This window comes from Lactuca serriola, chromosome 1 (assembly GCF_051521515.1).
Source record: "Lactuca serriola cultivar US96UC23 chromosome 1, Lser_US96UC23_V15, whole genome shotgun sequence".
In the NCBI taxonomy this organism is placed as follows: Eukaryota; Viridiplantae; Streptophyta; class Magnoliopsida; order Asterales; family Asteraceae; genus Lactuca; species Lactuca serriola.
Genome location: NC_136408.1, coordinates 178,378,602 through 178,450,690, shown reverse-complemented (window position 1 = coordinate 178,450,690; position 72,089 = coordinate 178,378,602). Strand labels below are relative to the sequence as shown.

General features: G+C 37.4%; 1 protein-coding gene and 1 pseudogene across 1 annotated transcript; both read left to right on the top strand.

Moving 5' to 3' along the window:
• The first annotated feature begins 18,224 nt into the window (after positions 1-18,224).
• Positions 18,225-21,598, top strand: LOC145064320 (putative alpha-mannosidase At5g13980; annotated as a pseudogene).
• A 15,003-nt stretch (positions 21,599-36,601) lies between these two features.
• On the top strand, positions 36,602-41,738 carry LOC145072266 (purple acid phosphatase 17-like). Its single transcript, XM_079018666.1, has 7 exons — positions 36,602-36,916; positions 36,993-37,149; positions 38,886-38,993; positions 39,088-39,215; positions 39,306-39,434; positions 41,011-41,078; positions 41,213-41,738. Exons 1-7 carry the CDS (start codon positions 36,716-36,718, stop codon positions 41,427-41,429), a joined length of 1,008 nt encoding a protein of 335 aa, XP_078874792.1. The 5' UTR covers positions 36,602-36,715; the 3' UTR covers positions 41,430-41,738.
• The last annotated feature ends 30,351 nt before the right edge of the window (positions 41,739-72,089 follow it).

The following is a 72,089-nucleotide window of genomic DNA, read 5'->3' as shown; positions in this document are numbered from 1 at the left end:
AACTTTTCCTCGATGTGCGGATTCAGTCCTTAATTCCGGTTGGATGGGGCGACTGGTAAATTCCGATAAATTAGGTATGTAGAATATCATTTTCTTTCTTTCCGTCTGTTAGCCATATGTTGTCTCCTTTGCGCGACTTCTAATCCGACCTGGTACACAACATATGCAACTCTATTTCTCTGCAGGATATATATATATATATATATATATATATATATATATATATATATATATATATGTGTGTGTGTGTGTGTGTGTGTGTGTGTGTGTGTGAAATACTTCTCATCTGTTAGCCATATGATGTCTCCTTTGCGCGACTTCTAATCCGACCTAATACACAGCATATGCAACCTTCTTCTTCTCAACCCCTCTAAAGTAGTTAGCAATAGAATTATGAATCTCTTCTCTCTCTGAATGGTTGTTTGCTCACCCGGTGTAAGGAGTACTCTGGAAGTTCTTGATGGCTGGGGCATATCAGGAAGCGGGAAACACGTTCCAGTACACTTAAAATTGAACTCATACAGATTGTCTGTAGATCTCGCTGCTCGATTTAGGTGGACAACAATATCCCTGGTTGTAGTCAGTTAAATGGTCATAAGGTGAATTTATTTAAGATTTAGGAGTTATCATAATTACAGAAATTTACAATTAGATATATGCCTGAATCATGTCATGGGTAAAATGTCCAAAACTGTCACAAATCTTTCGTGTTTAAGTGGACCACAATACTGGCAATCAGTCAGACGAAGATGTGAAGATAAGGGTACCGACAAGTGGAAAAGGGCCGTCCAACAACTTTGATCCAAACATCACAAAAGTTATAGTGGTTGAATCTTGTTGTGTAAAAATCATTTTTAGTTAAAATATTTTTCAATTTTTATTTTCAATTTTTAATTTTTATTTTTTAATTTTTTAAAATTTTTAATTTATTTTTATTATTTTTACTGTTTTGTTTTTATTCTTATTTTTTTTTATTATTTAAATTGTATTTTGTTATTTTATTTTCGAAATTAAATTAATCCTCAAAGTTTTTTTTAATTTTAATTGTTGGAAGTTGGAATAGTGGGTAGTTATCAGGTAAGAGGGTAAGTGAGGGTGAAAAGGGGTAAAACGGGAGTTCACTGCCGGAATCTCCCCATTCACGAGATTCCGGCCGCAAACTCTTCTTAAGCCCTCTCAAAAAGCTCAAAAATTTTTCTTTGATTTTCAGAAAACCGCTTACACCATCACAAAGGTAATCACTTCTAGATCACAGATATGTGTTTTGTTTCGTGTTTCACCGTGCCATTATGCCAGAAATCGCAAAAATAGATCCGACGGAGCTTACGGTCGTAAGCTCCGGCTGTAAACTCTAAGTGTTTGAAATTTGGATTTGTTTCTAATTTATATTGATGCTACGGATGTTTACATTTACATATCTGCAAGTATTGTGCATCAATTCGATAGGCAGGATCGATTTTTGGCGATTTTTCGATTGACAGTTCTTCGACCGTAAACTCCTAGTTTACGGCCCTAGAACAACGAGTTTACTGCTCAAGTTTTGAATGTTTTAAATAAGGAAATATTGTGTGATAACTTTTCAAAAGGATCCTCAGACCGTAAACTCTGAGTTTACGGCCCAAGAACAAATTTTTCGATCTTGGCAGTAAACTCGATCTTCACTTAATTTCATTATGAAATTTTATTTTGGTCATATTTTTAATTAGAATATTTTTTTGGGTCAAAATAAAATTTTATTTTGAGGTTTCTTACAGTTGTGTTTGAGTGCAGACAATGGTGAACTTAAAAATTTCAGATATGCACAACCTAGCAATTGTACTCGCGGACCCTCCGGCTGTCCATTCGGATATGCGTTCGATGATTCATCGATTGCGTGAATGTTGCTTAGCATCTGCAATCACTATCAATCCGGTGGTTTATCAAAGTTTAATACGCGAGTTTTAGGCGACTGCAAAGACACACATGGATAATGATGGCAATTTTATGGTGAAGGTGAAAGTACAGGGTCGAGAGATTGTCATTAATGAAGGCTTTATTCGTGAAGCGTTGCTAATTGATGATCAACCCAATTTCCCGACAGATATTGGAATCGAGGGAACCTTTCCGCCGACGCTGAAAAAATTATTACATCCATACTGGAGGTTTTTGGGCCATGTTTTTTTAAGTTGCATCTCGGGAAGGAGGCCTGGGGCAGATGAGATTTCTCAGCGCACAACTGGTGCTCTGGTATCTCTTGTTGCTGGGTTTCGCTTTAATTTCTCAAAATTCATCCTTGAGGAATTTGTTATCAACATCAGAGCTTCTACTCGGGATACTTTTCTGTTGTATCCCCGTTTCGTACAAGTGTTCATTAACATTCAGTTTCCAAACATGAGGAAGACAGGAGAAACATTGGATATGAAGTCCTTGGGTCCCCACACAGTGGGACTCATCAAACAAAATCGGAAAGGCAAACTCATATTTCAAGGACTATATCCCATAGTCTTACGAGTCGTCCGAGCAAACATCCTCGGAGCAAGCATCTGCTGAGAAATCAACTCCATCCAACGTTGTTATAGATGTATCTGAGGATGAAGAAACCGAGAAAGAAGACTCACCAACTCCCAAAGTTCAAACTGTCTCAGAACATGAAAAAGAGTTGAGTGATGATCAAGTTGGTGGAGAGATGAGTATTGGTGAAGAGAGAAATGATTCTTTTGATGATCTTGATTTAACTTGTTTTGATCGCGATGATATTGCAGCTTCTTTGGCAAGCAGTGCTAATGTTGTGTCTCATGAAAATCTTGACACAATTTTCCATAATGTCGATGATGTTGGTTTTCTCACAACTGAGACAAGGAAATCGAGCGAGACGTTTGATACGCGAACTCCTACTTCAAAGCAAATGGTGTCGACTTCTATTCCTATGGAGATGGTTATGGGATGTTCCCCTCCTGTGTCCGTTTCTATTACTCCCGAACCGTTTGTGAGTGTGTTTTCTCCAGAAGCTGACTAACCACTATCTAAAAGAAGAAGACTTGATGCAAGACAATCTGAACTGATCGCAAGTTTGGTTAGCGGTCTTCCTACCCCACCTATCACTACTACTACTACAAGAATCACTACTACAAAGATGTTTCCTACTGGTCCTAGTTCAACATTTGCTCTGGGTGGTCCCTCTGTACCGCCTGGTTTCCCAGTTCCCAGATATAATCGGGATGTTGCTTCTAAAAGGTTGGCATTGCACATGGCTGAAGAACAACTTTTGTCGCCAGACACTCGAGGAAAAGGTGTTTCCATTGAAGAAGATGGTGCTAGGGATGACGATATCACTCTTTCTGGTTTGCAAAAGGAGATTTGAGTTCTAAGCCAGAAGAATATTGAGCTAGATATTCAGGTAGCGGAACTTCGTGCTGAGAATGTCAATCTTAGTATTCAAGTTTCAAAGTTGCAATAAGATAAATCTAATCTTGGAGTACAAGTGGCCGAGCTCAAGAAGGATAAAAAGCTGAAGTCTAAGCAGATTTCCGACTTGCAAGATCATTTCAATCTGCTAACTTCAAGCTACTTTGAACTGAAGAAGAAAATGGAAGTAGACCTTGGAGACAAATATCAAACATCTGTTGAAGAACAAAGGATTAATCTTCACGTACAAGCTTTCCCGGTTGACCTACCAGTCAGTCAGTCGTCTGGTACTGCTGATCGTGGTGTTGATGAACCCCCTCTGGCTCCTCATATTTCAGAAATCATTCGTCGTGGTCAAGAAGAAGAAGTGGAGAAAGGTCAGTTGCTGTTCAAGAGGAATACTAATCTAAATGCTTCTCGGGGCGAACCGTTAATCACACTTACCGATCTTGAAGTAGTTCGGTTCCGAGATATGTTTGGCGACAGATCGGGAGTTGCTTCTTGGGGATTCCATGACCCTCTTAAGATGTGGATAGTCATTCGCAAGAGCGGTAATTCTGAGTTGTACAGAAATAGTCATGATTTTAGCTCGTTCACAAGGGTTAATTTGAAAGAGCTGTCTCGAGCTCCATTCATCAATTTAATGAATGATCCACAAGTTACTCAATTCAAGCACTTCCTTGATGACCAAGTAAAAAAGGGGTTTCCGTCTATGCCAACAGCAGAATCTGTTGTATTTGAACATACAGATGTTTTGGAACCATCTACTGACAAGCCATTACAGGTAGTTATGTGGCCCGCAACGAAAGAATTTAAGCAGTTTCCTGTGCTTCAAGGTTATTCAGATGGGTCTCTCAGTTCATTGGAGTGTTGGGTTTATGATGAAACTACTTCTGGTGTCGTTATTAAGCTTAAGAATGGGTGCATCAGGCTCTACGATCGTAGAGACTTGTTACAGTTCAGGAAGTGGGATATTCACTTTCTCAGCAACTTTCAGATTAAGGTTGTTGAAGATATATACGAGGAAGGAGCCAAGGTGTACACAACAATGGTTGCGGAGATTCTAAGCAAGAGAATGTGGAATGGAGCGATGGGCCAGATGGACGTGATGATTGTCAACAAAGGAATGGGTTCGAGCTAGTCCAAACCAAGGGGGAGATTGAAAGACCCTGTATAATGGTTTGGTCTAGGAATACTAGTTAGTGGTAGTGATTGTGTAGGAAGAACCGATTTTGTCTAAGTTTACGGTTGTTATGTGTTTACGGACGTAAACTCCTTACGGCCGTAAACTCCTTGCGGTTGTAAGTCAGGTCTATAAATAGGGTGTTGTGTCAGACTTTAAAGGTTGTTGATGCCTTCGTGTTTTCTCCAAGTTGTATCTGACGTTTTATTGCTTTAAGGCGTATGCAAGTTTGGTTCGTTTGTTATTTTCTTATTGTTTCATCTTTTGCTTCTGTTATTTGTCTTTGATCATTGGTAGATCCATTTTCGGGCTTTACAGTTTTCCCTCCATGAAGACTGCAGAGTCAATCACTAAGATATACCCAAGTGTAATTGATCCGAAGACCAACCAACCTCTTAGAGCTGTGATGTAGCCAACTACTAAAGAAGTAAAGTAAATTCCTATTCTTCAAGTCATCCGGACGGATCTCTGCGAACCATGGAGTATTGGGTGCTTGATGAAACCACAACATCCGCTGTCATCAAGATTGAGAAGGGATGCATCCGCCTGTATGACAGACAAGACTTGCTTCAATTTGGAAGGTGGGATATACATCAGCTGAGCCATCATCAGATTAAGGTTGCAGAAGACATCTTTGAGCCAGCTACCAAAGAGTTTGCAGCTATGGTTGTGGAGATTATCGACAAGCGAATATGGAACGAAGCAATGGGAAAGTCGGATGTATTGGTGGTCAACAAAGATTGGCCTCAAGCTAGCACCAAACCAAGGGGGGGATTGAAGGGTCTAATTAATGGTTTGGTCTAGGCTTTCACTGTGATAGGTTCTTTTGAGTCTGTATGCGTTTTTGTTAGTTTGGTATGTGTTTATGGCTATGATGTGAGTTTACGGCCGTAAGCCAGTTTACGGCCGTAAACCCAGAGTCGGCCCAAGTTCACTATATATAGAGGTTATGTAGGTCATTTAATGGTTGTTGATGCCATAGAGTTCCCAGTTGTTGTAAACAAGTTTTACCAGACGTTTTTCGTTAATAAAAGCATGTGCAAGCTTGTTCTTAATTTTGCTTCTACTTCATTCTTATTATAATCGATTGTTTTGTTTGCTTGATCACTGGTACGATCCGTTTCAGGACCTTACAGTTTTGTTGAACTCTTCTCAATGTTCCTGCCAACATCCCTGAGATGTAGTTATGGTGGGGAGTAAAAGTGTTGGGTTTACTAAAATAAACTATTGGAGCCCCGAGCTTTCTTTGTGGTTAGGATGGTTAGCACCATTACTCAACCTACTGATACCACTTGCATGGATTTGAGTCATAGCGGATGTTATAGTGGCCTGAAAGATAGTAGCATTGTACAATGGAGGATTTTTTGACGTGTTGGGGAGGGCGCGCCTTATAGGTCTATGGGGAGGCACTTTTCTACCGTGAGTTTTTTTTTAAGATGGAATGGTGGTAAGTCCTTAGTAGTGGTTATATGTCGAGTGTCGTTTGAACTGAGTTATCTTAGTTTTGTGTGTATCATGTTCTGACTTTTATAGTGTTTTGAAAACAATTCATAACACAGGTCTATGACAATAGACTAATGAATTTTAATAGTAACCACCCTCAAATGAATTTCCGTGACTTGATTCACTGTCACTAATTACGACGAAAGAGGCAATTAGCCTAACACATAGTGTGAGCAGTATAATTACTAACTCACTAGTTATATTTTTTTATTAATTATTAGTGTGACACATAAGGAGCTCAGCCTTCTCACCTGATTCGCGAATAGTCTCTTCTGCTCTCTATCCTAGTTATGGTTGCCCTAGGCTGGACCCAAACATCCGAGCGAGCTATCCAGTTTGTTTCTAATAGGGTAAGGTTAGTGGTCTCTCTAGTGCCTTTCTCTTTGTCCGATCCTTTCTTGAAATTCTCCTCGTGAACCCTCTTTCGGTTCTTCCTCGACTCCTCTTTTGGTTGTGGTAGTGGGGTTACAATGTCTATATATGTCGTTCGTACGAGAATTATGGGTGTATGAAGAATCTATGAGATTAACAAAACATTTCTTATATATATTTTTATGGGGTGATCATTACCGTATCCTTCTATAATCATGTAGTGTATACAAGTTATATATAACCAAGATCAAATAGACATTCGATTAAGGGATCCTACTCTAAGACCACAACCAAACAAGGAACAGGAAGTAGAGCGAAAATCACCAATTCTAAGTCTATAAAATCTCAAGTATATATGACCTAAACGTATACACTCGGTAATTATAAACCTACCAGGAAAGGTATTTTAGTTCTCAAGTAAGTTAGTTATAGTGCCTAAAATACTCCTATAGTTTTTTAATTGTATGTTTGATTCTAGAGCTCTTGATGTACGAAGTTGATAAGCTTTTAGACTTGTTGTTATTGTATAGTATCACAAAATACTTTTATGGTATTTTAAACTTTAGGTTTGGTTCTAGTATTCCTTTGTATATAGAGTTGAGAAGTTCTAGACTTATTGCAACACCATTATCACTCCCAATACATGTTGGTCGTATCTCAAATAAATATAGTTGATCAGACTATATTTATCCCAGGTGTGATTACCTCACCGTCTAGGTTTGACTGTAGTGTCTAACCTCTAAATACTTGTGTTTTGTTCTTCTTGTAATACTTATTCTAGTATGTATGCATTTTCGTCTACTTTTCATAAAATTCTTATATTTTAAAAGTATACTTATAGTCAGAGCACTTTGGCCCCTTTGTATTTATAGTTGTGTATCTTCTTATGGGTTGATATACTGAGATCACTATAAACAATCCTCTGATACCAATTTGTCACACCTCGAAAACCAAGACGGCAGAAACATTCGGGGACGGAGGACGTCATGTACAATTGAATAGTAGTAATCAAAGCAACACCAACCAATGTATTGATAATATAGTGTTTACATTGTATTTGAAGCATAGCTTGAATGACTTCCAAATGTATATAGTAAAAACTAAGACTAGAAGCTATTATGCTCTGTCTTCTTGAAAACCTACGCGTATACCTGCCTACTGGTTTCCTGAGAATACAAGTAATCTCAAAAGTGTATCAACATTTAAGTTGGTGAGTTCATAAGTATTTTTTTTAGAAAATAATTTCTTTGTTCCTTGAAAATGTTTGTATGCTCCTCCAGAAAATCCTATATTTTCTTAGTAAAACGGAATGTAGTCTTAGTCCCTTTGGACCAAAATGTATAAATGTTATTGTATTATTGAGTAGTAATATTACGTAGATATTAAATCTATATAAAAACCATTTGGATGCATGATTTCCGAAATGAAAGTTGTTTTGTACTTGAAAATGGTACAAAGTAGTTTTATAACGATATAACCCTTATGTATGCATGCTCTTGGGTAAAAGTTACTCCAGATATGTGAGTTTGTGTGTCTTAAAATAGTGTACTCCTAGGAAGACCTATAACTTCCTTCTATAATCCCCCATTGTATATAAGTTATATAAAAATCAAGATCGAATAAACCGGCGAATATAATGGGTCTGTCCTAAGCCCACAACCAAACGAGGAACAGGATCTAAGGCATACCCATCCATTTCCATGTAGATCATGTCTAAATTTTATATAACCCTGTTGTATACACGTGACAATTATGGATGGAATCTAACCATTCTAGACGAAATGTAGACTTAACTACCCTAAGACCGATAAGAGTGAGTGTTTGTTCTTGGAAATAGTATATTGCAGTAGTGCATAATTACAACTTCTTTCTTTCTAATTGTAACGTATGTTCAAGAAAAATCCAATATTTTCCTTATATAATGAGTCATAGTCTTAAAGATCAAAGACCGAATTGTACAAGTATCTTCCATACTTATGATACTAAGTGCAGTTTTAAATGAATAAAACCCTTATGAATGTAGGAAATCCCATAAACTATATGTGTCGTTGTTTCCCTATGTGAGTTATTATAACCGTGCAATTGACATAGTAAGCCTGTCACGACGTTCTTCGGGCGTCAGAATGTTTTGACATTTGTCACCCTAGACTTTCCGGTCTAGCTATTGTAAGCAACTTAGGGTGCAGGATTGTCATTCCCAATATAGATCTATATACAAGTATCACACTCTCCTACAAGAGATTATGGTTATAATATAGGACTTTTAACCAGTACTCTAAGAGTACAATGAAGTAGTGTCTCATAAATTTGATCCAAAGAGTTTACATATAGTGTGAATGAAAACCTTCCTTTGTATCTTCGTAGTGTTAATGTATCATAAACTATACCTATTATAGTTCATCATATGTATACCTTCCTTAGTATGTTTTTAGTGTTAATGTACCGTAAACTATACCTATTATAGTTTATCATATGTGTGGCTTCCTTAGTATGTCTGTAGTGTTGATGTACCATAAACTATACCTATTATAGTTTATCGTATGTGTTTGTAATGAATGAAAATCCTTATGATGAATGAATAATTTTGTTTCATGAAGGTAAACTATAATGAAATACAATCAAGATGTAGCTAAACATGGGTATACACTTTGCTCAACATGTTACAAAGTGTTAATGCATTTATAAACTATTTTACTTGTTTTAACTTTTCTGTCATTGTTTTTAGCAAATTCATAGAAAAATCATTGTAAGTCAAAAATTGAATCCATAAACTCTACGAATTGTGAAAATGTGTCTAGTTTGTCCATCATTTTATTATGATATTTAGTGGTCTCTAACTAGTGTGGAAATGTCCATATTCACAGACTAGTCTGAAATCATTTCTGAAATGATAGGTAGTTGTGTAAAAATCGCCATAAATTGTAGAAACTTCGTATGAACATGTGCAAGTATTCATTAGAAAGGTATAAACCTGAACTAAAGCCATATTGAACATTTTTGAAAAATATTAAGTTTAAGATGTTCAAAACAGTTCATCAATGGACCATAACGTTTTTATTGAAAGCTTTTGGTTGTGCTAGAATATGTTTTTGTAGTTGTAACTTGTATTCTCCCCCTTAAAACTTGAAGAAAACATGAAACGATAGGGGTATGAACTTACCTGTTGTAACTTCTTGTGGAGGAAGGTTGAAGAAGGAGATTTTTAATTCAAGAACACTTGAAGGATGCTTGAAGATTTGAAGATCCTAGGAACAAATATGTTGATATTTGTATGAATGCTCCATGATTTGTATGATGACGTGTAAAATATTTAGGAGCTAAATGAAGAAACTTACCAATAATGAAGGAAAACTCAAGAATACTCCTTGTCCAGAAGATCGTAATCTTAGAAATAGAGAGAGAGAGAGAGAGGGAGAGAGAGAGAGAGAGAGAGAGAGAGAGAGAGGAAAGTGTGTTTTTGGTGAAGGAGACTTTGAATGTGAGGAATAAGATTTATTGGGTGGATTTGGTTAAAGCAATCCGTTGGAGTGTTGGGATGAGTTTAAAAAGGACAACAATTTGACTAGGTAAAGTGTGAATAGTGATGTAAAGTTGTGATTACTTTATGAATAAAATAATGAGTCTTAGACATTATTCTTAAAAATGTGTTCTAACTCTTCAAGGTTGGCATAAAATGGGAGTTTAGAGGGTTTTAGCCATCATAAATACGATTATGAGGGTGTTCCCGACGTCAAATACTCCTAAAATTGCTAAAAGGTCCGAAATGGTCAAAAATTCGGAATGGGTCCGAGTCTGCGAGGGTTCCGGGGTCAAGAAGTCATTTCTGGAGCAAAAAGATGAGTTCCGAAATTGTCCTTCAAGTTTTAGAGTCGAAACAACACTATTCAGAGTCATGAGTGTCAGGAGTATCCGGGGTCAGGAGCGTCCGTCCGGAATCAGGAGTGTTAGGAGTGTCCGGATTCAGGAGCGTTCGTCCGTCCGGAGTCAGGAGCGTTCGTCCGGAGTCAGGAGTTTCAGGAGTAGGTGTTCCGATTCTAGAGGGTTCTTTTCGGGTTTTCTCCCTTGCTTTTGAGCTATTTTCAACAAAGGAATGTGTTGGGATGGTGCGGATGTTTATAAAAGTTGAGAGAGATCTGAGAGAGATTTGGGAGAGATTTGAGATACAAAGAGATATTTGGGTGAGATTTGGGAGAGAGAGAGAGAGATAGACATTGAGAGAGACTTTGCCGATGGCCTTTATTAGTGTTTGGCCCCGTAGTGCAAGGATTGTAGACCCCACTATGACTCGTTATGAGTGTTATATGCCCTCGAAGGGTACGTAATAGTCTTTTATCGAGTCGTTACATCACTCACCCTGAGTAGGGTTTAGATTTTCTGAACATTTGAAACTTTCGAGTGATTCTTTGTATTAGGTTAGAGAGTTGTACACTAGTAAACACAGGGTAAGCCCTTAAATACGCGCACTAATTGAGTTGACCGGTTTGACCCGTTGACTTTATTTGAATTAGACTTGACCAGAAATCGACGGTTGTCACAACCAACCAAAGGGACCAAAAATGACCAAAACAAGCTTAAGATGAGATCTAAGCAATAGATAAGCACGATATGAAGTTTATACCTCCAGAAGCTCCCTAAGATGATGAGGATGTTGGATCTACAAGTTCAACCACGTCCAAGATTTGCACCACAAAATCTTCTTCTTGCAAACACACCATAAATGGCTCCTTTTTGTTACTTCAAGCTCAAAATCACCTCTTATGGCTATTTAGGTTCTTTTAGGGACGTTTAAAGGTAAGGAGGTTGACAAAGGTGAGGGTCCAAACGCCTTAAATTGGTTTAAATAAGGGACAAGTCCGAAGATTAGGGTTTTATACATAGGTCACGTACGCCCCGCGTACGAGGCTCAGTTGCCCATTCATGTGCGCCTCTGTACGCTAAGCGTACATGCATGTACGCCCACTGAACGAGGGGTCCACCTTGCCAACTAAAATTTCATCAAAAACTTAAAAGGGAAAATACCTGATTTCGGATGTTACAACTGGAACACTTAGCATTGCTTATACTATTGAGGATCTTTGGGTACTATTTGGGTTATGCAACGACATATTAGTATAGACATTGTTTATCTTTGTAATCCTTCATGTCTGATAAATAAATTAGATGTTTTGGCTTTAAGTTGCTAAAATTTTGATGTCTTAATAAAAGTTACTTGAAATTTTTTTTATCGATTCAAAAAATTATTATATATATTTACTTTTTATGCTTGAAATTACATTCTCTAAAGTTTTAGTTAATCAAAAAACATAGAAGATAGTACAATTTGCGTTCCCTTTTTTTCATTTTGTTTACTATTTTGGCACCCAAAACATATACCCTGTTTGAATTTAGCAACTAATTCTAAAAAAGTGGCTTTTAGAAAATATAACATTGTTATTACTAAGTATTACTCTATTTATATTTTCCCTAAATAAGTATGTTTGGAGCATGGGTGCACCATCTGTTGAAGTTGAAGGTTTAAATATCAACTATAAGTACATATAGACCACGGGTGCATAATAGTTTTGACTTTTTTTTTTTAATTTTGTATTGTTAACTCTCACTACTTCAGGTCAGAAACTGAATGAATCTAAGATATATTGCATTTTTCGACGCTGAACTATGGTGCTATTTATTAAACATGCTAATTGTAAATTTAAAATCATACATATGTTGGTTGGTAGTTTTGGTAAAGATAGCAAAGTTGGTTGTTATTAAATGACTTACTCACACTCGCATAATTGTGTTTCTAATTCCCAGTGAAGTAACATGCTCTCCAACTAAAATTGCTTTTACCTTTACAAATTAACAATTTTTTTGTAATTCCTTGGTTAGTCATTACGATTTAAAATTATCAATAGAGTTTTCAATTTTACCCGTGATTTCCACGGGTATTAACCTAGTGTGTGTGTGTGTGTCTATATATATATATATATATATATATATATATATATATATATATATATATATATATTAGAACTCATAATATACAATTTCACCTTATATAAACAATTTTACCCCACCCCGTTGATCCTCAGAACGACACTATCCATACTCCTAGATCTAAAATTAACAACTTTACCTAATCCATATTCCTAGATCAGGTATATCTTAATCCATGCTCTCAGATCAATGATAAAGGACTATGTCCACTCCATACTCTCGGACTAGGGACAAATGACTATGTCTAATCCAAGCTCTCAGATTAATGACAGATAACTACGTCCTCCCATACTCTCGGACTAAGGATAAATGACTATGTCTAATCAATGCTCTCGGATTAATGACAAATTTTAAAGTTCGACCCTCCATGTATATCTCACCTATACAGAAGGAGATACTACCCGATATTCATCTCAAATAATTTAGGTTGATTATGTACTCTAAATTATAAGATATTATCAGATATGGTCTTAACACGTATTTTAGGCAAAAATAAATATTTCACACCAATACATATATTTAATACTTTAAACAATAATTGTATTAAAATCATGTTCATCAAAGGGACTATGCACTCACCTGTTAAAGTGATGACTCCAAACTTGGGCAGCATTTTGCTTCTAATAATTTTATTTTCCTTGGACGAAACCCCATATCATTACCACTAGATTGTAATCTAATATTTATTACGAGTAATTATTAGTCTAGATTAACGAGCGATATTGTTTTATAAGTGTTAGACAATACTTTTTAACTACTATGTACAGACAGGGGCACACATGAAACACACGAGGGCAGGACCATTTTGGCATTTAAACAATTATGAAATCCAACAACCCTATGCGGCCCTTCAAACCAGATTCTCCATACCGTGAGAAGTTAAAAGGTAGTATAACAAAATTTTGTATAATTTATAATACTTAGCACATATATTCTCCACAGGTTCATAATGACGATAATGAACTTAAATATAAATTATACTTAAACTAGGGTAAGCATAACTTACTTACAATGGGGTTTTACCTAGGAGTCGGGCTTTGCAGGGGAAGAACTTCGTCGCTGAATCTTTCTAAAAAAGATTCTTGTAGCGCTTTAGCGTTCACCTTACTATACTAAAACTACAGAAAGAGAAGTCGAATTATAAGGGACCAAAATGCTCTAAGGAAAAGAAGAGAAAGATTCTTGAATCAAGAGAATCGTGCAAGAAATATGAGAGCCTAGAGTCTCGTATTTATAGTAACTGAATTTCAAAAACCACCTTTTATCGTTACTTAAATGACTCAACACCCTTATACTACTACTTTAAATAGATTTAATGATATTTCTACTAAACTAATTTCGAAAGTACTCAACAGTAGTCTTATAATGACCGGATCGTCGATACCTTTCTAATGGATATATACATATATATATATATATATATATATATATATATATATATATATATATATATATATATATGTGTGTGTGTGTGTATATATATATATATATATACGTATATATATATATATATATATATATATATATATATATATATATATATATATATGATTTATACTTTATTTTAATATGTAAATATGATATTATAAATTATAACTCGTTCATACGAACTCCATTTTTGTCACACCCCCGAACCAAAGGAACGGCAACTTCATCTTGTAATATCATCACAGTGAATATACTTGAAACAAGAAGCATCATCATCACACGTATAATAATACAACAATACTGGGTTTCCATCATTGTAACTGTTTACAAAAGTTACATCCCAAAAATATAAGGTTTACGATAGCAACAAATTTCAACATATTCCACATGTTCTTGATGTCCACCTGCTTAACGATTTCCTAAGAATATAAGTTATTTTGAAAATGTCAACATATATAATTTTTGTGAGTTCATAAGCATGTTTGAATGAAAAGTTTTGCATCATTTAGTAAACACCAGAAAATCCGATATTTTCTATAAAATGGTTTGAAAGTTTTCTATAAAATCTTGTGTAAATCATGTGTGTTTCTGTTTTTAAAATGTATAAAAAGAGTATTCCAGAGAATCCTATATTTTTTGTTGTAAGTGGAAGGTACTGTATATTTGTATGTTTTTCTTTGTTGTATCATCAAAACAGTATAGGTATTCTGTAAATTTTACAGTGAAGTTAATCTCTACGCGAGTCGTTATAACCATACTTGATAATGACTGATCCACCTGTCATGACGTTTTTCTGGCGCCGACTTGTTTAAGGTAAGGTTTGTCACCCTAGACTGGCCTAGTCTAACTATAGCGAACAACTCAGGTGTGGGGGTCAATCTTTTATAGCTCCATACACAAAATCTTGCTCTCCCTCCAGGATACTCTAGTTATAACTACAGGCTTACGGTTGTACAATAGATAGGTACAAGTAAATGAAGTGTCTCACAAGAGTGTTAACTAAATTTACGCGAATACTGTATTACATTATGTAACGCAGTGAATAATGTTCCTATGTATGTTTTATGCTTGCAAGGCCAATAAGTATGTAAATGGACCACAAAGGCCCAATAAACATGTAATTTATATTCCAGGCCCAATAAGCATGTAAATCGGCCACCAAGACCCAATAAACATGTAATGTATATTCCAGGCCCAATAAGCATGTAAATGGACCACTAAGGCCCAATGAACATGTAATGTATATTCTAGGCCTAGTAAGCATGTAAATGACGTATTTAGTTCGTTTGTTATTACGTTGGTTGTTTAGGCTCGATTGTTTACCAAAATGAGTTAAAAGGCCCAATTTTTGTAAAAATGACATTTTTGGTCCATAAAACCGAAAATTTACAATAATGGCACATTTTTGGTAAAAATGACACTTTAGGTCCATTTAGACCGAAAGTTTACATTTAAGGGCATATTTCAAGTAAAATAACATTTTTAGCCCACTCTTGTTAGAAATTGCATTTCGGCCCAATTTTTATGAAAATTGACATTTTCGGCCCAAATGTATAGAAATTTACTTTTTCGGCCCAAGTTTAACAAAATTGATATTTTTAGTCCATTTAGTCCACAAAAGTCAAAAGTCTACAAATTAAGCCCATGAAACTGAGAAGGCCCAACTTTAAGCCCATTTTGTGAAAATTAACACTTTTGGCCCTTTTCAAACCATAAATATCTTTAAGACCCATTTTATATCAAAATGACTCTTTTTGTCCTTGGAAAAACCGTGAATGCCCTAAAGGCTTCACCTTTTTGTTTATTTGTCCAAAAATGGCCCCTTAAACGGTTTTATTTAGTTTTCAAACATTCATATCATGTTTAATCCTTTCATCATCATGATAAGTTACATAAAGTGCTTTGATTTACAAACATCACCAAGTTTTAGTAGATCTTTCGAAACTAATGAAGTTTCAACACATAAACACATAGATCTAACATAAAGCAACTTGTATCCTCCTCCAAAACATAGTAAAATCCGAAAATAAGGGGTATGAACTCACTTTGGTTGATGGATTCAGTTTTGGTGAGAAGTTTGAAGGAGATTTTTGTCTAGCAAGCTCCTTTGAGGAGATCTTCGAACTTAAGGAGTTATAGTATGTGAGTTTGGAGAACCTTCTTGAGCACCACATAAACCACGATTTATGATGAGACAATGGAAGGATTGTTTTGTGTTTTTGAATGAGATGTGAGGGGATTGTTAGTGAGTGTGAAGTGGGAAAATGAGAGTGTTGTGGGTGCTCTCGACCGAGTTTAAGAAGGATAAGAGGGAAGATTAGCTTGGTTAACACATGAAGGGTTTAGTCATAGATGTATGGGAGCTATTAGCTTGGATTACCATAGAATAAAGATGAGTTGCCATGTAATCCCTTGCCCCTTATCTATTTATTTATTTATTTACAATGGTCGAGAATGAGAGGGAAAGAGGAAAATATGGACCTTGGGCTTGTTCTTGCATTGGCCAATTAGGGATTTTTTATCCATGTGGGCACACATAGGTGTTAACGGCCCAACCTGACAAAAAGAATGAGTTTTCGGCCCATTGAGGTTCAAGAAAATTATTTACAGCCCAATAAGGCCCATGACAAAAAGCGAGACACTTTAGGCCCAATAAGGCCCATAAAAAGCCTTATGGCCCAAAATGTTATCGTTTTATGAGTGTGGGTCCAATTAGGATCTAAATGAGGTTTCTTAACCCAAAAAAAAGCAAGTTGTGGGTTTATTGGCCCATTAGGCCCAATAAATGATTACTGGTCTAATAGAGCTTTGAACCGATAAATTAGGGCTACAATCCTAAATTAGCATGTATGAAATGTATCAAATTAGGTTTTGGGCTTCACGAGTGAGTTTTGATTTGAATAGTGCTTTTTGAATGAGTAATATGTATAACCTTAAACTTGAAGTCACAAGATACATCAAGAATTGATTACATATAGACAGAATTTCCTAGCCAAAATGCTAGTTGTGACATCATCCCCCTGTTATAGGGAATTTTGTCTCGAAATTCTTTTGAAGGTTGTTCTTTGGAATTAGAGAAAAGGTGAGGGTACTTTTGTTTCATTTGGTCTTCACATTCCTATGTGAATTCCGGTCTGCACTTGGCACTACTAGAAAACAGACCTTTAACAACGCGCAATTTATGACAAGCAGTGATTTATAATACGCAAAAGCATGTTACCTAAAAATAATGTCAGCTCTCTAGAAATTTTAAGAATTTAAGACGCGTATTTTTGTGTGCCCTAAAACTAGTGTTAGAAAAAAAAAACACGGAGGGCACTTATTATTAAATGTGCGCGTCATCTAAACATGTCACTTTATAATTTTTAATGAAACGCGCTCTTTAGTTACAAGCGGGAAAAAGAAAAACCCCAAAATTAGAAAAACCCGCTTTCGCTTCCCTCTTTACCCTACTCGGTGATCCTTATTTCCCCTCCCTGGCTCCCCACATCGACCGCTAACTACTCCCCTCACACTCCGACCACCACTTTGTGCTTTTTCCTGGTCGTCGACCCTCTTCCATTGTCGACCCTCCACCAACGTTGCATCTTTTTCATTGTCTTCCTCAGCCATCGACCTTCTTCAGTGCCTTCATATGCAGATTCTACGCACCACCCCTTCCACACGAGCACTTTGTAATCGACGACTTGATTAGCGTCTCCTTACCTTGCTCTCTCTCACCTCACCTCGTTGGCAACCGCAGGCTCACCTCTAATCGCTGACCATTGAGACTCATCAGCACCGGCGACTGTGTCCCGAATCGGCTTCCCCTCTACATTACTCCACTTACTACAACTACTCATGAGCTTCTCTTCTGCCTTGTTTCCATCAGTTCTCTCACATATCCCCTAGTTCATCTCCGCCCCTCACCCATCTCCACTGTCTGCAACCCTCACCGCCTCTTCTTGCCTCATAGCCCACACCTAACAACTTTGATTTGAAGAAATTTAAGAAAGTAGAAGTTGTTCAAGAATAAATTGCAGATGAAACCCTAATAGCATTATGTGACAACGCAAGAAGATGATGGCGTTGGAGAGCAAGCGTTCTTGGTTGTTTCCTTCTCATGCTCTGTACTTTTTTCTAGGTATTTTAATCCTTTCTGTAAACCCGATCTGTAATTAGTTGTTGATACGAGGTTCTAAAAATTACAGGAAAGAGGAATCAAAAGTTCAAAAACATGTTTGTAGTTACAGAACCCACATCCCTCTATAAAACTTAGAATTCTATCAGAAAATCAAATATATTCAACATAGCCAAATTAAATTTCTTGGAATAGCTCAATCCCATACTTACATGTTCTTACAGTGTTTTCTTCTTCTTCTTCTTCTATGTAGCAATGATTGCAAAGGTAGCAATTGCTGTGGTGGGTGGTTTTCTTGGATGGATTTATACACGAATCAAACCACCACCTCCTAAGGTTTGTGGATCACCTGGTGGACCTCCTATTACTTCACCTCGAATCCAACTTAATGATGGAAGACATTTACCTTACAGAGAGTGGGGTGTCTCCAAAGATAAAGCCAACTACAAGATCATTTTCATAAGCTATTGCCCTCCAACTGAAACGGATCAATCATCTGGAAAAAAATTGGTAATGAGATGCTTTATATTTTTATCTTCTCCATGAAAGTCAACAAAAACTATTATATTCTGTATATCTACATAAATGTGAAATGGAAATATGGAATATTGATTTTTATATTGTAGGTGGTTGTTGTCTACAATTCCCGAGGGTGGAAGAGATCTGATGTTATAAGACTTCCAGTGAGTATCATTTTAGGTTTTGAACTTTTGGTTGCATCGAAATCACTTTTTTTAGGATAATAATAACAATAATAATATATTATGCGTATTATATGTGAATATCTAACAGGTTGTGAGCGAGAATATTGCTGTCCATGACTCCAATGGAAAAGAAGTAGAGTATCAACTTCTCCCCATAGTAAATGACGCTATTGCCCTTAGAAACTACTACACCACTGCATATACAGGCAAATCACCAAGCTCAATTTCCAAGTATTCACTTGCATTTACAGCATCTGTTCCACCTCTGGGATTTACCACATACGTCATTTCAAGCACAAAAAATCCAGGTAAAAATAAAATTAAGAATATTTTACATAATATACATTGATTGTCAAATTTTGAACATAATTTATCTAGTGATATAATTTATTTTTTGCAACATGGAATTCTGTAAATGAAGCATTTTACACGCATCCTGAAACAGGAAAAGATGGGATAGAAGTAGGAACAGGAAATTTGAAGTTAATCTATTCTGGAAGTGAAGGAAAGGTTTCTCAATATGTTAACAGTCGAAGCTCTGTAAGTATATTTACCTTTTTTTTTTTTTTTTTGCATAACATAGCAACCAACTATCTTATTTTTGCTAATGACCTAATTGGAAAATAAAATAGTTTATCACCCAAATTAGCAAAAATGAACCTATTTTTTGACGTTATATAAAATATAGTAAGTTAAGTTATGTATTATTATTAGTATTGTTATTTATTCTTTTAATGTACACTAACCTGTGTTATTTTGGTTTATGAAATATCACTGCCTCTGTGAAGCAATCATACAGCTTTTATGCTGGATTTGATGGAACTATAGGAGAGCAGGTAACTTTATTTTCCTTATATCATTTATTATTTTTCTTTTTTTATTTTTTAAATACTGTTATTGGTACAAGTTTTTTATATTAACAATTGAGCTCCTAACTTGTTTAATTTAGGCATCTGGAGCATATATATTCTATTAATACACAGGAGCAGGTATATATTAAATAATTTCTTCTGATATATCTGTGTCTTATAGTTTATATTTTATAGCCAGATTTAAACTTTAATATTCTTCATTGAAATTACAGACTCCCATAAAGGTTTTGAATGGGCCAATATATGATGAAGTACATCAGAAAATAAATCAATGGATTTACCAGGTAATGGATAAAGTAGTGCTATATGAACTCATTTTTTTCTTTGTTGGACTGATTGAACCGTCTGAAATGACAATTTTCCCTTTTGTCCAGATCACTAGAGTGTTCAAGAATAAGGAGCATGCTGAAGTTGAATTTACAGTAAGTTCATTTTTCTTTACTTGTCTAATTGTTGTTCATTACTGATAATCTCAACTTTTTCAGGTGGGCCCCATACCTGTTGATGATGGAGTTGGGAAAGAAATTGTAACTCAGATCACAACCACCATGAAGAGCAATAAAACATTTTACATAGATTCTAATGGGAGAGATTTTCTTCAAAGGGTATTACTCCCATTAAACATCTAAGTAGGTATTTAAAGAAAATGTGATCAAAATTATATTTTTTGTGCAGATTCGAGACTACAGAGAGGATTGGGATCTTGAAGTGAATCAACCTATTGCTGGAAATTAGTATCCTGTATGTTTTCTTTTTTCAATATCCATTATCAAGATAACTGTCATTTTGAATCAACATGCCCTTTGCTATTCATATTCAATGCTCCATTAATGGAAAATTTTTAAAGAAACGTTTCACAGACTTGTGTTATTTCTAAAGGTCAATCTTGGAATTTACCTAAAAGACAAAACTAGTGAGCTCTCGCTTTTAGTAGACAGATCCGTAAGTGGATCCAGCATTGTTGATGGGCAATTGGAGTTAATGCTTCATAGGTATGTCTTTTCTTTCCATTTGCATTTTCATCAAAATCAACAATCAAAAAAATTAAATCAACCATAATATATATAAACATGAATAATCTCTTTTTTAGGAGATTGCTTTATGATGATGGAAAAGGTGTTGCAGAGGCACTTAATGAAACAGTTTGCGTTGGTAACGATTATAGAGGATTAACTGTAAGCATTTTCTATTAGTCCTTCAATTTGGGAATTTAATTTTGACTTTGATAAAAAAAAAAGTCAAAGTAATGAGTCTTCCCCTCATTAAATCTTAAACTTTTTGTAGGTTCAAGGTAAATACTATCTTAGGATCGATCTAATTGGAGAGGGTGCCAAGTGGCGCCGATCCTATGGTCAAGAAATATACTCTCCACTTCTTTTGGCGTTCATTGAGCAGGTGATTGAATATTTTTTGTGTTAAATGTTTCTTTAAAAATCCATAAAAAATGTTACTTATCAATTAATTTTATTATATTTTATAGGACGAAAAAACAGGGACAAATTTCCAGGTGTCCACATTTTCAGGAATGGATTCCTCCTACAGTCTCCCTGATAATGTAACATTGTTAACACTCCAGGTAAACAACGCAAAAAGACGTAAATGCCCTACTTCTTCATTCGAATCTTTGAAAATAGCCTACAAAGCTTGAGAAAAAACTTTATTTTCTTAATGCAGGAGCTGGAAGATGGAAAAATTCTTCTTCGGTTAGCACACTTATATGAGGTGGTTGATCTTTCTTCTTCTTCTTATTATTATTATTACATAAATTCATTTAATTGTGTTTTGAAACACGATAAAATTATATTTGTATATTTATATATTTTTTTTCTTCTGGCTCTAGGTTGGAGAGGACAAAGATCTTTCAGTTATGACAAGTGTTGAATTACAAAAACTATTTGCAAAGAGGAAGGTAATACACTACAACATGCAAGTTTCTTTAACACACTAAATAACATCTTTTTAACTTTTTTTTTTAAATTTTTTTGTACTTGATATGAAGATAAAAGCTCAATTGCATAGCCTCATGAAAAACAGAAGTTACAATTTTGTATAAAAGCTCAATTGCACAGCCTCATGAAAAACAGAATTTACAATTTTGCCTCTTACACTCTCTCAACAATCTCTTCCAGGTTTTTTCTTCTCATCTGATTTCCGTTCAAATTCCTTAGAATTGATAAATTTTGTGTGGTTGATATGTCGTCAATTGGGCATACTTTTGATAAGATATATGTTCTTGTGGTATTGTGACTGATACCTACAAATACTTGTATGAATGTGCAAATATATGTATCAGATACGCATACTTTTGTGTTTGATTGTTTGTCATGTATGCAGCAAATGTGTTTCATTGAGATTTAAAACCCAAAACCATTCTTGCTAATTCTGACTGTAAACTGAAGATCCGTGATTTAGAACCCTAAAACAGTCACAAATAAGAAGATTACAGATTTTTTTTTCTTGGTTTCACTCCCAATGTGAAAACAGGTTGCACTAATGGGGCACAAGTGGTGAATCCCATGGTGTTCAATAAAAGGAACCAACACCCTTCCGCGTAGTATGCTCTTTTATTTCTATAGACTGTTATTTATCAACAAAAAAAATTCTTTTTGACTTTTCTTTATAACAAAAATGTTTTTCTTTCACATTAATAATGTCATAGATTAAGGTAAATGATGCAATCTTAGAATAGTAACTTCATTGTATTCTATTAGGATGCATTTAAAGATCTGAGAAGGGATTGCTTCCACAGTTTGGCTGAGAAACCTTAGTTTACTCTCTTATATTTCAGGTTCTAATTTCTATATCCTTCAGTAATTTTCCTTTTATACCCTTGGCTGAGATAAAGGGACTAATTCCAGAGGTTTTATTGAGCAGCTTTTGGAGTTGTAACATTGGCAACTGTGATTTTGTGCTTGCTATGGCTAGGGGTAGTTGATGGAATTGAATATCAACCAAGTGGAACTGCATTAGAAGTTAGAAATTTGCCTATAGTTGTTGGACTAATTGGTTTTTTCTATGGATTCTATTTTTTGTATGACATTAAATTTATGCAATGGATTCTATTTTTTGTAAGACATTAAATTTATGCAATGGATTCTATTTTTTGTATATCATATTTTATTTTCTATTATGAAACATTAAAAACAAATTTAATTTGAAAATAAGTAAATCTATAAATAATGTTTTTTTTTAAACATTTAAAATTATGATACGCAAAAATGTGTGTCATCTTCATTTATGACATTGCCTTTCTTGACAGGTGCTTTCTTGATACGCATTGCGTGTCATTAACACGCGCGTCCTAAGGTAACGACATGTCGTAAATGCGCGTCGTAAATGAGCGTTGTCTATAGACGACATGCAAAAGCGTGTCGTCTCTCTTTATGACATGGCTTTTCTTGACGCGCATTTGCGCGTCGTCTGAGCCTTTTACGACGCGCAATGAGCGTCGTAAAAGGTTGTTTTTCTAGTAGGGTGGCGTTCCATCGAACCTTCAGGATCGGAAGGCGGCTTTGTTTTGTACGCTTCACTTCCCTGTCCATTATCTCAACCGGCTCTTCGACGAACAGGAGATTCTCGTTTACTTCGATCTCATCTAGAGGAACGATGAGGGTTTCATCTGATAAACATTTTTTTAGATTCGACACGTGAAACGCGGGGTGTACGTTGCTGAGCTCCGCAGGTAGCTGCAGCTTATAAGCCACCAGACCAATCCAGGCAAGAATCACAAACGATCCAATGTATCACGGGTTCAGTTTTCCTCGTTTCCCAAACCGGATCATCCTTTTTCCAGGGAGAGACCTTCAAGATCACCCGATCTCCGACTTTGAATTCCAGAGGCTTTTATCGTTTATCTGTATAGCTCTTTTGTCGGTCTCGCGATGCTTGAAGTCATGCCCTGATTTGAATTATTTTCTCCGTCGTTTCCCGAATGATCTTGGGTTTTGTAAGAGTGTTGTTCAGTGTTTGCCCTTTTTCCAGCTGGGTGTCACCCACTTCAGCCCAACAAAGAGGCGATCTGCATTTGTAACAATACAAAGCCTCAAAAGGAGCAACCGTGATGCTCGTGTGATATCAATTATTGTACCATAACTAAATTAAGGGCAAGTGGGTATCCCATGATTTTCCAAAATCAATCACACTAGCTCGGAGCATATCTTCAAGTGATTGAATGGTTCGCTCGCTTTGGCTGCCAGTTTGAGGGTGGTAAGCAATGCTCATGTCTAGTTGTGTTCCCGTTGCCTTCTAGAGCGACAGCCAAAATCGTGAAGTAAATCTACTATCTTGATCCGAGATAATAGATATCGACACCCCATGGAGTCTCACAATTTCGTTTATGTAGATTTGTGTTAACCTCTCCATTTTGTACATCTCCTTTATTGGTAGGAAATGGGCGGATTTAGTTAGCCTATCGACAATCACCCAGATAGCGTCAAATCTGTCCGCTGTCTTAGGTAATTTTGTTATGAAATCCATGGTAATCCTTTCCCATTTCCACTCGGGTATTACTGGTTGTTGTAACAATCCCGAGGGCTTCTGGTATTCCACTTTAACCTTGGCACAAGTGAGACACTTGCCCACGTAAGTGGCAATCTCCGCTTTCATGTTTGGCCACCAACAATATTGTTTAATGTCTAGGTACATCTTATCGGAACCTGGATGGATGGAGTATCGTGTTTTGTGCGCTTCATTCGTGACTACATCCCCGAATCATCCAAAATTTGGGATCTAGATATGTTCCATGAAGTAATAAGCTCCATCTCCTTTGACTTCCAGATTTTTATCCATTCCATGCACTGTTTCATTAGCGGCATTCTCTGACTTTAATGCCACCAATTAAGCTTCCTTGATTTGTAAAGTTAGATGAGAGTGGATGGTTATTGACAATGTTTTCACCCGACAGCCTGAGTATTCTTTCCTGCTCAAGGCATCGGCTACCACGTTAGCCTTGCCTGGGTGATACTTGATCTCACATTCATAATCATTTAGCAACTCAACCCACCTTCGTTGCCTCATGCTCATCTCTTTTTGATTTAGAATGTGATGGAGGCTTTTGTGGTCTGTGAAGATGGTGTAATTTCTACCATAGAGGTAGTGCCTCCAAATCTTTAGGGCGAAGACCATGGCTCCCAGCTCGATATCATGGGTGGTGTAATTTACTTTATGTGTCTTCAATTGACTGGACGTGTATGCTATCACTTTTCCACGTTGCATAAGAACACAACCTAACCCTTGATTCGAAGCGTCGCAATATACTACGAAGTCTTCGGTTCCCTCTGGTAAGGATAGCACCGTAGCACTACAGAGGGCTCGCTTCAAGGTTTGGAAAGCAAGTTCTTGTTTTTCCGTCTAGTTGAAGGGTACGCCTTTTTGTGTTAGAGTGGTAAGGGGCTTGGCTATCTTGGAGAAGTTTTGAATAGACCTTCGGTAGTAGCCTGTAAGACCCAAGAATTGTCAGATTTATGTTGGTGTTTTTGGAATCGTCCAGCCTTCAATAGCCTTGATATTGAAAGGATCCATATGAGTTCCTTCCTCACTGACTACATGGCCCAACAAGTTTACACTGCGAATCCAGAACTCGCATTTTGAGAGTTTTTCATATAACTTTTCAACTCTCAGAGTTTCCAAGATTTGAAAGAGGTGCTGACTGTGATCCTCCTTACTTCGAGAGTATATGAGTATATCATCAATGAAGACGATTACAAAATTATCGAGGAATGGGCGGCAAAATCGATTCATGAGGTCCATAAATATTGCGGGGGCATTTGTCAGACCGAAGGACATAACAACAAATTCATAATGGCCATATCGAGTTCAGAAAGCAGTTTTTGGAATAGCCTCTTCTCGGACTCGGAGTTGATGATAACCGAATCTTAGAGTTATTTTAGAGAAATAACTAGCTCCGTGAAGCTGGTCGAATAGAGCATCAATTCGTGGAAGTGGGTATCGGTTTTTTATAGTGAATTTGTTTAACTCCCGGTAGTCGATGCACATTATGAAGGATCAGTCCTTCTTCTTAACAAACAAGACCGGTGCTCCTCAGGGTGAGAAGCTTGTCTTGATGAATCCTTTGTTCAAAATTTTGCTTAATTGACTGGATAACTCCTGCATTTCAACGGGAGCTAACCTGTAGGGTGATTTGGCAATTAAGGTGGCTCCTAGCATTAGGTCAATTCGAAATTCGACCTGTCTTTCTGGGGGTATTCCCGGAAGGTCTTCAGGAAATACGTCCGAAAATTCACATGCCACTGGGATATCTCTGATGTTTATTTCCTCTTTTGCTTTATCCGCAACGTAAGCAATGAAGGCAAAAAAATTCTTGTGCAGGCATTTTTGTGCCTTGATGCACGAGATAAGGCGGAGATTAGCGCCAAGTTTATCACCGTAGATTATTAGGGTTTTGTGGTTGGGGAGGTGAAGGCGAACGACCTTCTCGTGGCACATAATATCAACATGGTGGGGGCTTAACTAATCCATGCCGATTATCATATCAAAACTCCTAATATTTACTGGCATCAAATCTATTTGAAATGAATGGTTGTTTAGTGTTAATGTGCACCTTACGTAAATGTCTTTGGTTGTTTCAGTTTTCCCATTAGCCATCTCCACCATGAAGGCTTCGCTTAGCTTCTGGGGTTGTTGGTTTCGTAAGCGTTTGAATTTATTACTCACGAAACTCCGCTCAACTCTACTATCAAATAGAATGCATGCGTAAGTGTTGTTAAGGAGAAACATACCAATAACAACCGTCAGGTCTTGAACCGCCTCTCCTTGGCCCAAATTTAGGATCCTGCCTGATCCTCCTGCTCCTTGGTTTTTGGCTTTGGGGCAATTATGTCTAAAGTGGCCAGTTCCTCTACATCCATAACAAGTATGACTGGCCCCGACGTTATTATTGTTTTTGTTGTTGTTGTTGTTGTTGTTGTTGTTGTTGTTGTTGTTGTTGTTGTTGATGTTGTTGTTTGGCTGCTGGTTCTGTTGGGGTTGAGATCTACAATACCGGGCGGTGTGCCCCTTGCGGTTGCAGTTGGTACACTACATTTCTCTACATTTACCATGGTGGTGGTAGTTTGATTTGTTACATTTTGATAAAGTTCCTGAGTATTGCCTGGTAGTGGTTTGCACAGTTGAGGCTGGAGCAGTTGGTGTAACTTGAGCGGTAGTAGCGTGGACTATTTCAGTCTGCCGCTTTTTAGAGGATCCTTGGCTCTATCGCCCCTTTCGTTTGTTGTCCTTGTTTTTCTTGTTATCCCCTTCCTTCTTGGTCTCGGTCTCGGCAGTTTTGGCTCCTTTCTTGCTGCCATGGTCGTAAAGCTTCTGAGCTAGCCTTTTCGCACTATCAAAAGTTTCTGGATTTGCTGCAATCACATTTCCTTGGATTGGGGGAGTTAATCCCCAAATTAACCGCTCGATCTTCTTCCCATCTGATGTGATCATATTTGGGCACAGAAGGGCTAGTTCACTGAACCTTGCGATATAAGCCTCGATATCTGAGTTTTGTATTGTGAGGTTCCATAACTCATGCTCTAATTTCTGTATCTCCCCACGGGGATAATACTCTACCATCAACATTTCCTTGAGCTCCTCCCATGGCATGGCATTTGCTACTGGGAGTGTCTTAGCCTACACATGATCATTCCACCAAGAAAGCGCTTGGTTGAAAATGTGCAAGCTACGAATTTCACCTTGCATTCTTCATGACATCAGCAAATCTCAAAGACTGACTCGATCTTTTCCATCCATCGCTTTAAAGTTATTACGCCTCCCGTTCCATTGAATGTTCGTGGTTTGGCATTTGAAAAGTCTTTGTAGGTGCAAACTTTTGTAGGACCTTGGTTCATTCCTTGGTTTGAGCTTCCGGTTCGTTGACCATTACCGCCACCATGGTTTCCATTATGAATATGTACCAATGATGTGGTGACCGTAGCCGATACTGCTGCCTGGAATGCAGTAGAGTCTACCTCCGGCAGAGGCGGTGGTGGTGGTACCGTGTGGTTTCCACGCTTCGGTCTTTGAGGCATCTTCTGTCATAGAACAAAAAGATGATGAGTAAATAGTAGTTCGTGGTTTTCAAGTTCCTTCATCATTTAAGGGTTTCAATGGTTCGATTGTGCATATAAGTGAATTCATACAATATCATGAAATAAGGAAAATAGAACACATAGTAGCTAACAAAATCACAAATAAAACATAGAACTATTTTATTAATGATAAACTTTATAGTACAACGCGTGAAAATTCACCTTGGAAAGGCGTATAGTACATAGAGACATAAAGGATCCAACAGTGTAACGGCTTTATGAGTAGTATAATCACTTAATCATAAGTCGGTCGTAAATACAATAGTACATAAAGGAGAACTATAACAATAGTGATGAGGGGTGGAGTTGATCCTAGTCCTGACGGGAAGTGTCTGGTGGTGCTGCTCAGATGCCGAAATAATGCACCAAACAGTCAGCCAATTCACTCATCTCCCGAGTGATTTCGTCTCTCTCCTTCTCCGCTCAAACTGCTCTCGCTTCCGCTGCAAAAAGTTGTTGCCTGAGAATGGAAACTTCCTCCTCCAAGGAGCGCGTGCGGTTTTTAGGGTCCTCTCATTCTATGTTAGGATCTGGTATCATCTCCAAAGGGTGGGATTCACTAGGGACTTCCCCAATGCCTCCTACCTCTTCAGTCTCCTCATCGGATCCCTCGTCCCCGTAATCTGTCTCTAGATACTCCTTACGTCCTATCTGTGGATCTGCCTCTTGAACCATTTTAGGTTCCTCCTCCATCCATCCATGGGCCACTAAGGCCTGATAGTAAAGTTCGCCTTGTAGGTATTCAACCATGAAGTCTGTGTGAGGAGTGGAGGTGTGAGAAGTGTGTAAGGGGGTGTACGTAGATAGCATTCTAAAATACTCCTATGGTATCTTAATTGTTTAGGTTTGATTTCCTTAAAACTTTTTGGATACAAGGTAAGTTTCTAGGTTCATTGTCCATCATGATCACTCCCAAACACATGTTGGTCGTACTTTGAACGAATATAGTTGATCAGGCTATATTTATCCCCAATACGACTACATAACTGTCCGGGTTTAACCACGATGTTCAATTCCTCCAAAGACTTTTATTGTTATTGTAATATTGCACACATAGGTATGTATTTTAATTATTTTGTTCAGAGTAGTTTAGTCCTAATGTATTTAAAGTTGCATATCTTGTATGATTAGATATGTCAGTTCGCTACAAACAGAACTCCGATACCAAATCTGTCACAACCCCGAATCGAAGGAACGGCGGAAACGTCCGGGGGTTGGGTGACTTCATCTTGTAATATCATCACAGTGAATATAATTAAAACAAGGCAAGCATCATCATCACACGTACAATAATACAACAATATTGGGTTTACACCATTGTAATTGTTTACAAAATTCACATCCCAAAAATATAAGGTTTATGATAGCAACGAATTTCAACATATTCCACATGTTGTTGATGTCCACCTGCTTAATGATTTCTTGAATGAAAAGTTTTGCAGCATTTAGTAAACACCAGAAAATCCGATATTTTCTGTAAAATGGTTTGAAAGTTTTCTATAAAATCTTGTGTAAATCATGTGTGTTTCTGTTTTTAAAATGTATAAAAAGAGTATTCCAGAGAATCCTATATTTTTTGTTGTAAGTGGAAGGTACTGTATATTTGTATGTTTTTCTTTGTTGTATCATCAAAACAGTATAGGTATTCTGTAAATTTTACAGTGAAGTTAATCTCTATGCGAGTCGTTATAACCATACTTGATAATGACTGATCCACCTGTCATGACGTTTTTCAGGCGCCGACTTGTTTAAGGTAAGGTTTTTCACCCTAGACTGGCCTAGTCTAACTGTAGTGAACAACTCAGGTATGGGGGGTCAACCCCGTATAGATCTATACACAAACTCTCGCTCTCCCTCCAGAAGACTCTAGTTATAACTACAGGCTGACGGTTGTACACTAGATAGGTACAAATAAATAAAGTGTCTCACAAGAGCCTTAACTGGATTTACGTGGATATTGTATTACATTATGTAACGTAGTGACTAATGTTCCCATGTATGTTTTAAGTTCGCAAGGACCAACAAGCATGTAAATGGACCACAAAGGCCCAACAAACATGTAATGTATATTCTAGGCCCAATAAGCATGTAAATGGAACACCAAGACCCAATAAACATGTAATGTATATTACAGGCCCAATAAGCATGTAAATGGACCACTAAGGCCCAATAAGCATGTAATGTATATTTCAGGCCCAATAAGCATGTAAATGACGTATTTAGTCCGTTTGTTATTACGTTGATTGGTTAAGCTCGATTGTTTACCAAAATGACTTAAAAGGCCCACTTTTTGTAAAAATGACATTTTTGGTCCATAAAACCAAAAATTTGCAATTTAGACACATTTTTGGTAAAAATGACACTTTGGGTCCATTAAGACCGAAAGTTTACATTTAAGGGCTTATTTCAAATAAAAACATTTTTAGCCCACTCTTGTTAGAAAATGCCTTTCGGCCCAATTTTTATGAAAATTGACATTTTCGGCCCAAATGTATAGAAATTTACTTTTTCGGCCCAAGCTTAACAAAATTGATATTTTTAGTCCATTTAACTATAAATTTACATTTTTGGCTCAAATTTGTTTGAAATGACAATTTAGTCCACAAAAGTGAAAAGTCTACAAATTAAGCCCATGAAACCGTGAAGGCCCAACTTTAAGCCCATTTTTTGAAAATTAACACTTTTAGCCCTTTTAAAACCATAAACATCTTTAAGACCCATTTTTATATAAAAATGACTCTTTTGTCCTTGAAAAACCGTGAATGCCCTAAAGGCTTCACCTATTTGTTTATTTGTCCAAAAATGGCCCATTAAACGGTTTTACTTAGTTTTCAAACATCCATATCATGTTTAATCCTTTCATCTTCATGATAAGTTGCACAAAGTGTTTTGATTTACAAACATCACCAAGTTTTAGTAGATGTTTCAAAATTAATGAAGTTTCAACACATAGTCTCAACCTATAACATGGAAACACACATAAACACGCATAAACACATAGATCTAACACACAGCAACTTGTATCCTCCCCCAAAACATAGTAAAAACCGAAAATAAGGGGTAGGAACTCACTTTGGTTGATGGATTCGGTTTTGGTGAGAAGTTTGAAGGAGATTTTGGCCTAGCAAGCTCCTTTGAGGAGATTTTCGAACTTAAGGAGTTCTAGTTTGTGAGTTTGGAGAACCTACTTGAGCACCACACAAACCACGATTTTTTATGAGAGAATGGAAGGATTGTTTTGTGTTTTTGAATGAGATTTCAGGGGATTGTTAGTGAGTGTGAAGTGGGAAAATGAGAGTGTTGTGGGTGCTCTCGGCCGAGTTTAAGAAAGATGAGAGGGAAGATTAGCTTGGTTAATACATGAAGGGTTTAGTAATAGATGTATGGGAGGTATTAGCTTGGATTACCATAGAATAAAGATGAGTTGTCATGTAATCCCTTGCCCCTCATCTATTTATTTATTTATTTACAATGGCCGAGAATGAGAGGGAAAGAGGAAAATATGGACCTTAGGCTTGTTCTTGCATTGGCCCATTAGAGATTTTTGATCCATGTGGGCCCACATAGGTGTTTACGGCCCAACATGACAAAAAGAATTGTTTTTTGGCCCATTCAGGTTCAATAAAATTGTTTACGGCCCAATAAGGCCCATGACAACAAAGTGAGACATTTTAGGCCCAATAAGGCCCATAAAAAGTCTTATGGCCCAAAATGTTATAGTTTAATAAGTGTGGGTCCAATTAGGGCCCAAATGAGGTTTCTTAACCCAAAAAAATCAAGTTGTGGGTTTATTAGCCCATTAGGCCCAATAAATGATTCCTGGTCAAATAAAGGTTTGAACTGAGAAATTAGAGTTACAATCCCAAAGTAGCGTGCATGAAATGTATCGAATTAGGTTTTGGGCTACACGAGTGAGTTTCGATTTCAATAGTGGTTTTTGAATGAGTAATATGTATAAGCTTAAACTTGAAGTCACAAGATACATCAAGAATTGATTACATATAGACATAATTTCCTAGCCAAAATTGCTAGTTGTGACAGTTTTTCACGTTCTTTATGTCCACGCGTAACTAACAACGAGATCTACAACTTTCGTTTAAACTCCATTGGCTAATTTTAACTTTATTTTTCATCCATATTTTAATAAAATTAAATGATTTTGCTAAAATTATAACTCTCTCATACGGACTCCGTTTTTGACATTTTTTCTCAAAATTTGTATTTTAAAGAGTAGTACGATTTTCTTTTTGGTGGCTTTAGCTAATAGTCAACCATTCTCTTCGTAGTTTTTTACGTCATACATTCGTTGTGCGCGGCTGACTTTTATATCTTTTAAAAAACATATCTAATTCGTACGGATTCAGATTTCTTCAATATATATGTATATATATATATATATATATATATATATATATATATATATGGCGCAGTTATTTTTACGATTTACGAAAGATCTGACCGATTTTTCCTATTTTATTACGTCAAATAGGTTACAATTGTTGACTCTAACTATTACTTTGGTTAAGATTATATATCCTAGATAATCTTCTATCAAAAAAATCATTTTAACGCTCATTGTCTCTAAATTGACTAGCCCGAATCAGCGGGTGTTACAATTATCTCCCCTTTAGGATGATTACGCCCCAGAATTATCAACAAAACATGTCTTGTATAATGAATCTGTACATTTCCTTTCCATCATAGGTGGTAATGGTAACTCTTATGCCCTTTTAAATGAGTATCTAACTCTAAGTGTCCTTGACTGCTGACGGTGCGCAATCTTGCAGCCGCTCTTTATCCTATGTTGGACTTTCAATCATAACCTTCGAGTTACAAACTCAGTCCTTATTGGAGACTCCTAATTCTTCTTAAACATACTTAACTTAAGATAAGTTTTTTACTTTGATTATCGTAACATATCGATGAGCCATGTTCTAATGACTTGTCTTCATATGATATAACGCTTAGAATTAGGTTTTTTTGAGTTTAATTCCAGAATGGAAAATACATTCCTTCATGTTCTAATGTGATATAACCATATTATAGCATGCAACACTTCTAGCTACAAGCTTTTTACTTTCACGGTGATCGCAATACTTCTATTGATTGCTTCAATTATCTTTCACTTCAATCTTCCGGCTTAAGTAGGATGTGACATCGAACTTGGTTCTCTGAACCATGTAACATACTCATCTTAGATGGACTCAATTTGATATGACCACTAGGGTCGGAATAACAATCAATTTCTTAGTCATTACCGAAACAATGGTAACGACAGACATGAACAAAACATAATCAATTACTAGCGCCTTGGTAACTTTGTGACTTTCCCTGATCCAAGTGCGAGTCATGTGCTTTCGGTAGTATAGGCCTCTACTATCTTTCACACCTACTCATACTTGTCCTAAGTATTGTCTCGCAGTCCCTAAGTTCTTATTTCCTAAAATCACAAAATGATTTAACACATAATGTGTTCAAATAATCATAAAAAATTCCATAAACTGTACTTGGACTTCTTTCGTGCGTATCTTCAATCATCAAATCTACTTCAACTCGGTGGGTAGTGGAAATTCTAGACAATGGGATAATTTTATGGATTATACCAAAATTCTTTCTTTATGGAAATCGAAAGTGTACTTCTCCTATACCAGACGTATTATCTATTTAGACGTATTCTAAAGGCAAGATACATCTCTTACGATATCTTCGAAGGTATCATTCACTATCGTAAGACTTCTCATTTTCTCCATTTACTCAATTCGCTACAAGTCTTCACCATGACATTATATTCACTGAAGCATGCGTTTAGACGTGTAATCCTCCTTATTACTCCAAAAGTTATATGTCATTCCTAATACCGTAATTAAACGTTTAGAAATATGAACACATAAAATTTCCAAATCCGATCCGCAATAGACCATAGATCCGAACAAATACTAACATCATAAAGCATCATAAATCGTCTAGCACATAAAAACAATTTAGGAAACTTTCCTAAAATAAGTTAGTGTTCGTGTCTTTTTAGTTATACTTCCTAAATATAAAAGACACTCATCTCACAATCATCGCTTTGCATATCTAAGTTTAAGTCTAGAACTTTCCTACAAAGTCCTAATTCGCTTAAACTAATGCTTTGATACCAACTATGACATCCCCAATTTCACAGCCAAAAAATACCGATTTGTTTATGCTTTATTTTAAAATCATAGTATTATTTCGAAGAATAATATTGCGGAATTTGTTCCCAGAAAAACATGATAATATATTATCAAAGCATTTCCGAATAAATGTATTTATTTGTATTAAAAGATTTGGACATCATCGTCAATACCAAAACATAAGCATAAACAAACCTTACATTCATTTACATTAATGATATACATCTCCTTTAATCTCTCAGTGTAATGTATCTTCGCATCGATACCTGTGATACAAATAAGATGAGTGGGTCATGTTGGGAAACCTAGTGAGTACATAGGGATTTCAATCCCATAATGTTGTATCATACATATTTTAGAACTCGTAATATACAATTTCACCTCGTATAAAGAATTTTACCCCACCCCATCGATCCTCACAACGACACGATCCATACTCCCAAATATAAAATTAACAACTTTACATAATCCATACTCTCGGATCAGGTATGTCTTAATCCATGCTCTCCGATCAATGACAAATGTCTATGTCCACTTCATACTCTCGGACTAGGGACAAATGACTATGTCTAATTGAAGCTCTCGGATAAATGACAAATAACTATGTCCTCCCATACTCTCGGACTAAGGACGAATGACTATGTCTAATCCATGCTCTCGGATCAATGACAAATTTCAAAGTTCGATCCTCGGTGTATATCTCACTCGTACTCATAAGGAGATACTAACCGGTATTCATCTCAATTAATATATATTTATTTTGTACCCTAAATTATCGTATATTATCAGATATGCTCTTAACACGTATTTGAAGCAATAACAAATATTTCATACACAAAGATATATTTAATATTTTAATCAATACTTGTATTAAAATCTTGTTCATAAAAGGGACTATGCACTCACTTGTTAAAGTGATGACTCCAAACTCGGGCAGCGCATCACTTCTAACAATTTTATTTTCCTTCAACAAAACCTGTTATCATTACAACTACATTTTAGTCTAATATTTATTGCGAAAAATTATTAGTCTAGATTAACGTGCGATATTGTTTTATAAGTGTTAAATAATACTTTTTAAATACTATGTACAAACAGGGGTCATACATGAGACACCGGAGGGCGTGACCATTTTGGCATTTAAGCTGTTCTGAAACCCAACAACCCTATGCGGCCCTTCAAACAAGATTCCCCGTACCGTGAGCAGTTAAAAGGTATTATAACAACACTTTGTATAATTTATAATACCTGGCACATATATTTTTTATAGGTTCAAAATAACGATAATGAACTTAAAAATAAGTTAAACTTAAAGTAGGGTAAGCATAACTTACTTACAAAGGGGTTCTAGCTAAGGGCCGACTTTGCAGGGGTAGGACTTCGTCGCTGAATTTTTCTAAAAAAGATTCTTGCAGCGCTTCAGCGCTCACCTTACTATACTAAAACTACAGAAAGATAAGTTGAATCATGAGGGACCGAAATGCTTGGGGGATAAGAAGAGAAAGACTTTTGAATCAAGAGAATGGTGCAAAAAATATGAGAGCCTAGAGCCTCTTATTTATATTAATTGAATTTTCAAAACAACCCTTTATAGTTACTTAAATGACTAAACACCCATTTATACTACTATTTTAAATAGATTTAATGATATGTGTACTAAACTAATGTCGAAAGTACTCAACACTAGTCTTATAACGACCGCATCGTTGATACGTTTCTAATGATATAGACATATATGTGTGTGTGTGTGTGTGTATATATATATATATATATATATATATATATATATATATATATATATATACACTTTATTTTAATATGTAAATATGATACTATAAATTATAAATTGTTCATACGAACTCAGTTTTTGACGTTCTTTATATCCACACGTAGCTATCGACGAGATTTACAACTTTTGTTTAGACTCCGTCAGCTAATTTTGACTTTATTTTTCGCCCATATCTTTATAAAATTAAATGATTATTGCTAAAATCACAACTCTCTCATACAGATTCCGTTTTTGACATTCTTTTTCTCAAAATTCTTATTGTAAAGAGTACTACGATTTTCTTTTTGTTGACTTTAGCTAATAGTCAACCAAGTCAACCATTCTCTTCGTAACTTTTACGTCATATAATCGTTGTGCGCGGCTGACTTTTATATTTTATAAAAATCATATATAGTTCATATGGAGTTGAATTTTCTACACAATTTATATTTTCGGGATCAGGAAGAGATGTACTTTGTATATATATATATATATATATATATATATATATATATATATATATATATGTGTGTGTGTGTGTGTGTGTGTGTGTGTGTGTGTGTGTTTTGACGCACTTACTTTTACGATTTATGGGCGATTCAACCGATTTTTTCTATTTTATTATATTATAATAGTCATGAAACACATAATATTCATATAATTCTTCTTTATTATGTGAAATAGGTTACAATTGTTGACCGTAACTATTACTTTGGTTAAGATTATTTATCGTAGATAATCTTCTATCAAAAAATCATTTTTAACGTTTATTGTCCTTAAATTGACTAGTCCGAATCTACGGGTGTTAGATTATGTTTTTTTGCACGGCTTCAAAATGTCATTATCGTTGGTTCTAGATTCATTGGTTGGAGATTGTGGTCATGTTGAATAACCAAAAAAATGAAATTCTATTGCTTGTTTTATTAGATGCATTTGAGTAATTTGAATGCGAGGATCGATATTATTATATTCATTTGGTTTATGATTTTAATACCATCAACATGCTCAATTTCCTTAAAACATGGCACACCTAATATTTGAATGGATCATAACACCCGAATAATGGCCATTGATTCATGTTGTATCGATAAACCATATAAACAAACTAAATTTCTGACAAGATTTTCTGAAAATTAAAGCTGCATCCAAATTAGCTAGCAGCCATGGTCAAGCATTTAAGCAAGAAGACATTGTTGATAACATCCCTAGTGTTGAATATCAGTCTGTGCATGTTTCTGGTTCCGGTTTCAGCTAGGCTTCAAAGGTTACATCACCAATTAAACACCAATGGTTCACTCAACTTTTTGGTCATTGGTGATTGGGGCCGGAAAGGGTGGTACAATCAATCTCAAGTTGCTGTTCAGGTTTCGATTTTCCTCCACCTTGGCCGTCTGTAGTTGTTACTTTTGTGGGTTTAATTATTTGGTGAGGTCGTTGCAGATGGGAATCATTGCAGACAGACTAGATATAGATTTTGTAGTTTCCACCGGAGATAATTTTTACGATGATGGATTAACCGGCATAGATGATCCAGCCTTCGACGAGTCATTCAAATACATATATGCTGCTCCTAGCCTTCAGAAACAATGGTATACTGGTATGTATATACATAGGTCACCATATTTTTTAGAAAATTTAATGATTTATTACTGCAACAAAGTTACATGTTTTTATCAATTTCTGGAATAACATGAATTTCTTTCTAATTTAGGGGGTCATGTTTAATTAGCTTCTTACAATAAAGTGATTATCTTACTAATTTATGCATGCATAGGTTAGGTTGGTAAAACACCATGTTTTCAAAACCGTAACGTACCAGACCGGTCGGTTCAACCAGGAACCGGTCCTGAAACTGGTTCTTAGGGACCGAAAAACCGCCTGTCATGTCAGCCGGTAAAAGCCTGTTCGGTTGAACCGGTAAAACCGGAAATTTAAAAAAATATTTAGTTTTTTGGTTTTTGTATTTTTTATATAATTAAAATTAGTAATAATATAATTATGAAATCATCCGATTTTTTCGGTTGTTAGAACCGATTCAACCGGTTGTACCAATTGAACCATCGAACCCATAAGACAATCGGTTTAGCCTTTATTCCAGTTTTTAAAACCTTGGTGCAAAACAAGATTTTGAAAACTGGATAGTACCCCAAACCGTTAACTTTACCGATTCAATTGTTTAACACGATCTATGGAATAGGTCTCACCAGATTATTTAATTCATCTATACTCATAAAAAGCTCTTGATTTCTTTGAGAACCAAATAGGAGAAAAGACAACGACGTGAGGTATATTTGCAACGTGAAAGACCATACTGTTTATCCCACATCGGGTCGTGCATAACATATTTTGTAGTTAATGTTTGGATCAAATTTTAAATCCATGCCCCGTATTATTAAAATTTTGATGTTTGGATCCGTTTTTCTGCGGTTAATCTTTAATGGTAGATTTTAGTACTTTGTGATGGTTTTTCTGTATAAACCACATGTGCTTTATAAAAAAAAAACAAAAAAAAGTTAGTTGTAACAACGTCTCTAATGGTTACATAAGTATTAGTGAGGACATGAGCATTAGCGGCCACGGATGTATACCGTTATTGTTCATTATTCTTGTAATGCTATATAAGAAAATCAAATTAAAAAAAGTTATCCAATAGGAAATGAAGCAAGATCTACATGTTAAAATATTTTCTGTTCTCCCTCCATCTTGGGACCTTTATCGAAATTTCATAAACTCATAAAAATTTATTTATTTATTTATTTTATTATTTGTAATGAATTGGACCAATTTATTTTGATTAAGTAGCTTTTCATCTTTCATTTCTATCCAAACTTGAGTTGTTAATAGTTCCTAGTCCAACTAGAAAACTCGTAAAAGAAATTATATATATATATATATATATATATATATATATATATATATATATATATATATATATATATATATATATATATATTGAATTAATAACATTAGATTAAAAAATAAAATAAAATTAATATAGATTATAAAATGATATAACTTCACGTATTTATTTAAATCAACTATTATAATTTTATATAACTAAAAAAATATATGTTAAATAATAATTTTTTTTAAAATAATTCATTAATAATTTTGATTTTTAATATAAAAGTTTAATTAATTTTATAACCGTAGTTTTCACGGGTTATAAACTAGTATATATATAAAATAAGCTAAAACATGGATGCATAAATTGGCAAGGAACACATTTCATTGTATATTTTGATCAACACATATAAGTTTATTGCATAAATATTTGATCTTAATGTATCTCTTGTACGAGATCAAATACACTAAGTTATAAGTTTTTTGCAGTTTTGGGGAATCATGATTACCGTGGGGATGTAGAGGCACAATTGGACCCAATGCTTAGAAAAAGAGACAGCAGATGGCGTTGTTTAAGATCTTTCATCGTACACACAGGTCTTAATTTACTTTAACCCTTTGAATTTTCAACTACTTACCTTTTTAATATCCAGTTTCAACATTTCATTAAAATTATAAGTTGGTTGTGTAGATATTGCCGAATTGTTTTTCGTGGACACGACTCCTTTTGTTGATATGTACTTTAATGACCCTAAAGATCATAAGTATGATTGGAGAGGCATACGTCCTCGAGAGGTTTACCTTACCAATCTATTAAAGGTAAAACTAATTCTTCACACATCAAAAGTGTTCTATATAGAGTGGTATTTTTTATGGAAAAATAATGTATGATTTTCTTCAAAATTGAAGGATTTGAGATCGGCATTAAGCAAGTCGAAGGCTAAGTGGAAGATCGTGGTTGGACATCATGGTATTCGGACCACAGGTCATCATTGTGATACTCCAGAGCTTGTGACACATCTCCTACCACTTCTAGAGGTATAATCTATCTTAAGAAATTAAAATTTTTTTTCTACTTATCTTTTCATTTATATGAAACCATGAAACGATGGCAAGTGTCTTAAAGTATTATTAATTTTATAAAAATATAACACTTGTTACATATTTATAAATAGAAAGAAAACATAGGAGAGTGTTTAATTTTTCACCTCTCTTTTTATTTATATTTATAAATAAACCTTAAATTCATCATTAGCTAGCTTTCATTGGCCAAAAATCCTAAAAACTAACCGGCATGGCCATACATGAAAAATTCTTATATCACAAACATTAAAAATGCATTAAGGTTGAACAGTTAACTCAAAAGAAAATTACATTTAATTTATTACCAATTTATTTTTTTAAGTTAAATTAAAATATTATAATTTAATAAACAAACTAAACTAATACAAATTACATAACTAAAACTAGAAACATAACTAATACATAAAACAATTAAAAACAAGTTATAAAATGAGAAATGATCATTAATCTTTTTATTTTTATCTTTAATTGTAAATCTTTCGTATAATAAAAATTAGTATGGTATGTACTTGTGGTTAGAGTATTATGGTTTTTGATAAATAAATATATATAATTTATAAAAGTTAGCAACAATTCAAACAAATGTAAAAGATGAATTTTGAATATAAAAAGGAGATAATGTTGTAAATTGGTTTCAAAATTTAGATTTTAAATATAAAAAGAAAGATGAAGTGCCAGAGTTATAATTTAGTTTTAAATTTTGAATATGAACGAAGATAAATGACTAATATTGTATATTTGTTTCAAATCGATTCAAGTCATTATGTGGCAAATCCATACATACTCTAACCTTCACCATACAATATATCTCACCCAATGTGTGGTGTTGCAACATATGTGGTGCCCCATGATACTAATCGGATTATGATGTGATAAGACCTACCTATCTAAGTTGTTTAATTATAAATTTATAACCTTTTCTCTATAGCCCCATTTATGATAATTTACTTTTTTAGTTTAATCAAATTTTAGGGTTTTCTAAAACGATAAATTTGTTAAAATTCAGAAATCTCTTAATAATAATTTTCTTCAATAATATTTTGCTGTGACTTTAAGAAAAATAAGGCAAAAGATATTTGTTAAATTTACAAATCCGTACAAGTCTTTAAAATTTATCATAGTTTAGTTGCTTAGCATATTTGTCTCTTACTATTTATATGTAATGTAAGCCTTCTTATCGGATGTGTGTTCTTTGTTTTTTTTTGTTAGATTTTTAACTTCAATTCAGTTGTTGATTATTTGACGATCTTTCTTTTTGTTTTTGTACCACATCCAAGACATGTGTGGATCCACCAGGTTTATATTGCCAACATAAATTTGGATTGCCAAACGCAAAATTCGCTAAATTAATAGATGTCAATTCTTTAATGTCTTTTTTAATCATATAAGCAACACCTTTTGTGAGCCATACTAACCAAATATGCATCTGGCTTATATATGACTTTTTCGCCAATATACATTATTCATTTTGTTATGCTGTAATGCTGTATAATCGCATCCGCTTCTTCTTACTTGATATTTTTATCGGCAGGAATATGAGGTTGATTTTTATATGAACGGTCATGATCATTGCCTAGAACACATGTCCTGTCAAGATAGGTACGTACATATGTAAGTGCTGAATTGTTTCATTGAATACTATTTGTCATGTTAAAACATGACAATGATGACAAATCATATCATTAAGAGATTTTATGAAAGCCAATTGTGTAATTCAACACCAAATATTGCAGTAAAATACGTTTCTTAACGAGTGGGGCTGGATCAAAGGCCTGGCTGGAGGCGAACAAGCCATATGACAAATGCGGTGTTAAGTTCTTCCACCATGGACAAGGATTCATGTCGATGAAGTTAACAAAAAAAAGTGCTAGATTCGTGTTTTATGATGTTTTTGGTAAAGCTTTGCATCGATGGAAGACCTCCTTGAAAAAGCTCCATACTTCGATTTAATTTTTCAAACTACATTGTGGCCAAACTAAAATGGGAAAGGCTATGACATATGTATTAACACTGATATAAAAATAACATATGGTCACAATTTTTGTCGACACAGTCATGCCCCACTTTTGATTATTTTAGTGGCTAAAGCTTACTAATAAATTTCTAGCATAGTTTTAGCTACATTTTTATTGATTCACATGACCATTGTATAGTATTTCGAAACCTTACGCCACGATTAGAATAAAAAATTTGATATTTATTATCCACAGTAAAAAAGTGTGGCTAAATATAACCATCTGCCATGATATTGGTTTGATTAATGGATTATTTTTGTGATTGTTTTTATATAAGACGATTTGACTTTGAGAAGTCAAAACTAAATGGTTTTTCATTCCATTACTTTATAACTAGATAGTTATATGTCCAAGTATATGATTACACACATAAAGTGATCAAACATATGTACACAAGTTATAAATTTATGGATGAATTATGACTAGTTTTTTTCTTTGTTATCTATTATTATTATTTCTTTGAAACAATAATTCTAATAAGGTTGTAAAATATTATTTTCATAAAATAATGGTGTTCCAATTAAATACAAATGGTGATTATATTTATTAATAATAAAATTATACTAATAAATAATCAATTGATAGTAACTTGTTATATGGTGTAACTCTATATGATCATATGTAATTAGCAATATCATCTTATAATGACTCTTAGGCATAAAAATATTTTAATCTTCGACTTGCACAACACTCTTCATAGATTGATATAGACAATGGTGAACGTCTAATAATATTTCACTGCCCCCAATAACATGCGACGAAGAATGTCTTTCATCAACATCCAATTCCCAAAATCTCAAAGCTACAATTCATGTATAATGTAAGTTTATCAGCTATCCCTTTGTTACATATATCGTGTAGAACATGAGACTTGAATCACAATCAATCTCATTTGGTGTTCAATATTGTGTACCGAGGTAGATGCCTAACTCTCAACACATAAGAGGAACAAATCTCATCTTGACTACATAAGCCTCTTGCATAGTTCACACTATACCTAAAAATGGATTTTATAATTATCCGGTTGAGGATCAACGTTTAACCATATCAAAGCATAGCACTCCCTACACTTAAGTCTCACTATGTATCACTTATAAATACGATCTATGAGATGATCTTGATGCAAGTTCGTTCAATACCAGTTCTCTAACAAGTACTTATGGATCTGGGTTACAACCCATTGCCTACTTTCATCTGTAGAGAGTCAACCAATCTAAGTCATATTAGTCTTACTCATAATTGCTCCCATAATTATGACCGCCTATGAACTTTTAGAATAATAAGATTATTCATGGATTAAACATGTTAGTATAGAACACAATAAGTATTGATGTGATGATCATATCCCAATATATCAAAACAATATTTCTTGTTATAGTGTTCAAATATCCAAATCAAATCTCATTTCTAGAATAACAAAGTTTTATAGTTGAAGTTTCATCATTCGTACTTAGCTTAAGGAAATACTTTATTAATGGGTCTGGCTAAATTTAATTTGTGTGAATTCTATGAATACTATCATCTCCATATTTACCTTTATTCTGAGTATAGTAAAATATTTGGAGACTATGATTGGTGTTCTTATGTGATTTAAAATCTCCTAGCTTGATTAAATATACTCTTGAAGTCACAAAATATTTATAGGTTTTCCATGAATGGAAGGACTCAACTTAGTTTTTCAATGAACTAAATCATCCAATCATAATTGATTATAGCTTATGAAGTAGTAGTGTATCCTGATTTCGTAATGGATTATGCTATCATGTTTTGCTTGGACCTCATTCCAACAAAACTTACTCTTCAATCCATAATGAAGTCAGAATCCAATTATAATTCATAATATATATATATATATATATATATATATATATATATATATATATATATATATGTTTTGAAGTCAACATCTTGTCTATCTATTTACAGGCATCCCTACGACGGGTCCAGTCATCCCTAGGACGGAATACCATCGTATCATGCACATGTTTGGGCAATCAACCCTTGGGTTGGAATACCAAACACGTCAAGTCCAATCGATCATAGGGTCCGGTCATCCTCGGGACGGAATACCCTAGATTAGAATACCAGTATATATATATATATATATATATATATATATATATATATATATATATATATATATATATATAACTCAGGTCTAAACTCATAACTTGTGATCCAAGGACCAACCCTTGCATTTCACCCGAAATCTTCTGATTCATCGCAACCCCTCACATAACCTGGATATAAAGATTTTCTCAACCGCCGCTGAGACCACCAGTCTCACACCTGGTCCAGCCAACAGGTTCCCAGAATTTGGAAGACGGGAACATTCTAACCCAAACAATCTTCGATTACACCCTCATGATGACATTACACCTTCCGCCTGGAACTTGCGACTCGCACCTCAAACCAAATAATTCTCTGCTTACTTCGCAGTCTCCCAGAATACAGACCTTGCACGGATACACTAGCGATTCCCAATGCAAGTTTCCACCAAAAGGCCCCTAAAAATGCCACTCACCCCGAGTCCCTGACCGGGGATTCTACTAGATACATACCTAGTTGATCCTCGAAAATGCATCGACCGCGAACTTCACCCAAAACAAAACCATATGATGAATCAAACCCTAAGACACTCGACTCTTGGCATGTTATTACCAATCACTACCTTGATAACCAACGATAATTAGACCCAAAATTTTCCGCGATACTACCAACTCCTTATCGACTCAGGTGTACCCCCCCCCCTAACCTAGGCAACTACTCGGGACTAACATAAGGGACTTTATGACTTGCAACATCCAGACCAATTCCCAACTTAAAATCAAAATCTCAATAACAGCTTCTAAACCATCGGAAATAGTATACATACTTCCCATAAATACTTCTTAATACTCCCCACAACCCTTACTGATCCCTTTATCTAAACCAGCTAATTGAGAGATTTTTCCTGGATTCCTCCCATGCCAAACCGGAAAGTACCACATACAGGAGAAGTAAGCAATCATGATTTCTAGGCTCACCGCCCATAAACACCCCTCTTGGCAAAATAACTTGAACTTACCACAATGTACATCCTAAGAAAACCCATAACCTCAACCAACCATGGAAGAATACCAGGGTTCCAACAAAACTACAATTTCAACATAACCAGAAGACATCCCATGAACTATCAGAATAAGACCTCATACTTTGATAAGAAGTGGACATATTCTACCAAAATGCATCTAACTCCCAGAGGCTTTCCGAATGTCACCAAAACTTGAGCCTGCTGAAACCAAAATCCCACACCCTCGAGGAGGGTAACATACCCAAGGCCAAGAGAACATAAAACATACTGAACTTGATGATAGGCTGACACTTCCCTTGGCTTTACCATCAATCCTTGAGTCTTTCAGATAACCCGTGTTGAATGAGAACTCAACAACGAAAGGTCGAGGACACCTAGCACTTAAGTTAGAGAACCAACACCCACTCGGACTGATCATACCCGCTTCTAGAATGATTTATCGATCTTCATCTATTCGGAACAAATCTAAGAATAGCAGTCCAACACAAACTGACAATCCCTCAATGACTGACACTCAACTTGAGGATTCCAGTTCTCCCCCACTTAGAGTTCTAACTACCACCCACTGGTTTGAAACCAATTCACAACTCAAACCGGCTCAACCAGGTATGATCATTCCTGACCATGGAATGAATATTATACGCATAATGATCCTCCCGATAAGAATCAATTGAACCCCAAGAGAAACTTGAATTTCAGCTGAAGACCTCTAAAATCCCCACTAATAACCGCTTATAAACATAGACAGCTATAAATCAATGACCCAAACATACCTTCCTTGCTTGCAATCCCAACAACAATCCAGCACCTGACCTTCCTATTTCCCGAGAATTTGGGGTCGTGCTTGCATAAAAAGGTACTCATGCCACATCGATCCACTTGTGCACACCGAAGCTGACATATTATGCCAATCACTGCGACCAACAAACCCCGAGCTGAAAATACAACTTGACCCTGTAGGTCACAAGCCTGCTCACTCCTTCGAACTTGGAAAACTGGAAGGGCATGACCCTTTCCCTAAATAACGACATTCCAATCTATCAATTAACCATTCTACTTCCATTGCAAAACCCAAACCGATCATAATCATTGCTCCCTTCCTGAGTCCCGCGAATCGCATTACCAGCCTTGAGAAAAACTCCCCCGGGCCTCAAACCAAAACTCACTAGATCTGCACCAAGCAACTCGAATCCATAATGCCACTGGGCTCACAACACATACCATGCAAATCCCTATGGCTGAGCAGCCATAACTAGAAGATTGACAGGAAAAGAACCACTGCCGCGAATCATGGTATCCAACCATGCTACCTTCCCCGAACAACCCTTAGAATCCCCGAAATCTTCCTTGAATCGAGTATGGATCTTGTGCTTTTAGTAGTACGAGCGCAATACTACCTTCCACAAATATCCATACTTTCCTCAAGATTTATCTCGGGTCCTCTACGACCTAGTCACCATATTCCTGAATCCGGCTTAACAACGAAACAACCAAACTAAAGGGATGCTTAGGCTGTCCTAGGATTCCACACTTCTCTGCCATCAACTGCTGGAGAACTCCTCACAATGTCAATTAGTCATTCTATGAATACAATCACATGCAACAAAGCTTAGATAATCCTTCGAGTAACAGACTCATCGCTACAACGGTTGGACTCAGACGAGAGCTGCACAGCAGGGTGAAATTAGTCACTTTGAGATTATCCAACCTTTTCCACATATGACTTGACATATTCACCTAATGGCTAACTCACATGAATCATGAGTTACACAAAGCACAAAGCAAGCAGCATTCATGCAGAGGAGTCGACTTACACTAAAATGCAATAAGATCTGATAGATCCTCCTATGAAATCCTTGATCTCAGACTCCCAACATCTCACGTGTATCTTTGCCTTGCCCTCACTCTCTCAATAGTGGCTAATTCTTCCTCATGCCGACCCGCTATGAACCGCGTCCAAACCAGGGAAACCACTGCTACCTCATCTAATAACGCGACTGGCCGGCAGACCCCATACGACTCACCATACCACCTTTGCCACACGACTCTCTATTGGTACCAGATGGCAATCACATGAATACAGTCACATGCCCCACAATTTAAACAGTCTTAGGCTAAAAGATTTAATGCAACAATGGTTGGACTCAGACAAGAGCTGGGAAGTAGGACCAAACCCCTCAGCCTAAGATCGTTTAAACCATGTAGCATGTGACTTAGCGTATCCACTTAATAGCCAGTTCACACGCCAAAGAGTCACACAACAGCCAAACAAGGGAACTTTATAGGAACAAAGGCATCACATAATCAGGCAATTCTATCATACAATTCCTGAAGATCCCAAGCCTATCACAAGCATAATGTTCTAATATATCACAATATCAAATAATAGTATGTTATTTTGGGGTCAACTTACCGGCTCCAACTAATCGTACGCATCACATCCTCTTTACGTATTTTTGAAAACTATTTGACAATCTTTTTCCTTAGTTTGAGACTAGATTCACACGAGTGTTCCTCCAATTCACTCAAACCAAGGCTCTGATACCAACTTGAAACATCCAAAAAAATTCATAAAATTTCAACTTTTCAAAACAACCCTTTTTCTAAAGATATGTTTACAAAAACCATTGTTCCCAAAACATTATTTCAAAATTAGAATCTCTTTCAATATAGTTTTCAAAGATTCACATTATCATAGTTCTCCCAGAAATCATAAGTCCAAAACGCGAAGATGTGTACGGTTACACCTTCACCTTGCTACGATCCACTGAAGTACCTGAAACCATAAACGAAAACTGCAAGCATAAAGATTAGTGAGTTCCCCCAAATTACCAACACACATATAATAGCACATATACAAAAACAGCACACTATGGGTCCAATCAACCATCGGGTTAGAATGACAACATACTATGGGTCCAATCAACCATCGGATTGGAATTCCCTAGGCCCTCAACCATTAGGTTGGAATACCAACATACTATGGGTCCATTCAACCATCAAGTTGGAATATCCTCGGCCCTCAACCATCGGGTTGGAATGCCTCGACCTGTTGGCTTACGCACAAAGCAGAGAAGTCTCATCCACCAATCAACATATACATATATATCAGATAATCATATAACAGTCTACAACCAGTTAAACAAATTTAGCAGATCACTAAGCATAACATCATCCTATCTACCAAAATACCAATCTAACAGGTCATATCAGCACAAGAACATGCATAACAAGATATCAATCTACTGGGTCGGCATTGGTGGCTTTGTCCTGCAAGTACAATGAGGAAAACTCACCTTGCATTGTCGATCACACATTCGATCCCTAACTGCTGGCCGCTAGATCCCTGAACCGCCACATCAAGACAACACCCGATCAATAGATGATTCCATGAATAATCTATAACTGCAGATCCGCACTAACAGATACCAAAATGACAATCCATCAACATCTTGTCACTGACTCATATTATGAGTCCAATTCAAGGTAAAAAACCTTTTTACCCTTCCAAAATGTTATCCTAAAGCCAAGACCCAAACTAGATGACAAAAGGCCCAATATTAAAATAAACTCCTTAAGTCTTATTATGGCCCAATTTTCCAAATTGGGCATAATTTCTTTCATGGCCTTCACCCAAGAAGATCCAGCAAGCCAAAAGCCCAACCATAAAATCCCAGAAGATACACCACAACCTAACATAAACAAAACCCAAATCTCGATCCAAAAGGCCCAAATTACTTCAAGATCCACAGTACTTGGCCTAATTTTCCAAATTGGGAGAACTCGTTATTGAGCCTTATCCAAAGGTCCAATCCTCTAATTAGCCCAAAACACACTTATCCAGTTATGTAACACCCATAAAAGTCATGCCAATTCAAAACTTTTTAAATCATTCAAAAACCAATAATTATTACAAATTTGTTTTAAAAATGGTTTCATGTCAGAGTATCCCATAATCAAATCATAAAAATATAAGGAGGTGCACAATCACGTCTTATCCTTCTTGCGATCATAAGAAGTACCTGAAACATAATCAACAACTGTAAGCCCGAAGCTTAGTGAGTTCTCCCAAAATACCAACACCATACAAACGATAACTATATCATATAGACAGCATGCATAATGAGCCATCAGCCTAAGTGGACCACCTCGTAGGGCCATCAGTCAATTTGGACGACTCTCCGAGCCATCGACACATCTGGACCGCCTCTCAGGGCCTTCAGCCTATCCGGACCAGACATCGGGCCTTCGGCCTAACTAGTACACCCTAACCGGGTCTGCAGTCTATTCGGTCCACCTAAGTATGTTGGCGCACGCACAAAGCATGACCGCCTCAACCTAACCCCCAATCAAACAATCATGTGCACGTAAATATCATACGCTAGCTAGCATGCATAGATAGTCATACATATCTAACATATCACTAACATAACATCATCCTATATACGAGGATACTGACCAAATCAGTCCCTAACATAGCATCATCCTATATACCATGATACCAACCTAACAGGTCACTAAGCATATCATCATGCAATAATCAGGATAACAATCCAAAAGAAGGGCCGGTATTGGTGCCTTCGACCCTGTTAGTATAGTAAAGACAACTCACCTCACAAATAGCTCGGGATGATAATGTCAACTTCCCAAATACAGATCCAAACTCAATCACCTACATCCACTAACGACCCACTTCCATAAATTTCTAAATTACTAAAATGCCCCCAAAAGTCAAACTGGTCAACCCTTGGTCAAAGTCAAAGTCAACAGTCAAGGTCAACAGTCCATGTTGACCCAACTCGTCGAGTGTAGTTTGTTGGTCGTCGAGTTCCTTCAGAACTCAAGAAATCGTGAAAATCCTAGTCGACTTGCCGAGTTTCCAGACAACTCGTCGAGTCCATGCATTCTCCAGAATGCCGGGAAAACCCTAACCAACTCATCGAGTTACCTCTCTAACTCGAGTTCATGCAGAATCCAGAAGGTAGGAAACCCTCATTCAACTCGTCGAGTTGACTATGCAACTCATCGAGTTCCTTCAATCCATTTCTCATTCAGATGCTTTTAAGTGAAACCAAAGCACCAAACTGTAGATCTAGGCTCCTAGGGTGTTGTTATCACATAAAGTTGCTAACTTTACGTTCATGCAAGGCTCCATGAAGCTAAAACACTCATAACTAGCCTGAGAAGAAGGTCTTGGACATGAAGAAGGGACAAGGTTTCATAAAGCTTGAGGCTTTATCTCCATAAGGGCCTAGAGGAGTCCAAATCTGAAACCATGCCCTTGTGACAAGCTCAAACCCGAAAGTGACTCCATTTTGCACCAAACTGCCCATATTTCAACATAAGAGAGATACAAGAAATGGAAAGCCAAGGTAAAGCTTTTTACCTTCAAATGAAAGCCAAGACGATGTAGATACTGGATCTACAAGCTTCTTCTCTTTCCAAGCTTCTTAATCTTCAAGCTTCTTCAATAAATGCACCAAAACACACTTTTAGTCTCTCACACACTCAAGGATAGGGTTTAGATCGATTAGGGTTGCTTCTGGCCGTCAAAAGGTGGTAAGGAGGCTGGAGGAAAGGACATAAGGTACTTTAAATAGGGTGTAAACCCTAAAATTTTGGGTTTTCATGCACGACCTCTACTCATCGAGTTGGGTTCCTCCAAATCGTCGAGTAGGAGTCATAAACCATGCAGGCTGACTAGGTTCGACCCGACGAGTTGGGTCCTCCAACTCATCGAGTTCCATCAATAAAAAGAATACAAAGCTTTTAAAATTATACCTGGGAGTCAGGATGTTACAATTCTCCCCCACTTGAACTAGACTTTGTCCTCGAAGTCTGCTGTAGCAAACAACTCTGGATATGCTCCTGCATTTCTGCCTCCGACTCCCATGTCCATTCGGATCCCCTCCGATGCTCCTATTGTACCCTTACAAAAGGTACTTCTTTGTTCCATAGAACCTTCATTTTCCTCTCTAGAACGACAATTCAAGCGCTCGTCGACCTGTATATCATCCAATGACACCAGTGCCTCCTCATCTAATATGCACTTCCGCAATTGTGAAACATGGAAAGTGTTGTGGATCTGCCTAAGCTCCTCTAGGAGATCCAGTTTATTTGCCACCTTGCCAACGCTGGCGATGATCCGAAATGGCCTGATGTATTGGGGATCCAACTTCCTCCTCTTCCTGAAGCGAATCAAACCCTTCCAGGGTGAGACCTTCAGGAGTACCATGTCACCGACCTAAAACTCCAAATCAGATCAGCGCCGGTTGGTGTAACTCTTTTGTCGACTCTATGTGGTCTGCAGCCGCTCACTGATCTGCTGAATCCTCTTGGTAGTCTGCAGAACTACCTCTATCCGTCCCATCGCCCTATGACCAATTTCACCTCAACAGACTGGGGTGTGACATCTCTGTCCATACAACATCTCATATGGTGGAGCACCAATACTGGAATGAAATTTGTTGTTGTCGGAGAACTCTGCAAGGGGTAGGTAGGAGTCCCAGCTCCTACCGAAGTCGATGACACATGCTCTTAACATATCCTTGAGAGTATGTATGGTCCGCTCACTCTGGCTGTCGGTCTGCAGATGATAGGTTGTACTGAAGTGCAGCTGTTTGCCTAATTCCCCGTGGAACTTTTGTCTGAACTGGGAGGTGAACCAAACATCGCGGTCTGAGACAATAGAGATCGGCACCCCATGGCGAGCAACGATCTCGCGGATATACAAGTTGGCCAGCTTCTCAGCCGATGAACTCTCCCATATAGCTAAAAAGTGGGCGCTCTTGGTCAATCGGTCCACAATGACCCATATAGCGTAATATCCCTTCGCCGTCCTCGGCAGCTTGGTGATAAAATCCATCGTGATCTACTTCCATTTCCACATGGGAATCTCCAAAGGCTGCAACTGACTATGCGGCCTCTGATACTCGAGCTTCACCATCCAGCAGGTCAAACATCTCTCAACGTACGATGCGATCTCCCTCTTCATGCATGGCCACCAGTAACTCAGTCGCAGATCTCGGTACATCTTGGTGACCCCCAGGTGAATAGAGAAGCGAGACTTATGAGCCTCCTCCAGAACTATCTAGCTGACCCTACCAGACATCGGAACCCAGACCCAACCGTAACGGGTTAATAATCCTCGGTTATCCTGCACAAAATAGGTGTTCTCGCCTCTGATCCTCTCAAGCTTCTAATTCTCCTGTCGCATACCCTCAACCTGAGCCTCTCTAATCAACTTCACAAGTGGAGAATCCACTGATATCCTCATACATGTCGTTGTAGTAAAAGATCCAACTGACTTGCGGCTCAGAGCATCCGCAACCACGTTCGCTTTACCCGAATTGTAAAGGATCTCGCAGTCATAATCCTTGACTACGTCCAGCCACCTATGTTGCCTCATGTTCAGGTTCGGCTGATCCATGATGTGTCTCAGACTCTTGTGGTCCGTGTAAATGGTACAACGGATACCCGTATAGATAATGTCTCTAAATATTGAGAGCGAATACCACTGCTCCCAAATCCAAATCGTGTGTAAATGGTACAACGGGTATCTCGTCTCATGCGGCTTCAACTGCCGCGACGTGTAGGCTATCACCCATCCTCTCTACATGAGGACCACTCCCAGTCCCGTGATGGATGCATCACAGAACACTACAAAATCCTCAACTCCCTCCGGGAGAGTCAAGACTGGAGCCTCAGAAAGTCGTTGTCTGAGGGTCTCAAATGCCCACTGCTGCTCAAGGCCCCACCAGAAATCCACCCCCTTCCTCGTCAGACGAGTGAGGGGTATTGCAATCTTGAAGAAATCATGTATGAATCTCTGGTAGTATCCAGCCAATCGCATGAAGCTCCTGATATCCGAGGGAGATTTAGGAACCTCCAACTGCATAACCGCCTCGATCTTGGCCAGATCGACCGAAATCCCCTCCTGGTTAACGAGATGCCCAAGGAACTGAACCTCTCATAACAAAAACTCGCACTTCGAGAACTTGGCATAAAGTCGTTCTTGGCTCAAGACTCCCAATAACTCCCAAAGATGCTCCTCGTGCTGCTCCTTGGTCTTGGAGTACACCAAGATATCATCTATGAACACGATGACTGAGCGATCGAGCATCGGTCCGCAGACCCGATACATCAGGTTCATAAACAATGTCGGCATGTTAGTGAGCCCAAACGACATCACCACGAAATCATAATGTCCACAACGAGTCTGGAATGCAGTCTTCTCCATGTCCTCCTCCCTGACCCTAACCTGATGGTACCCAGACCTCAGGTCAATTTTGGAGAACCAAGACGCTCCATGCAACTGATCAAAAAGATCATATATCCTTGGGAACGGATAACGGTTCTTCACCATCAACTTGTTCAACTCCCGGTAATCGATGCACATACAGTGTGAACCATCCTTCTTCCTGATACAGAGAATCGCCGCTCCCACGGAGAACTGCTCGGACGAATGAACTGATTGGCCATCAATTCCTGCAGCTGTGATGACAGCTCCTGTGTCTCTGGTGGTGCCAATTGGTATGGCGCCTTGGCGATAGGGGTCGATCCTAACTCCAACCTGCCTCTCCAGAGGCACTCCAGGAAACTCCTCCGAAAACACGTCAACGAACTCCCTGACTACTGGAACCTCTAAAACCGATGTCTGATCCCTGACCCATGTATCCACCACATATGCAAGATAAACCAAACACCCATGCTGAATATACTGTCGAGCCCTGTCGGCTGAGTAGAATGCTGAACCCAACCTGGTTCCCTCGTCGAAGATAACCAGTTCTCCCCCACTTGGGGTTCGATCTACCACGCGCTAAACCTCGCAGTTGATCATGGCACGGAAGCGACTAACCCAGTCCATAACCACAATCACACACACATCCCCCATGGGAATCATAATCAAGTCTATTGGGAAAGATAACCCAAAGATCTCCAACACACAGACCCGATAGACTTCATAAGCGGAAATCTCGTGTTCATTGGCGAGAGAGACTCGTAATAGACATTCTAGCTCTCCTACCGGCAAACCGAACTCCCTACTGAATGACTGAGAGACATATAACTGACTCGCCCCCGAGTTAAATAATACCAAAGAAAGTAAGGAGTTCACTAAGAATGTACCTAACATAGTACAACACATATAAGCATAAAACAAATATAATCAGTAATATAAAGGATAGAAACATACCATCAACCGCATCTGGTGCTGCTCTAGCCTCCTTGGCTATAAGTTAGAAGGTGCGTCATGAGCCCTCGGGGGCCCTGATCTACTCTGACTCCCGTCAGTAATCCTTAGTGTAGCCGGCGCTGGATCCTACGCCGGCCTGGAAACGAGTTGTGGACAGTTGGTCTTCACGTGACCAACCTGATGGTTGTGGTAGCAGATCCTCATATCCTTAACCAGGGTTGGCTATCGGCAATCCCTCGGAAAGTGCCCCTCCTTGCTGCATTTACATCATGCACTACCAGATCTACAAACCCTCGAGTGACCCTTCCCGCACTTGCCAAAAGTGTGACCATGTTGGCCACCCGACCTAGAATCAGTGGTCTTAGACCGCTTTGGCGTCAACTGTGACTGCGTCGGGGCCTGCCTCTGCTCCTGTAACTGTAATCGATCTCAAGCTCATGCCGCCTAGCGGCCTCCTATAACTCCAGTAGTGTATCGTAATGCTAGGTGGAAACAAACTGACGGATGTCGGTCTTGAGCATGCTCAGATAACGTGTCATCTGAGCCTGCTCGAAAGCAAACTCTGGGCATAACATCGCCCTATCAGTGAACATGTGAGTGATCTCCGTCATCGGCTCAGCATCCTGTCTCAACTCCAAGAACTCATAAGCTAACCGCTCCCGATTGACTCGCGGAATGTAGTGAGCGTGGAACATATCCATGAACTGCTCCCACGTTACCGCAACTTGTGACAACCCAAAATTTCTATTTTGTGCAAACATATCAAGTCAATAGAAGTCAGAACAGTTGCTGTTAATTTTCAGACTTTTTAGAATATGTTTGAGTATTTCAGGATTCACACTTCGGGTGATATCAGGAGAGAGGATGCCCTAATAATTATTGTGCAACACTGTTATTCCAAAAATCTAAGAAATTAGAGTTTACTGCTAGAATAAAATATTTTCAGCCAAAAACCCAAAATTTGGCAGTATATATATGAGAGTAAGTCATTATTTACACTTTTTCCAAATCTCAAGATCCAAAACCCATTTCTCTCTCAAGTATCATCCAAAAGTTTTTCAAGATATTCAATCTTGTAAGTGTTTCTAGCTTTCTTAAGTTGTTATATGACTTAATCTAGTGTTTTAACACACTTCTAACCGTGAAATCATTCCAAAAGGGCCAATCTTCAAGTTCCACCAAGAACACACACTAGTGTTCTTGGACTTTTAGCTCATTTGAAGCTTCCATATAGTAAGTACTTCTATCCTAGAGTCTTATAAAGCTTGTTAATACATCTTTACATCAAGAAAATGTCCCAAGAACACCAAGATCAAGGTGTTTACGGTCCAAGAATGTTCTTGGACCGTAAACCCCAAATAAAGGTGCCAAAGTGTACTTTATTCTTTCCTAAGCCTTGGGTATTAACTTAGAACCGTACCTTGATGTGTTTAGCACATGAAAACCACCAAAATGACTCATTTATATGTGTTTACGATTTGGGGATCTCCCAAAACCGTAAACACCCCAAAGTGTGTATAAATGGCCCATATTCCTTCCTTATGCCTAGAATCTAACCTAGACTATTACCTTGAAGTGTTTGAGACTTGAGAACATCAAAATACCATGTTCCATAGGAGTTTATGGCAGCAAACTCATGGAGAAATGGTCCATGGACCGTAAACTCCATTTAGGAGTGTATTGATGCCACAAAACATTTCCTAAGGCTTAATCATGAAGTAGGAATGCTTGGAATGGATTAAAAGACTTCAAACCATCAAATGGTCAAAAGATTATGAGCTTACGGCTGTAAAATCAAGGGTTTACGACCATAAACTCAATGGGTTATGGTCTTTACGGAGTAAACTCATATTAGTGGTTCTTTTGAACCCTAAGCTCAATAGCTTTGTCCTACAACACTTAGATGCAAACCTTAGCACTTATAACACTTATATAGAGTGTTTAACATGTCTTAGGATGTCTTAACTTTGTTAATTAGTTATTTAAAGGCTAATTGGATACATATATGTACTACTATATGTTAACTAGGATCCTTGTGTGTGTACAAGTCTTCACTTGGCACTTTGCATCCTACGGCAGTCAATACATCCAAACCACATGCTACAAGTGAGTTCATACCCCTTAATCAATATTTTAAATGTTTTTAAATAATTTTATGGGGGGGGGGATACAAGTTGAATCATGCTAGTTATTATATCAATCACATGTGATTAATATGCATCATAAAAATGGATTTACTACTTTTTAGCTGTTTTACCAAACAGTTTACTTCAAATGGTTTTCCAAAACATTTTCAATCATTAAAAACTCTTTGTTAAACTGTCGTTCATACTGAATGTATCTTTTCAGACCCTGTTACAGTTGTGATTCAAAATAAATGTTTTCCTTATACTTTACACTGTTCTTATCAAACAAACTGCTTTCAAATCGTTTTACATTTTGACATCAAGTCATCTTTTCTTAGTTGCCAACTCTTCAAAGGTTTTACAAAACTTCTGTTATACTTTTATATTGTCAATTGCATGCCTATGTAGGTATAGTTATATAAGAAATGTTTAAAGGGCTTAGGAAGGCTAGCCTGCTTTATTTCCTTTTCCCCGTTGGGTTGTGATCTGGTAGGGTATCGGGTATCCGTCTGACAGTCGTTTAATCATTAGTTATATATCATGTGTACATACATAGTCATAAAAGTTCTATTGGTCAGTTCAATACCCTTGGGTAGCAAGGGTATACCTTCACGTTCATATGTACAAGTCATATTACTAGTAAGCTACTATATGGGTAGTTTAGGAAGATGTTAATACTATTACTAGAATACGGAATCATACCACGAGTCAGTTCATTTATGAGTCTATACATGCTAGATAGAGAGAGAACACACATTTCAGCTAGTACACACAGTACATTACTATACATGCTAGATAGAGAGAGAACATACATTACAGCTAGCACACGCAGGACATTACGGTACATTACTATACTACTACATGAGTATGTTTACATAGATACGCTTACATGAGTACGTTTACATAGATACGCTTACATGATTATGTTTACATAGATACGCTTACATGAGTGCGTTTACATATACGATGATAGGAGAGATATAACTAAGTGCTATAGCATGGAACAATTTCCAGATCTAACTATACCAATGAATCACAACGCATTGTGATAGTTATATTGGGTATACATGATCATAGTAATGTGGATGTTCGCGGCTTGCAAACATGCAAGGGTCGTGTGTGGGTCCTAAAATCTCTTTGACAGGGGAGCGTCTAGCGTGGGATCTAGCCATCACATTATGCCTTATCCCTCAAATAAGCCAAAATAGTACAAAAGTAGTCACTTATTGCAAATACTACAGTACTTACGAAATTACAATAGATTTAAGGTAGTTAGTACGGTTGTAGTTATTTGATACTACACCATAGTACTATTTCATTTTCCCATTACATTCACTTCGTGAACATTCACACGATGCAAGATAATGTAGAAGCTATATTTTTGGTTAATGATAGTCAGATTTGGGAAAATACACACTCTTACAAGAGACACACACAGATACTAGATGCCTTGGTAGAAGGATACTTTTAGTAGGAAACATATGGTTTTCTAGGAGGTTCAAAAATTTTACATACTTACATTTCATATACGTACAAATACTTACATACAAATTTACACACTAAAATACTTATGATCTCACCAGCTTTAAAAGCTGATACTCTCTTTCAAAAAAACTTGTATCCTCAGGTCAAGAGTAGACAGGTACTGATGCAAGGTTTAGAGAAGATGGTGCTCGTTCAAGACTCATCTTTCATTTTGATTTATACTTTAGTGTTTATTATAATTTGACAGAACACACTTGTATTAAAATTATATTATTAATGCAATGGATGATGTTGTTGCTTGTTTACTACTTTTCATTGTTGTGATATTGTACACGACGTCCTCCGCCCCAAAACGATTCCTCCATTCATGGTTTTGGGGTGTGACACAACTCTCTGATCATCAATATACAACCATGTAATCAATCTCCACCAATCCTTTGCCCCGGACCTCAGCAAGTTCAGGGCACATCTGACCTTCTGGTCAGCAGGACATGAGCACATGAAGAAAAATCCCCCCACATCAGACAACTACATCATGGCTACAATCGGGTCTTGAATCCCATCAAAAGTCGGGGGCTTCATGTTAACAAAGTCCTAGTACTAAAAATCCCGATTGGTCCCACTACCAGCGGCTGCTACGACTGCGGATGCTACAACAGCAACCGTCACAACAAGAGCTGCATATCGCTCGTCAAAGTACTCCACCATGGAGGTCTTGATAGACCCAGACATCTCCCGCAACTTTGGCCGAAACAGAGTAGCAACCTCATCATGTAGGATCTCTCGAATCCTAGCATCCAAGTCATCCAACCTCATCTGACCAATGACCTCGGGCATTATTGGTCCCTCCTGACCACCATCTATTGATCCTAATCTGGATCTAGTCACTAATCGTCTAGTAACCACCATGATGAAAATATACCAGGAAGATATCAGATATTCCATATAATAATTCGGGAACCAAGTCCCAACAAAGCCCTAGGGGTTGTGACTTCCTTGCTACACGTTTGGGTCTTGTGTATGACGTGCTCAATACTCACTCCTAGAGGAAATCATGAAGCGCACAATCACAATGCCCTGACAATATACGTAAGGATGACACGCTCAATCCTCACTCGTAGAGGAAAGCTAAATATCTCATAACTAGTCGACTGACCCCGCACAACTCACCCATGAAACTTCCACCAACCATGCAGCACTCGTGTATGCCAGCCATACATAACGCTGGACCCTATATACTTTCGAATACCTGATTCTACCCTAAGCCCTTCATCAAACAAGAATAGGAAATAAGGCCAAACCAAACATTCTCTGGCTATAAGATCTTAATTATGTAGAGTCATGATGCATACAGAAAACAACCATATTTATGATGTCAATTTCATATAAGGAAAAACACTAGGTTATCAGACATCATATAATCAGGAAATTCTATCATGCAATTCCTAAAGATCCCTAGCCTAGTACTAGCATGTTGTTCTAACATTTCACAAAATCAAATAATTCGTAATGTATTTTGGAGTCTACTTACTGGCTTCGGTTGATTGTACACTTGCATCCTCCTTTAGTATTTTGAAAACCATTTGAAAAAATCATTTTAAAATCTTGTCCTTAGTTTGAGACTGGATACCCACGAGTGTTTCATATAATTCACTCAAACAAAAGGCTCTAAAACCAACTTGTAACACCCATAAAAATCATGCCAATTTATAACTTTTTAAATTATTCAAAAACCAATAAGTATTACAAATTTGTTTTCAAAATAGTTTCATGTCAGAGTATCCCAGAATAAAATCATAAAAATATAAGGAGGTGAACAATCACGCCTTTGCCTTCCTGCAATCATAAGAAGTACCTGAAACATAATCAAAAATTGTAATCCGGAAGCTTAGTGAGTTCCCCCAAAATACCAATGCCATACAAACCATAACTATATCATATAGACAACATACATAATGAGCCATTGGCCTGACTGGACCGCCTTGTAGGGCCATCAGTCTATCTAGACCGCTCTCCGAGCCATCAGCACTTCAGGATAGTCTCTCCGGGCCTCCAACCTATCCGGTCCGCTCGTCAAGCCTTCGGTCTGACTAGTACACCCTAACCGGGTCTGTAGTCTATCCGGTCCAGCCTAGGTATGTTGGTGCAAGCACAAAGCATAAACACCTTAACCCAACCCCCCAATGAAACAATCATGTGCGCATAAATATCATATGTTAGCTAGCATGTACAGATAGTCATACAGATCTAACAGATCACTAACATAGCATCATCCTATATACCAAGATACCGACCTAACCAGTCCCTAATGTAGCATCATCCTATATACTAGGATGTCAACCTAACAGGTCACTAAGCATATCATCATGCAATAATCAGGATAACAATCCAAAAGAAGGGCCGACATTAGTTCCTTTGACCCCTGTTAGTATAATAAGGACCACTCACCTCATAAGTAGCTCGGGATGATAATGTCAAACTCCCCAAATACATCTCCAAACTCAATCACCTGCATCCACTAATGATCCACTTCCATAAATATCCAAATTACTAAAATGCCCTTAGAAGTCAAACTGGTCAACCCTTGGTCAAAGTCAAAGTCAACGGTCAAGGTCAACAGTACATGTTGACTCAACTCGTCGAGTGTAGCTCGCTGAATCGTCGAGTCCCTATAGAACTCAAGAAATCGTGAAAACCCTAGTCAACACGCCGAGTTTCCAAACAACTCGTTGAGTCCATGTAGTCTCCAGAATGTCGGGAAAACCCTAACCAAGTCGTCGGGTAACCTCTCTAACTTGTCTAGTTCATGTAGAATCCATAAGGAGGGAAACCTTCATTCAACTCGTCGAGTTGACTATGCAACTCGTTAGGTTCCTTTATTCTATTTCTCATTTAGATGCTTTTAAGTGAAACTAAAGCTCCAAACTGTAGATCTAGGCTACTAAGGTTTTGTTATCACGTAGAGTTGCTAACTCTACATGCATGTAAGGCTCCATGAAGCTAAAACAATCATAACTAGCCTTAGAAGAAGGTTTTGGACATGAAGGAGCGCCAAAGCTTCATAAATCTTCAAACTTTATGTCCATAAGGGCCTACAGGAGTCCAGATCTGAAACCATGCACTTGTGACAAGCTCAAACCCGAAAGTGACTCCATTTTGCACCAAACTGCCCATATTTCAACATAAGAAAGATCTAAGAAATGGAAATCCAAGGTAAAGACTTTTTACCTTCAAATGAAAGCCAAGATGGCGTAGATACTAGATCTACAAGCTTCTTCTCGTTCCAAGCTTCTTAATCTTCAAGGTTCTTCAACAAATGCACCAAAACACACTTTTAGCCTCTCACACGCTCTAGGATAGGGTTTAGATTGATTAGGGTTACTTCTGGTCATCAAAAGGTGGTAAGGAGGCTGGAGGAAAGGACATAAGGTCCTTTAAATAGGGTGTAAACCCTAAAAATTTGGGTTTTCATGCACAACCTCTACTCATCAAGTTGGGTTCCTCCAACTCATTGAGAAGGGGCCATAAACTACGTGGGCTGACTAGGTTTGACACGACGAGTTGGGGCCTCTAGCTCATCGAGTTCCCTCAATAAAATGAATACAAAGATTTTAAAATTTATACCTGGGAGTCAGGATGTTACAAGTTAGTCCATTAGGGCCCAAGTATAAAACCCAACAGATGGCCCAATAACCGAAGCCCAAGTCCAAAATCCAAACAGAGGACGTACGCGGGGAGTACCCCTTCAGTACGCTCGACGTACTTCGCCTCGCATTGAGCACCATCGGGGTGGTTGACTCCGTACGTGGGGCGTACAACAACTTACGTGGGTTGTACCCTCACAAAGACCAAAATCATGATAAGTACTTAATGGCTTAAGCACTTAAGCCCAAACTTCAGATCCATGGTCCAAAGGCACATTATAGTCATAAAGTCTCAAACTTTATGACTGTAGACGTCTAAAAGCTCTTAATACAAGGTCTTAATCCATTAAGACCTTGCTACTAAATCCAAGGGACACACCTAACCATTGGAACCTCATTTTTATGCTTTAGGACCCATCCTAAGGCCTGAAAGGACAATTGAATACGTCCAAAAGAAAGCATGAACAAAATGGGGACCTTTGGGACAAGAAGAACACCAAAAAGCAACCAAAGCAAGATCTAAGCTATCTAAACGTAAAGGTAGAATCTTTATAGCTCCTGAAGCTTCCCAAGAAGATGATAATCCTAGATCTACAAGCTTGCTTCCTTCCTTGACCCCTTTGATGCATTAACTTCTCCTTTTTGCACACAAAACCACACTACAAGCTCAAGATGCTTACAATGGGGGGGGGGGGGGTAGGGTTCACTCAAAACGGCTAAGGGACTTAGAGGCTGAAAGAGTGAGTCAAAATGAACCATAAGAATGATTAAATACCCCAACAACCATAAAGGTTAGGGTTTCACCCAGACACACGTATGCCCTGCATACATATGCGTACGTCCTACGTACTAGGCGCGCCCTAGTACGCTTAACGTACTCACATGTACGCCCGGCGTACAGCTCATGCTCCATATGTTACTTCTTTTCCATAAGGGCTTCCCATGGACACTTTATTCAATTCCAAGGACCAAAAGTAACATAAATAAAACCCAAAGGATGGATTTGAAGTTACTTGAAAACTGGGGTGTTATACAGTAGAATGAGTACGATAAGAATCATAGTCAATGGCATGAGTATGAGAAAATCTTTTTATAACAAGTCTTTCTTAAAGTGTATAAATATCCATGTTTGGATTCTTTATAAAAGAATTACTTCCTCCGTATAGCCTTGTTATAGAAAGGAAGATTAATCAAGACCATACTTGATTATTATACATGGATTATTGTTGGGATTATGATGTTGCGTCTTGGGCTCGTTCCTTATAGCCCAGTTTTGTAGCCGGTTTGGGCCTGTCAAACCGTGCATTATTTTATTCTAGGGTTTTAGTATTTAAGGTGCATGCATGTATCCTTAGTTAGGAGAGGCTTTAATAATTTTCTCATCATAGTATTGTAAACCCTAGCTCGCCTCTACAGTGGAAGTTCTTTATCGAGCTCTGTTGAGGCGTGACTACGTTTGAATCATAAGCTTCATATTAATTCCACATTGTGTTCTTTGACGTGTTCTGATAGAATAGTTTGTTCTTTATTAATATACATGTGAAAGATCTAAACGATCTAGAGATTTATTCTCTGCAATTGGTATCAGAGCAGGAGGCTGTGTAATTCATACACATCTCTTCTGTTGAAGAAGTTATTAGGGTTTTTCCGCATTGATTGATATTAATTGAGCCATCATTCCAAGTTGGCGTATCTCATTAGTTGTCGATCTTGCCCTAACGATAAATTACAAGTCTGATCTAAAATAGGTTATCGATCAAACATCATTACAATGTCTGTGGACGATTCGCAATCCAATCCAATCAACATCTCCAACAGTATTGGATCAACAAAAAGGATTACAATCTTATACACTCAAGATTATGAAGTTTGCACGCACCACTTCGAAGATTATATAATCGGCTCAGAGGATAATAGGTACTTGATCTCGGAAGCAATCATAGTTGGTCTGTTTGCTCACTCAAGCACTTCAAAGATTGTCAAAACTCAAAAGGAGTACAATCAGCTCGTGAATGATGTGAAAGACATTCCTCAAGATGAGAAAGAAAAGTTTCAGTGCAACATTAAAGCCTTAAGAATGATTTGGTTTGCTTTACAATTAGACACGTTTTGATTGGTGAGTTCATGTGCTACAACAAAAGAAATATGGGATAGGCTAAAGGAATTGTACTCCACTGATGAAGATCTGGAACATTCGATTCAAACCTTGCTGCTTTCTGAATTTGGTGATTTCAAACAGAAGCCCGAAGAGAAACTCATTCAGGCCTTTGATCGGTTTAATCATCTCCTCAGTAAGATGATAAAGCACGGATCGAAAGGAAGGTTATTGAGCAGAAGGTCACCTTCATGAATGGTCTTAAAACCGAATAGATGGCAGTTGTGTCCACAGTGAAGGCACACAAACAGTTCAAATCATACTCTCTGGCGAAACTAGTCGGAATCCTGAAGTCCCATGAAAGTGCGGTGTCAAAGGAAACGGATGTGGTTTCCAACTTGGGTTCGTTGGCTCTTATCTCCAAAGGAAAGATTGATGTTGAAGAAGAAGAAGAATTAGATCTAGCTGACTATGATCTAACTGGTGAAGAGTATGCCTTGATGGTTTCCAATCCAAGAAAGTTTATCAAAAGGAAGTTCCCTGCCAACAAGAACCGAAACTGGCAGGGAAGCTATAGTTCAGAAAAGGTGAAGGAAGAACCAAAGATGGGTTCAAGGTATGAAGAATCTAAGAAGGAAACAAAGATTGGTGGTGACTCAGGTTTTGATTGTCATTATTGTGGAGGCAAGAACCACTTTGCAAAAGACTGCATGCTGAAGAAGAAGTCTGAAAAGGTTGTGGAGGCAAGAACCACTTTGCAAAAGACACCATGAATGCTTTGATTGTATATGATATAGGTGATAATGATGAATTTGGTGGAGTGCAGGTGTGGTCCACAAAGTCAGAGGATGAAGAAGTAAGGAAGCCCACTCATGGCAAGGCTCTGCTGGTGAAAGAAGAAAAGGTTGAGGGAAGATGTTTGATGGTGATGGAAGGTGTATCTCAGATGAGAGGATACGCAACATATGGTGGGCTGGATGACGAGACGGAGCGAGAGGACAGGTGTTTCGCTGCGAAACCTGTCATTGCACAAATCAACGAATGTGATGAGGTGATCAAGAAGGTACAAAATATTCTCACTTATCTTAAAATTCCTATTAATAACTATGAAAAGGAACTGAATAGCTTAAAATCTAAATTTTCTAGTTTAAGTAGTAGTCTTACCCAAACTCGTGTCACAAACTCTATCCTGACTGATCAAATTATCAGGATACCGTCGAAGAGTGAGGAGAGGAGAATCTAGATTGAGCAGAAGGAGAAGGAATTAATTAGGTCTAGGGATGAGTCAATCTATTTGCAACGAGACAATCTTAAGCTTTTAAAACAACGAAACATTTTTATTTGATTGCAAAAAGATTATATTTTAATATCACTTAGTTACATCTCGATTGTGAAATAGGAATGAAGATACATCGCATGATTTTAACCTTCCTTGAGTTGAAGGAGGATGAAGTCGATGCCGAAGCTTACAACTGTGAAAATGTTGTATCTTCTGATGAAATATCTCCTGCCTACAAAATTGGTCTTGACAAAATAGAGTCCTACATAAAGTCCAAAGACCATAAGGACATGCTCAAAAATCTGTTAGATGAAAATGATAAATTGAAACTGAGAACCGAAACTGTACAGAAATTTGACTCGTTGAATGCCAAATTAAGTTCAGAAAATAAAATTGATGTTGAAAATGCAACTGAACTTATTGGGGATGATGACATGAGTGAAATCTTTGTAGAGGACGTGGTGGATTGTTCTGAATTTGTCAAGAGTGACCTGAAACTAGTAAAAATCTTATATCTGAAAACTCTGTTGAGAGCGCTCGCTCATCGACAGACAAGACCAAAATCCTCAAGGCTAAAGCTGTTTTATATCAAAAGGTTCAAACCACTCCAAATCAAGTTTATACAGTTCAAGCAAGCATACCACAACAAACAACAAAACTGATAGCATTGGTAGAAGAAGATAATGCTAATGGATGTGAGGAGTTCTTCTGGTCAGCACCAATAGATAACACTGATGAAACATACGGCCTATCTCATAAAACCTCATGGAGAGTGAGGGGTAGGTATGTGGAAGAACCACTTAATGAACCTACAAGATATGATGTACCAAGAAAAAGCGGCACCAAAACATCTTCGGGTGAACCAATGACAGCATCCAGCGAGACGTGTTCATCAAAGAGCGAAAGCCATGCTCAAGCACAGAAAAAAGGCCAATATTCATAAAAATCCAAAACAGGTGGCAGAACGTAAACACTAACGTAATCTGAGATACAAGGAGAATATCTCAGAAAGAAAACAGTTTTGGCAATCCCAGAATCCTCATTACGTTAGGTATGAAAAGACAAATAAGTCACGAGGAGAACCAAGGGCCAACCGAAAGGCAGGTTTCGGTCCTCAACATGTAAGCAACCGAAAGGAAGGTTTCGGTCCTCAACATGTAAGCAACCGAAAGGAAGGTTTCGGTCCTCAAATTATAAGAAAATGAAAGGAAGGTTTCGATCCTCGACATGTAAGTAACCGAAAGGAAGGTTTCGGTCCTCTACATAATAGCAGCCGAAAGGATGGGTTCAGTCCCAGATCAAATTGTCAGAAGAACAGAAGGGAAGAAAGTCTTCATAATCAACCAAAGAAGAGCAATAATCAACGATCTAATCAAGCTTCTAAACCTCATTCTTCTCATTTTTATTCTAATTCTTATTCTAATTCTTATTCTTCTAAACATGCAAAGGGGAAAGCAAAGCTCTTTCCAAGAGACGAGAGATGCCCGAAAGAGACCCAAAAGTATGCAGACGTCAAAACTACAAATCCTACGTCTAAATCAAATGAGTCTAAGTCAAACAAAATCAAAGTTTTTTCAATAAAAAAGAAAAGACGAAACAACTCTAATAAAAATAACTTATCTGGTTGATGTTTCTCTTACTATTCCCTGACATGTAAAAGGCTCACAAGGACCCAAGAAACTTTGGGTTCCTAAATCCACTTAATATTTTGCAGGTTATACGTGTCGAGCAGTTTGACGAAGAATGGTACATTGATAGTGGCTGCTCGCGTCACATGACAGGACGAAGGGAAGAACTAAGGGAGTTTCGGCCTCTCAAGGATGATGGAACAGTGAAGTATGTAAACAATTAATTTGGAACTATCAAAGGCTATGGAATGATTACAAATGGTGACTTCTCGATCAGAAAGGTTGCATATGTTGAAGGATTGTAGCACAACCTCATCAGTGTCTCACAACTGGTAGTTGGGACCGGATTGAAGGTCTCCTTTGATGACGAAGGCTCAGAGATTGTTGAAAAGAAGTCAAATAATATTCTGCTGAAATCGAAGCGAAAGGGAGAAATGTACCCTTTAAATCTCAATCCAATTAGAGGGAAACCAGTTGTTTGCTTGCTAACGAAGGCAGACTCAGATGAAAGCTGGTTATAGCATCGGAGGCTCTCTCATCTTAATTTCAAATATATCAACAAGCTGGTACTTGGAGATCACATTCGAGGCCTTCCTATTCTCAAATTTGACAAAGAACATCCATGTGTAGCTTGTGAAATGGGAAAGAAAAGTCGCCAAAGTCATCCTTTTATTATCAACACAAATGTGATAGAACCATTAGAGCTGTTGCATATCTATCTATGTGGTCCTTCCTCTATTGAAAGCATTGGTGGAAACAAGTACATTCTTGTCATCGTAAACGACTTCTCTCGCTTCACATGGATATTTTTCTTGAAGCAAAAATCAGAGGCAACTCCCAAGCTCAAACTCTTCAAAAAGAAAGTAGAGTTTCAACTGTGAAAAGTGGTTCATAACGTGAGAAGCAACAACGTCTTGGAGTTTAAGAACAAGGATTTCGAAGATTTTCTAGCTGAAAAGGGAACCACTCACAATTTCTCTACTCCATATACTCCACAAAAGAATGGAATCGTCGAAAAGCGAAATCGTTCTCTGTGCGAAGCGGCTCGAACTATGCAGAGCTTCGCATCCTTGCCTTTATATTTCTGGGCTGACGCTATTGCTACTGCATGTTACACTCAGAATAGATCGTATCTAAACAAGCGATTCTCTATCACTCCTTAAGAGATCTTGAACTACCGCAAGCCTAATGTAAAGTTCTTTCGCGTGTTCGGTTCAAGATGCTTCATCTTCAACTTAAAGGAGAATCGAAACAAGTTTGATGCTAAGGCCGATGAAGGGATATTTCTGGGCTACTCCTTGAACTGTAAGGCGTATAGAGTTCTAAATAAATGCTCAAAGAAGATTGAAGAGACATACTATGTCACTTTCGATGACGGTTATGTTAAGAAGTTGAAGACAACTGAAGGTGCAATGTAGGAAATCTTTCCAAAGTCTAGTCAAGCCATTGTGCCTATCTCAAATCTTTTCGAGCAATATATACTTCTCTTCAATGAACCAGAAAAAGCTATTGATTCTGAATCCAAGGCTGAAGATAACAAAGTTAATCGTTTAAAGCAAATTATTGACGATGCTGCACAGAAGATGCCAACTGAACAACTAAAGGCAACTGAAAGGCCTGACTCAAGCGAACCTTCTGGTGACTGTTCTTCTATCCAGGGGGAGGGTTTGTCTCTACTAAATGATCAGGGTTCGTCATTTCAGGGGGAGAATTCAACGTGACAATCATCAAGTTCAACCGAAAGTCCAACGAGGGGGAGCGTTCTGATCCATAAATTGAACTCGTGTCATCATTCGAGGGGGAGAATACGAATGTCAATGACGATGATACACAATCAGAATTGGAAGAAGAAATCAATGCAGAACTGGATCCTTCTTGTGATCCAAATTTCCCTCCTCTCATTAAATGGACCAAAGACCATCCTCAAAGTCAAATCATTGGAGAATCTTATGAAAAAGTATTAACTCGATCACAGCTGAAAGCGAAGCAAGTTACATTATTCTCTCAAGTAGAATTTTGCATGTTCAACTCTTTCGTCTCCAAAGTTGAACCGAAGATGGTGAATTCAGCTCTTGATCATTCTGATTGGGTACAAGCCATGCAAGACAAGCTGAACGAGTTTGAAAGAAACAAATTATGGCGTCTGATTCTAACTCCAAAAGATGCTTCTGTTGTCGGTCTCAAGTGGGTATTCAGAAATAAGATGGAGAAGGAAGGGAATGTGATTCGCAACAAGGCCCGGTTGGTGGTGAAAGGATACTGTCAAGAGGAAGGTATAGATTATGAAGAGACCTTCGCTCCAATTGCAAGATTAGAGTCGGTTCGAATCTTTCTTGCTTATGTTGCACACAAGAACTTTGAGGTCTATCAAATGGATATAAAGTGTGCCTTTCTCAATGGAGAACTTGAAGAAACTGTGTACGTTGAGCAACCTCTAGGCTTCATGAACGAGAAGCATCCAAATCACTGTTACATTCTAGACAAAGCAGTATATGGCCTGAAGCAGGCTCCCAGAGCATGGTATGAAACCCTAACTCGATTCTTAAAAATCTCCAAATTTAAACAAGGTTCGGTTGACCCAACCTTCTTTCGTAAGAGAGAGGGTAACCACCTTATGATAGTCCAAATTTATGTTGATGACATCATCTTCGGCTCCACGAATCCCAGCATAATAGCTGATTTCAGGAAGTTGATGGAAACTAAATTTGAGATGAGCTCAATGGGTCCAATTAATTTTTTCCTTGGCTTAAATATTAGACAGGGACCCGAAGGCATTTTTATCAATCAAGAGGCATATACAAAGTCGACACTTTCCAAGTTTGGGATGTTAGGCGACTCTAAAGTGAAAGTCCCTATGGCTTTTGGAACTAAGCTTACACCATCTTTGGAAAAGCCAGTTATTGACATGACGCTTTATCATCAGATGATTGGGTCACTAATGTATCACACATCTAGCAGGCCACACATCATGTTCTCAGTCTGCTATTGTGCCCGATTCCAAGCTAACCCACATGAACCTCACATGCTAGCAGTGAAGAACATCTTTCGCTATCTGAAGCGAACTTCGTCCCTCGGACTATGGTATCCAACCAACTCAGGTTTCTTTGTCCAAGCATTCTCAGATACCGACTTAGAAGGTTGTGGATTGGATCGTAAAAGCACCACTAGAGGATGCCAATTTATTGATGGTAAATTGGTTAGCTGGAAATCAAAGAAACAAACCTGTGTTTCTCTCTCCACTGCTGAAGTTGAATATATTGCCGCCGCCTCATGCACATCTCAGGTAGTTTAGATACTGAGTCAGCTCAATGACTATGGACTGAACATGAAGAAAATCCCACTATATTGCGACTCTGAAAGTGAAATTAGGATTTGTCATAACCCAGTGCAACACTTGAAGACAAAGCACATAGCACTACGGTATCACTTCATCAAAGATCAAGTGGAAGATGGTAATGTAGAGATTCATTTCGTTAGGACCATTGATCAATTAGCAGATATATTCACTAAGGCTTTACCTGAAGCAAGTTTCAATAAGATCTTACAAGGCCTAGGAATGATGGAAGCAGAATCAGTACCAAAATCTCCTTCGCTCCATTAAAGGTAAGAAGCGAAATAGAGCGAACGCTCGGTATATTTCGAGTTCGGTTCACCCAGAAACCGAAATGAACCGAACGCTCGGTCTATTTTGGGTTCGATCCTTTTGAGCTCGTTCGCTTCTTTTTCATTAAAAGGAATTTTGTTTTTTTTGTATACTCTTTTTCATACTTATATTTATGTTTTTCTTTTCAAATTTTTTTTTACATAAAATCCAAAAATAATTTTGTTTTTGTTTTTGTTTTTCTTTCGAAAATTTTCACAAAATCCAAAAATATTTTTCATTTTTATTCAATTTTCTTCGTATCAAAGATACTCTAAATGGTGGAGCTACAACAAGTATAAATTCTTTTCATAAGACTACTTTAGTGTCCCTAGATGCATGCTGCTGCATGTTGACCAAAACCTCAAAAGATTTTAAGTGAAGCCTTAATAATGTGATAAATAAGAATCATGTTTTCCAAAATAGACTGTTACATTCACTCTAATAGAGAGCTACCTTACTATTCTCATATTAAGTTTAGAGATTTCTGTGAGGTCCTACTTTTATAGTAGAGGTAAATTCACTTCTTAAACCACCTCCATCATTTTTCTCCATTACACTTCATCTCACTCAAGTAACCCTTGAGACTCTCAGCACTTACCACTGAGGTTTATGGTTACACAAAAATCTATGTTTATGATCTTAGTCTCGTGTCACTACGTACTAAGTGAAACCCACAATTCAATACCTTTAATGCCTTGACGGTGAACAATTACTATATTCTAGCTATCACCAATGAAATCTATTTTTATTCTGAAAGATCCTTTTGAAAATGTCTATCACCAAGACTTTTCTTCCCTAAGGATCCAGTTATATTTTTTTTTGAGATTTCTCAGTTTCAACCAACAACTAAATACATATGAAACCTACTTGTTAAACAAGCCACATTGATCTCATAAGTACCTCATTCTCTTTTGGTCTTATATCAAGTACCAAAATTTGAATTGAAGCGAAAGCCTTCCTTACAAGCCTTATATCTAAAAAGATGCCTTTCATTGCTTCTTCAAAAGTCTTTGATCGTATTTTAACGGGAAACCACACAGACACTTTGAAGTCTCTCTTGACTTGAAAGGAGGAGATTCGTGTCTGGGATCTACCGTTTCATCTCTTAATTAACATCACAATATCCCATAAAGTTTGATTTATTTCTTTTTGTTTCACACTCTATGCACGAAAATCTTTGATTTTTCAAAAGTCTGGTTCTAATTTATATATGAGCTATTTTTTTGTAGCTTGAGTTCTAACAGGAATTATGGTGGATATTATAAGGTTGATGACGGTTCATGTACATTATGTGGGTGAAGTTTCAGATAAAGCACGAAGGATGAGTCAACAATTATCCAATCGTTTCGTCGATTTGAAAAGGGTACTTTCTATGGAAAGGCACGTAAAAAGTGAAACGTCTTTTCTCTTTCCTGCGTCATCATCGGGGTTGCCAACTGTCTACTCCCCATCGCATCTAGAATCGTTTCACAAAAGGAAGAGAATTTAGGCGGATCTTTCTCTCTCCTACTATCACGTATAAAAGGGTATCTCAAGATCAACTTTACTCTTTTACCACTTACAAATACTCTAAAAGAAAAAGGCGATTTCTCTCACTGTTCATCATCTTCTTCTCAAGCTTCATCAATGGCGGAATCGTCTTCTGTTCAAGATATATCTGTTCACTCCAACCTTCTGGCCATTAAACCCAATCAGAATCTCATTATCGACCTTACGCCTTCAGCCTATGAATCCTACATGCTGCAAATTGTGGAATGCCTCAAATACTCTCCACTCATTTTCGCTCTATCCCAAGTGCAAGTTGTTCCCATGTCTTGCCTTTCTCACATCTACTCCAATGCATACTACGACAAAGTTGCTTAGAGACTACACTTTGACATTCACAACGAGAAGACCTCGATTTCAAAGAATCGCTTCTGCAACCTACTCGGTCTTGCTCATAAAACAACCATGGTAAAACCCGATTCCATCACCACTGGTCAATTGTTCTCCATGTTCTACAATATGGGGTACACTGAAACCCTAACCACAGTAACGAAGTTCAAGAAATCCTGCCTTCCTCCTCAACGGAACGACCTCTTCACCTTGTTGCTCAAAGGTCTTTCTAAGCGAAGCGCTGGATATGACGGTGCAAGAAAGTCCTTTATGGCCATGCTTTATGGTTTGTACAATGGAGTACATTTAGATTATGGCTCAGTTTTATGGCAACAACTTGTTCAAAGCTTATCCTGTCTTCACGACATTCTGAAGTCTCCTGTGGAAGGTTCTGGTCTATTATCACAAAATGGGCGATGGATCATCTCCATGTCCCAATCATAGCAGATTCGCTTCTCTCTTGTATTGCAACGTTTCATACAACCAAGATTCTGGTCATTGATCATCTAAGTATCTTTTGGTTGGATCGATTCCGGCACCCATGTATGCCTGTT

Excerpts from the sequence above, each read along its gene's own strand:
- LOC145072266 (XM_079018666.1), top strand. The coding sequence starts at position 36,716 with ATGGTCAAGCATTTAAGCAAGAAGACATTGTTGATAACATCCCTAGTG. Across the intron at positions 36,917-36,992 it reads AATCTCAAGTTGCTGTTCAG|ATGGGAATCATTGCAGACAG; the intron begins GTTTCGATTTTC and ends AGGTCGTTGCAG. Across the intron at positions 38,994-39,087 it reads ATCTTTCATCGTACACACAG|ATATTGCCGAATTGTTTTTC; the intron begins GTCTTAATTTAC and ends TTGGTTGTGTAG.